This window comes from Thamnophis elegans, chromosome 1 (genome assembly GCF_009769535.1).
Source record: "Thamnophis elegans isolate rThaEle1 chromosome 1, rThaEle1.pri, whole genome shotgun sequence".
NCBI lineage: Eukaryota > Metazoa > Chordata > Lepidosauria > Squamata > Colubridae > Thamnophis > Thamnophis elegans.
Window position 1 is genome coordinate 156,722,146 of NC_045541.1, and position 72,089 is coordinate 156,794,234.

The following is a 72,089-nucleotide window of genomic DNA, read 5'->3' on the forward strand; positions in this document are numbered from 1 at the left end:
AGCACAAGAGGTCATGTTGCATTTAGTTCAAGGGCAGACTGTGTGGAGATTGGCAGAGAGAAACTTGCAAGGAGGGCAGCTTGGATTTATTCCTAGAAGTGGCAAGGCAGAAGGGTTGCTCACAAAGCTTTATTTGGGACAACAGTGTTCTAAGTGCAGGTGCTTCAAATTGGAAATAGTTTTCTGCTGAAATCTATCTATCTATAGTCTTCTGGTCTTCTCCCCAGCTCTTACTGTCCACCATACAGCAAGCCATTACAAGTAGTCCTCAACTTACAACCACAATTGAGATCGGACTTGCCATTGCTGAGCAAGGCAGGTGCTTAAGGAGTTGCACCTGATTTTACAATCTTTTTTTGCAGGCAAATCTTTTGTTGTTAGGCAAATCACATGGTCATTGAGCAAATCATTCGGTTGTTAAGTATGTCTGGCTTCCCCCATTGACTATGCTTGTTGGAAGCTGGCTGGAAATGTCACAAATGGCTATCACATGACCTGGGACTCTGCAACTGTCATATATACAAGCCGGTTGCCAAGCACCTGAATTTGGATCACATGACTGTGGAGATGCTTCAACTGTCATAAATGCAAGAACCTGTTGCATTTCCTTGTAACTTTGAAAGGTTTCTTAAATAAATGGCTGTAAGCTGAGGACTACTTGTAATTGTGTTATATATTACCATCTTCCTGCTTCTCTTTTCTTAAAAAAAAAAGAGAAAATATAAAAGAAATCAAAAAAAGAGAAAGAATGGTCATGGTGGCCATTGGTGGTGCTGGTGGTGCTGGTGCCTGATTAAGACTCCGTCAGAAGCAATGCACTGTGGTCAAACATTGCTGATTTGGTATTTTAATGCAGGCTGACTGGGGAATTCTGGGAGTTGAAATCCGCTAGGCTTAAAGTTGCCAAGGTTGGAGACCCCTGACCTAAATGCAGCACTCAATGTGGCATTCAGCAGGTTCTGACCATTTCTGGAGAATCGGTAGCGGAAATTTTGAGTAGTTCGGAGAATACCACCTCTGACTGGCCTGCCCCCATCTATTCTCTGCCTCCCGAGTCCCAGCTAATCAGAAGGGAATGAGGATTTTGCAGTAACCTTCCCTGGAGTAGGGTGGGAATGGAGATTTTACAGTATCCTTCCCCTGCCACGCCCACCAAGCCACGCCCACCAAGACACACCAACAGAACCGGTAGTAAAAAAAAAATTGAATCCCACCACTGCCTAAATAGTTATCAAACAAGATCCAGTTCCAAAGTGAAGTGATGCTAAAAGTTGAAGAATTTCCCCCCTTTTTAATGTCACCTTTGAGCCAAAAAAACTGTTTGTGTTGCGACAGAAAACAAGAGAGCTATCAAAGTATTTCAACTGTGCCCTTAAAATATTACGGCTGCCTTCATCCTTTATGACTCCCCATCAGCCTGCTTCTAAGCATTTAAATATATCTTATTTTTTTCAGTTCTCCTCCAATCCCCTTCACAATATTTTCTTTTTCAAGTTGTATGGTAGAGTAATAAAGTACTCTGCCTCCTTTCATTATTGCTATTCCTTTTGCTGTAAGGCAAACAGAATATAAATACCAAGTTCTGTTTTACAAAAAAAAAATTACAGGACTTGGAGAGGGGAGAGAGAAATCACATATGTTATTTTCTACCCTTTGGGCAATTTCCCATTTTAACCAATTGGAAGGCGTATAATTACACCCGCCCCCCTCTCAGGCATTTACTTGATTGCTGCTCATTAAATGCCAGTGTTAGAAGAAGGAGCCTTAGAAAAGCAGCACTTTTAATTCATTATCCTCAAATAAAAGGTCATTCTTTAAAATTTACTTGTCGATAGTACTTAAATTATATCAAAGTGCTACTAGAAATATTTTCCTAAATTGCATGCCATAATAGCTATAATACCTTGAAATGCACAGCAGTTGACATCCTCCCTTCCCCTCCCCAGACTCAAATTTTATTTTTCAAGTAAGTTGTGTTGGTTTGAAGTGAGGAAGGGGGCCCAGAGCCTATCAATGGGCTTGTTGATCCCAACGATGGGAGAATAAAGACCGCAAGAGAAAAAGCAAATGGGAAGATGAAAAAAAAGGGAGGAACAGTATGGAGTATTTCTTATAAGGACATGCCTGCTGGCACCTTGAGCAAGAATAATCCACACTGTGATATATTGATCTGCCAAGCCCTAGGAAAGGGTTGCCTTGTTGAAAATAGTTTTAAGATATTTTCACTGTCTTGGCTGATGGTGAGGACAAAAGATGGAACTAGTCCCTGGTCTCCAGCCATAAAGGGTGATAGTCCTCTCCCGTATGTTCTCCTGCAGCCAATACTAAAAGTCCTGTGAGAGGTTTGGTTCATGAACTGTGCTAAGCCATAGTTTTAGCAATAGCCCTTAGAGTTATATACCGCTTCATACTGCTTTTACAGCCCTCTCTAAGCGGTTTACAGAGTCAGCATATTGCCCTCAATAATCTGGGTCCTCATTTTGCCCACCTCAGAAGGGTGGAAGGCTGGGTCAACCTTGAAGCTGGTGGGATTCAAACTGCCAAACTGCTGGCAGCCGGTGATCAGCAGAAGTAGCCTGCAGTACTGCACTTTAACGACTGCGCCATCGCGGCTCATTAGCTATGTTTGCTGAATACAAGGTGAGACTATAAACTAGGACTTGGAAACTGCAAAGGCTGGCTTCACATAACATGTGACTAAACAAGCCACTATGTGAGCTCAAAACAATGTGTGAACATGTCCAGAATACTTAACAGCAACAGAAAGAACTATCCTATATGTGTTGTTGGCCCTACCATTTAACTCATTGGCTACTAGTTGAGTTTGTGCGATGCATAACACAATATTCCGCATAGGAAAACACTAGCTAGCTTCAATTGCTGACAATATAAACAACCCCTTTGGGCAGGTCACTGTTTCTCCATCTATTAACTACAAGGGAAGGTTGTATGGAAAGGAACCTGGTCATTACTTAGATTTTCAGTTTTGTGAGAATTTCCATTTTACTTTGCCTGTATCCAGTCACCTCCAAATAAAAATTGTTAAGAGTCCCTTCTTTTGAGAGATCATCATCATCAAGAATTCCATATCTGAGCTTTCTAAATGACCCCTCCTGTATTTCAGAACAGGTTGCCCCCTAATATCTGGACTACTTCCAGCCACAAGAGAAATTTGCTCAGGAAAGAATTTGGAGACACTGTAGATTAATTGATCTACTAGATGGCACAGCTAGGAATACTATTGTTGCTTTAGCATCATTGTTCTTTGGTGTAAAAAGTTCAGAATCGTTTCAAATAGAGTAGCACGCTGGCCATAGCAAATAATAAAATTGAAGTGTAACTAAAAATACTTTTAAAAAGCTCTTATGTTTATTGGCTTGTGGACAAATACATCAGCCATTTTGAATGAGCTACTGCAACTTCAACCCAAGTAGATGAATTAAAATAGTGTTCACTGAACTTGGTGCTTTACAGTTATACAGTATTTGATTTCCACTCCCATAACCCCCAGCCAACATGGCTCGCTGGCTGGAGATTGTTAATAAAAGGCAATCTTTTATCTAAAACTGTTTGAACTGAAGCAATCATCTCCTGCCCAAAAAACATGTTCTTCCTCACTGACCTACAGTATCTTTATTCAAACTTCATTGATTAAAATGTAGTAAATCAGCCATCGTTTTTATAGGGCATATGACGCATCGCCAGAGACAGCAAAATGAACTTAAGCAATAACTGGCATTATAAAAACTACAATGAGTAATTTGTTGGCAAATGTGTACTACTCTAATTTTTTTCCGTGGGCATGATTTATCAAAAGTAAAATAATGTTTAAACTGTATCAATGAAGCAATAGAACAGAATCTCCAAATAAAGCACATTGCAGTGTCAGTGCCTGCCTGCCTTATAGAACTATCCATATCCTATTTTAGTGGGCTTAAAAGAGACTTAGAACTAATGTAGTTGGAGAATAAATCTAGCAAAAACAAAAATGAAGGAAAAATATACACATACATATAAAAAGATAATCCAAACTATTTTAAAAAATGGAAATAGTCTTCCAGTGCAATTTGCCAACCTGTGTTTATGCCAAGTGTTTGCTTGATATTCTGAAATCTTTACAATTTGGTTAACTTCCCATTTCCCATTGCTGGACAAATGTTTATAATGATGTGCAAAATCATTGCTTTTAAAAGTTAACTCTAAAACTTGCCCATATCAAAGCACTATGTTTGGAATCTACATCACAGCTTCAGAAAATGGCAAGCACTTCTCCATTTCTTTCTGTGTCCAAGAAACTATTTGTGCCAATGGCCAATGAAGAGAGCGACTGAAGGAAGCAGGCATTTTCCCAGAATGCTTGAGAAAGCTTGGCATAATTCCTCCTCCCTGATTTATCAGTATAAATACCATGCTCAGTTAAAGAAAGATCTACAGCGCTATAAATCAGACAGTACTCAAATGGGCTTGCTATAATTTAAAAGTTACAGGACGACATCTATAATGTAAAATGTCGAGACTAGCCTTCTGTTTAAGGTGAATGGGGTAGTCTTTTGGAAGTCAAAAGATCTCCTTGGGAACCAATCCAAGTGGGATTAAACAGTGCATCCCAACTGGAATACAATTTTTATCTTCGCTTTGAAAATCCCAGTCCTTGTGCATAAAATCTGTGATTTTATTTGATTCACTCTTGCCTCTGTCTCTACAACTATTTGGTTTATTGTACTTCGGTACAAAGGAAATCCAGATATTTTTTTCCTGTTCCACAACTGCCCAGGCATGAACCCACCACACAATGGCAAAGGAATCTAATTTAGAATTAGCAAAAACTTCTAAAATGGTTTTCCTTGGGAATTTTTTCGTGTAGAACAGCAGTGATGCACCCATACCATTTCGGTTGATTGTTTTGCCTATTTGTTAAAAAACAAAGGAACATTTACATGGCTAAACTTTCAAACTCAGGGATATTGGATATATTTTAAAGCAATTGTTTTATCTCAAAACTTTGTACACAGTAGCGAAAGTTTATTCACGCATAGAAAAAATATGCATACTACATATACTTGTATATAAGCCCTCCTGCAGATAAGCCAACTCTCAAAATTTTTAATCAAAAATACCATGAAAAATGCACCACCCGCAGATAAGCCAACCTACATTTTTCATGGTATTTTGGTTATAAATTTGAGACTCTGCTTAGCTGTAGATGGAGTTATATGCAAGCATATATGGGATGCAGGGATATTAGACTACAGGGAAAATCTACAGGACTGTATATACTGGTCAATAAGCTTATCCATTGTAAGCCACATCTCATATTTGGGGTGTATTTTGGCACCTAACATTCATTCTCAGGTTTTATATGCAGTAATTAATTTTATGGAAGAAATAGTGTTCTCCCAGGTATATGTAGTCAATTATACACATTGCATACTATTCTGAAAATTAAATTAGAAGCTACATTGATGTAAAATGAATTCTGGGTGAAAGATCCTAGTTCTCTTTTCTCACAAAACCAGCTATGCCAACCTCCAAACTTCTTATAACTGAAGCAATGGAATACAGCTGTTGTCTTATGTTGTATTCTATTGTATTTCATTGCATTGCATTGTTATTATTGCATTGTATTGAATTCATTCTAATTATATTCTTTCCCATTCATCATCCATTTTCAGAGAGGCAAGATACAAAAAATGAATATAATTCCTGCAGTGTTTGCCTCTTTCTGTTTTGTACTACATTATGATGTCATTTTCTTTTTAACATCTTCATAGCACATCTTGAGACTGTGACAATCTTATAACTGAAGCAATGGAATACAGCTAAGCAACATCTAAAAGTTATGATATGACATGACTGTTCCGGTTGTGCCCATTGGGCACAGAAATTCTATCAGCAAAAGAGCAACCTTGGCTACTGTCTCCCACACTACACTCCAGATGCTTCTTGAAGACATGTTCAATACTCTGTGGAAGTTTTTTTTTTTTTAGAAGCATGCAGATATACGCAAGCACTAAGCTCTGAGGAAAAGGAACAGCCAGACCTGGACAATTGGATAAAACTTGCCAATTGACAAATGTTGAAAAATAAAATCAAAGAATTTCTTTCCATCCAGAACACAAATTAGAAGGCTCTAGTGCACTTTCTGACAACCATGTTTTGGTTTTTTCATGAATGGAAAACAGAAAATGGTCTAGGAGGAACCTGATAAGATTATTTATTCCAGAAGCAAGATGAAAACAGGACAGTGGTAAAGACCAATTTAGTTATTACAGTTTGTTCATCCAAGCAACTTTTTAATCAAAAGCCACTTTCTTATGTTGCTGATAAAACCAAGTCCTTGTGAAGCCTTGGTTTCCTTCTTCTGCACACTCAGCTGAAGTGGCGACCAAGACGAGCAGATCTGTAGTCAAAGCGGAGCTGTACAAAGGAATGGAGAATATTCTTCTCTAGAATAGCCAGTTGCTCTCCTGAGCAGACCTGCTTCAAGTTATCTGGGGCTACAACCAGGAGGTTGCAAAGGGAATGTAGCGTGTCAAAAAGCTGCAATACCAACGCAACCTGTGACAATCAGGAAAAGCAAAGCAAAATTCAGTATAAACATCGAGGGGTACTTTACAGAAAATCAGCTTAGACAATATTAACGTTTATTTACGTATTTCTTAATGCAATGCTTTTTGTCATCTTGTTCAGGGATACCACAAATCCGAGAAATAGGTCATTAAACTGTGCTCATTTTATCAACATAAGACCACAGCATACTATGTCAGCCAGTTCAATACGCATGAGCCACATCTCAGTTTGCATCTGCAATAATAGCCAAAACTCACCTTGAACTCTTTGGCACACTTTCTGTATTCAGCCACATCACAGATTGCCAACATGCCACCCATGCAGCTGTAGGAATATTGCTGTAGATGCTCATAAATAAGCCGATGGAAACGAACACCAAACTCCATCAGAACACTGTCCACATTCTTGCCATCCATAGAATTCCTGATCTTTTCCAGTTGCTTTCTAACATAGGCACAGACTTTGACACAGGCCTGTCACATAAACAAGGATGTCGAGAAAAGATTCATCTTGATATGAAAGCTACAAAATGGGTGAGAGGAGATACTCTGAGCTATCCTAGAGTACCAACTTTTGTTCAATGAAAGTAACTAGCATATCACTTGCAGATGATTATTTTTCCAGAATATGAAATTCTCTCCCCCTCTTTTGTGTTAAAAGACTTTAAGCCTTTGCAATGGATAGCAGCTTGTTTATGCAGAAAACCTTGGTAACCTGAAGTAACTACATTGCAGTTTATTTTGGACATCCATAATTGAAATTGTATTAATTTCCCAGTCATATTGTTGAACAGATCTATGTTGTCTTGAATATCTTACCCATTATATAGTTTATTATTTACAAATCACTCTGCTCCTCTCTAACCTACACAGATTTTTACTTTAAAAAGTGAATCTATTAGTAAAATTAATATTAGAATATAATCACACATATCCACCAACCTATAACCTTCAAAAAATTATAGTATAATTGGCTAATGTCAGTATCATTCTACATTTACTCTGTGGAATAGACAAAGGAGATTTGAATTCCAATAAAAAATAATTTGTTATTAAAATAGCCTCTCTTTTGTCCCTTCAATTATTTGCCTCCTGATGAACAAAATCATTTGTTGGCTGATTTGCTGTAAGAATTAGACAAGCATGGTGGAAAATTAAGCAGGCCTTGCAACTAAGCAGGAAAAATACTAAGAAAAACAACTGTATAACTAATATACAAGATTGTACATGGTCTGAATTTAATAGATTTTGGATCTGATGACAGCAACACAGAGTTCTAACTGTCATTTATGCTCTCAGAAAAGGAATGTGAACATTTTCACTCTTGCTTTCTGTATATGCCCTATTATAACTGAAATGTAGAATACATTATTCCTACGGAATGGGTAGATTGCTGGTGGTAAGATAAGTGCTAAATCATGATGGCAAATAATGAGGCTCAATATATAGAGGATATAGACTTCTTACAGAAAATGTAAATTATTTTTAAAAAATACAAGTAGTCTAAGAAATATTTCCAGATTAACACTGAACGTACTGTATAAGGAAATGCTACTATTCTCCCCAGCTTAAATCACTCAAAAAAACCTGCATCCAAATTCCTAGATAAGTGGAAGAAAATTTTACTATTAAGCACAATGTAACCCGAGCAGAGTTTACTGTAGGAAAGAGTACCAGCAGCAACCTAATTACTTGCTGTGCCACTTGCCACTTACTAAGCTATATATAGTTACTCACATTAGTGTACTGAATCAGAACATTGTTCTCATCTTCTGGTTTGAAATCAGTCTTCTTTTGTTCAGCTGCTAAGATGTGCTTCATCTGTCCAATCATGCAATTTAGTGTCCTTCAAAATCAAAATACTAGGTTGTAGTTTTAGAAAGAGTATTTTAAATTGTACAAAGTTCCAGTGTGATCTTCATAAGTTGCAATGAAATGCACATGCACTTTCTATTTTCATGAAATTGCAGAAATGAAGGAGTAGTAGACCGTCAAATTATTATTTTCATTATTTAAAATTTAATATACTCCTTGTATAACCAATTTCGTTGTATGCATGATGTACAATGGCAATAAAGGCTTTGAATTTGTAGTGAATTCTTAAAAATACGATATTTAATCCTGTGTTTAATACATTAATACAATAATGGACAAAATGGAAGATAAACTAAAATATGAAATCTTCACTTGCCTATCTATACCCATATCCAATTTCACTTCCATTTGTTCTGTGATATCCTTTTTCTTCTGAAGACATTCAGAAAGCTTAGGAGAAGAGCTGTGATAAATTAAAGAATGGACAGTTAATATCAACCATCTATTATAATGCTTGCATCAACTACAAACAACCTGGACATTCCAAGCACTTAACTTATGCAAGGATTTTCTAGCTCATCTCCCTTTTATTTTCCCTTCTCAGAAAATAAGCTTTCATGTCAAAATTATATACAGAACAATCCAACTGATGTGAAAGGAATACAAGAGAATACAAACAAATACAAGATGCAGACAAATACAAAAAAGTATTACACATTTTCAGAATCTAAGAGGAATCCTGCTAGATCAGGGGTGTCAAACTCATGGCGTCACATTGTCGTCATGTGACATATCACAACTTTTCCCCCCTTCACTAAAATGGGGGTGGACATGGCCAGCACGTGACAACATCCAGCCTGCAGGCCGTGAGTTTGACATCCCTGTGCTAGATCATATCAGAGGCCTGTTTAAGTTCAACATTCCGTTTCTCAAACTAGCCAACTTTAGCAAAGTGCACAAGCATGTCTATGGTTAAACCAGTACTAGCTTTATTACTTATTTAAAAAATCTAAACACTGGCATGAAGGGAAGAAAGGCAGGCTTCAAAAGGAAGGCTAATCTATTGCAAGGGAAGCCATTAATACAGAATGACTAGACAGAGGCTATTTAAACGAAGTCTCTGCACTTTTAATATGGCTTTATTCAGGAAGATTTTGAGAGAAGGAATATTTATGAATCAGAACCCAAATTCCACATGGTTTTTGGCATGAGGATAAAATAAATGACCTACTTCACCAATGGCATCAGATGGTCATTGAACTGCTTATCAAAAAGATGAAAAATGGTATTAGCCTGATTTACAATATCCAGGAAATAAAGATTTGCATTCTTGGCATCTGGAGATGGAATACCTAAAAATGAAATGAAATGTCAACATGTTAATATTTCACTGGGACTAAGGAAAAAAATCCAATTAACAGTATCAGGAATCATGAGTAATAATTATACAAGTAGTATTAGGACAAATTTATCAAGCATGTTAAAAAGGATGATTTGTTTTGCAAAGGTTATCTGTAAGGGCTGCACATGCTTTGAAAATGATTTCATTTGTGCTTTCATGTAAGCCCAAAGAACATTGTGATTGTTTTCAACAACTGATTCTCTCAAGTTAATGCAACTCCTAAAGCAGCCACATCTTTTTTTCAGAATCATATGGAAACCGAAAGAAAGGTAGGTTCAATGAGGTACAGAGGTTCTGTCTTTTTACTAGCTCTGAAGTACATCTTCTGAATAATTTTAAAGATTTCTAACTATGCTTTAGATGAATATTTTAAAACATGCACAGACCTAATATTTAACAAGTTGTCTATTTAGAATCAATAAAAGGTGGAAATAAAATGTATTATGGAATTAATTGATCCTTTAAAACCTTTTAAAATATATAGTTTTATATTTCACTGTTGCTATTGATTATAAATTTGCTTCAACCAATCATCATATTTATCAGCTAATTTATCCCACGATGTAAAACAGAAATAAGATTTACCAGCCAGCCCAGTTTCCACAGCATAATCAATATGCTCAATGCAGAAGAAATCCACAAGCAAAGAGAAAATCCTGAAAGCATTCTTTGGCAAATCAGAAGGATCTGAAAGCTTTAAAAATGAAAAACATCAACTTCATCCTCTTTCTAGCAAGAAATCATTTGCAAACATATTTATATGACTACTTTCAAACAAGTATAATTGTGGAAAAATAGAACAACATTCACATATCAGATTCTTGCTGGTGATGATCTGAAATCATTTCCAGCTCTTGTGTTAGCTATATTCCAACTTGTAGATAAGTTGAGATATATCTGATGAACCTCAAATACTGCTCTTCTTATGCTTCTTTTCTTGTTCTGGGCAATCTGTTGTACTGTAAAAAGAGAAGTCACCTTCTGGTTGGTGATTCAATCATAAGGGATGTAAATTTAGGAAAGGATATGGAAGTTTTAAAAGAGGTCAGGTGTCTGCCAGGTGCTACTGCCAACAGAGACAAGAGGCGTATTCTTAAGATAGTCAAGAATGCAAGTAAGGACTGTGACGTTGATGCTATTATACATCTTGGCACAAATGATCTGTCCCAAAAACATGTACTTTCTGTGAAGAATGATTTCCAGAGCTTGGGATATGAACTTAGTAATGTAGGTTGTAGGCTTATCTTTTCAGAGGTTTTACCAATATATAAGGAACAAAAAGGGAAGGGCCAGCGTATAGCAGAGTTTAATGTGTGGCTAAAAGAGTAGTGTAAAAGGGAAGGCTTTGGTTTTATTAGTCATGATGCCTATAGCTGGTCCAATGAAAAACTGCACAAAAGAGATGGTTTGCACTCATCCAAGAAAGGGACTGAGTTACTTGGCATTAAATTCACAGATTTTCTGGATAAACATTTAAACTGAACAGCGGGGACAGAGAATTAATTGATACAGAACATTTCTGTCCCCAGCAATCTAAAACTCATAGGGTTATCAGTTCATGTAACATAGATGTTTGGCGGGTAATATTATCACTCCTGCTGTCAAGCAAAACCAAACATTTAATAGTGAGTGCCATACCATGTGCGTGAATCATACAAGTGGCAAGAAAATAGGGGCAGTCAGGCATAACACAGGTTATGTAGACAGTAAGCACAGGGTCAATCAAAATGGACTCAAATGTCTATAGACCAATGCACAGAGTATGAGGAATAAACAGAGTGAATTAGAAATTCAAGTAAATGAGGGCAAATATGATATTGTTACCATTACAGAAATTTGGTGAGATGAAACCCACAAATGGAACATACAGCTAGAAGGATTTAAATTATTTTTAAAAAATAGACCAATAAAAGAGGAGGTGGAGTTGCACTATATATAAGAAATAATTACCTCTCTACAGAAATAGTGCACAATGATGAGAACTATCTTGAATGCATTTGGGTCAATATTAAAGGGCGGGGGGGGGGCTGACATTGCCATAGGTCTATACTACAGGCCACCCAATCAAGCAGAGGAAGTAGATGAACTTTTTGCTAGTCAGCTAACTAAGGTACGTAGGAAGCACACCACAATAGTAGTGGGAGATTTTAACTACCTTGACATCAACTGGGACACAAACTCTGCACCAAGTGGAAGATCCAACAGGTTCCTAACGAACCTAGCAGACAACTTTGTTTCCCAAAAAGTAGAGAAGGGAACACGGGGATCAGCCATATTGGACTTAATTCTCACTAACAGACAGGAAATGATAGAAGGTGTTGAAGTCACAGGAACCCTGGGGGCAAGTGACCATGCAATATTGGAATTCAACATTATGCAAACAAAAGTAATAGAACAAAGTCAAACTAGAGTCTTGGATTTTAAGAGAGCTAATTTCAATAAACTTAGACAGAGCTTGGGAAGAATTCCATGGATGAGACTCCTCAAAGGGAAAAGAACTCAAGAAGCTTGGGAAATTTTGAAAAACGAGGTTACAAAATCTCAGTCTAGCACAATACCAATGAAGAAGAAAAATAACAGCTCCCATAAGAATCCAGCATGGCTGCATAAAGAACTCTCTGACAAATTGAAAGACAAAAAAGTTAAGTATAAAAGGTGGAAAGAGGGGGACATAACTAAGGCAGAATATCAGCAAACAGCCCGAACCTGTAAAGATGAAGTGAGGGAAGCTAAGGCTCACAATAAAGAAAGTCTTGCCACAAAAGTAAAAAATAACAAAAAAAGCTTCTTCCAACATGTTAAAAACAAGAAAAAAGGTTAAGGAAACAATTGGTCCATTGCTGGGAGAAAGTGGCAAGAAGGTGGCAAGCAACAGGGAGAAAGCAGAACTATTTAACTCATGTTTTGCATCTGTCTTTACACAAAGGGATAAAACAGTCCAACCTATCAAAAACAGCACCATAAAAATCAGATTAGGAACACCAATTGAAATAGGGAAGAAAATGATAAGTGAGTACCTATCTACCCTAGACGAGTTCAAATCACCAGGACCGGATGGATTACATCCCAGGGTTCTGAAGGAACTGGCATATGAGATCTCAGAACCACTGAACTATATCTTTCAGAGATCCTGGAGCACCAGGGAACTGCCAGAGGACTGGAAAAGAGCTGATGTTGTCCCCATCTTCAAAAAAGGACAAAAAATAGATCCAGGACACTATAGACCTATCAGCCTGACCATAAACCCTGGGAAGATTCTGGAAAAGATATCAAGCAATGAATTAGCGAACACCTAGCATGGGTTTGTCAAAAACAGATTATGCCAGACCAATCTTATTGCATTATTTGACAAAGTGACAAAATTAGTGACCAGCAGAATGCCATCGATATAGTTTACTTGGACTTCAGTAAGGCATTTGATAAGGTAGACCAGTGGTCCCCAACCTTTTTATCGCCGCGGACCAGCCAGCCTTTGATAATTTTACCGTGGCCCGCTGAGCGCGCGCAGGGGTGGGGGGGCGTTGTTCGCGACGACACATTGATTGTTTATATATCAGATTGTTTTGATTAAACAACTTTTATTTTATTGTATTTAAACATGCCTTACAAAATAAAATACAATTACATAAATATAAAGTGCTTTAATATGCCCCCCCCCCACCCGGACAGACTTATGTTCCACAAAGACCATCCTGAACCCTCAACCCAGACCAACCTTTCTGCCCGCCCTCCCCCTCCCCACCACATTCAGCGGGCAAAGAACAGAGCGCGTGCGCGCGAATGCCATGGAGAGAGAGAAAATAAATATATATATAAATATATAACTGTTTGGGAGTAAAAGCGGGGGGGAGGAGGAGGAAGGAGGGTGGGAAGGAAGCTGGCAAGCGAAGAACAGAAAGTAATTAGCAAGGATTAAAACGACCTGCCGGAAAAAGGAGAGGGGAAAAAAAAAACACCAGATCTGACGGCTAGTGCAGCCTCCACCGGAGGGGCTGCAGAAACACACACCGCCAGTCCTGTCCTTCCTTTCCAACCAGTCTCTCTCCGCGCGCGCATACACACACACACACACACCACACAAACACACACCCGCCGGCAGATATGCACGCACACACACTTTGTTTTTTTGCAATTGGCAGAACTACGGTTTTCTTTCTTTAAAAAAAAAATAATTAAATGGAGGTGGGGGGTGTATGGAGAGAAAGGGAGAGAAGCGGACACATAAAACCGAGCCGCACTCGCGAACCACAGCATGCATCTGGGTGACAAAATTGCAGGGAGAAAGCAGGAAAAGCCGAGGAGAGAGCAAAAAAAGAAAAGAGCCAGACCAAGTGCAGCAGAGCGGGAAGGAAGGCGATGATGATTGGGGGAGGTTTGAAAAAGCAGATCCAAGCGCAAAAGTTACTGAGTCATTTCAGCGGCGGCCGGAACAGTTTTCTTGACTCCCTCCCTCTCTCTCTCCTCTCTCACTCTCTCTTTCCCTGGTGATGGATCGGTGCGGGAGGGGGGGAGAGAGAAGGGAGGAGACGGCGAGGGAGGGAGGGAGAGAGAGCCGAGGGTGGGACCAAAGGGGGGGGGAGAGAAATGCATTTAAGAGGAGCGGATTTAAAAGAGCGATCATGGCCCCCGGCCGCTGCGTGGCCCGGTGCCAGGTACTCCACGGCCCGGCACCGGTCCGCGGACCGGGGGTTGGGGACCACTGAGGTAGACCATAACCTACTACTAGATAAAGTAGAAAAATGTGGGTTATGCAGCATCATCACCAGATGGATTTGTAACTGGCTGACCAACCACACTCAACATGTAGTCCTCAATGGAACTGCATCTACATGGAGGGAAGTATGCGGTGGAATATCCCAAGGCTCTGTTTTAGGCCCAGTACTCTTCAACATCTTCATCAATTATTTGGATGAGGGAATAAATGGAGAACTCATCAAATTTGCAGATGACACTAAGCTGGCAGGAATAGCCAACACTCCAGAAGACAGGCTAAAGATACAGAAGGATCTTGACAATCTTGAACATTGGGCACTAGCTAATAAAATAAAATGAAAAGAAGGACTAAGGGAGACAAGATAGCAGTGTTCCAATATCTCAGGAGTTGTCACAAAGAAGAGGGAGTCAAACTATTCTCCAAGGCACCTGAGGGTAGAAGAAGCAATGGGTGGAAACTAATCAAGGAGAGAAGCAACTTAGAACTGAGGAGAAATTTCCTGACAGTTAGAACAATTAATCAGTACAACAGCTTGCCTCCAGAAGTTGTGAATGCCCCAACACTGCAAGTCTAAGAAGATGTTGGATAGCCATTTGTCTGAAACGGTATAGGGTTTCCAGCCTAGGCAGGGGGTTGGACTAGAAGGCCTCCAAGGTCCCTTCCAATTCTGCTATTGTATTGTATTATTGTACTTTTATAAAGCAATATTTCTTATTCCTCTCTTTTTCACCCGTTTTTCACAAACAGGTATAATTTTATCTTTGAAATATGTTAAAGGAATTTAAAACATGACTAAATTCCAGGATGACCTTTGGCATCCAGACTCAACCTACACAAAATGGAGAGCACACAGATATTGTGGGGACCTTAACAATAAGCAGCAATTTTCTGCAATATTATTCAGCCCCCTCAATCTTCCTAAAGGCCATGATATATCATTAATTCATTTAATTGCCTTCCTTTTTTTACTTTAAATAATTCATAGACAACATAAAAACAAGATAATAAAATTGTTTTAGCAGCTGAATTATGGTTAACCAATAAGTGTATATTGTTTACATGAGTATCATAATATGCAATAGCTAGAAAGCTCTATATTATCCATTAATATATTATATTATTATACACACCCTATGACACCTTTCAAAAGCTTGCTTGGTTTCTTGTAATAAATTAACCACAACATCCTGGGATAAGAAAGTTTCGCCATGGGTATCAATGCTTGGGCCTAAAGGCAGGTTGGTTCGCTGTCGTATTCTCTCTTTGAGGTCTTGAATACTAAAAAAAGAAATGCCCCAGATAGGACTATTAACTGAAGTTAGATTTTTCTCTGATTAATTTTTCAAGTATTATCAACCACAAATTTATGTATTAAATGTAACAAAAAATACCCTTCTAATGGAGGGTGAGGCTTCTTTTTTATAAAATGACATTATTCGACATATACCTCCTTTAAAAAATACAGCCACTTTTTTCTGTGATGCATAAAATCCACAACACTGAACAAGAGCACCCTCTATGGCTGGACACATACAGTCGTTCAGGTCGTTCAGAAGAAAATTCAGGATGTGAATATCAAAGATATTCATGAATACATAAATGCTAAAACCAGGCAACTTCTTAAAAAAAATTATGGGAGCACATAGTCCATTTTCAATCACTAAAGCAGCTGTAACTTTTTTCAGGCTCATATAGCTATTTCAGAAGCTGATCCTGATTGTGCCGGTTCGGTAAAAGACACAATTGTAATAGAGATGCTTTGTATGCATTCTGTTAAATCATCATCTTTTCTATGACAAAAAAGCTTTATGAGAATATGGAAATTCATTTGCTCTGACATATCAATTGCTGGGCAAAATCTGTATTTGCAATGTGCATTAAACAGTTTGTATTTTAAAAGGCTATATAAACTATAGTAGCTAATTTGCCAATGTATTAAATTTTATTTATTTCCTGTTGCCTCTTCTAAGGATTTTTAGAACAGGGAAAACAGAAACCTCCAAAGACATTACACTGTTTTCCCTGTTGGGACATTTATGGTCATATCACAGATCATTGCAGATTTTCAGGCTGGTTTTGTAGCTCACTTCTTCAAAGAAGATTTTTTAATAAGATGAAAAGAGTTCATTGAATTTTTGTACCAGAGATGGCGATTTCTAAGGTACCATAAAAGATATATTTTTGTTACAACCATCTTTTAGTTAGTTAGTTAGTTGGGTTACTTTATTGTCATTGCACATGGTACAATGAAGTTAAATGCCATCTTCAGTGTATATTATAACTATAAAAATAAAAACGCAAACAAACATCTTTTACATTCTATATAATTGAAATTGAAAACCCGATATTGCACTATACCATAGAATTCAATATGGTTACTGCCCTGGGATAGCAGCTGTTTTTCAGCCTATTTGTCCTTGTTTTTATTGTCCTGTACTGTCTACCAGATGGTAATAGTTCCTAGATGAGATGGATCTTTAAGAATGTTTTGAACTTTCTTAAGGCAGTGGGAGCTATAAAGCTCTTCCAAAGAGAAGAGAGGGCAACCAATGATCCTCTGGGCAATGACGTTGACCCTCTGGAGTGCTGTCCTATCTGCCACTGTGCAATTGGCAAACCCTACACAGATGCAGTAAGTTAAAATACTTTTAGTACTGTAAGACAAAATTATATCAGCAATGCAACCTTTACAAAGTTGGAAGGCTATGGAATTGATAGAGTATCTAGAATCAAAACATGGCAAGCAACAGAAGAAGAATCAATAAAAACCTCTAACCAAACTATGCCAAGAAATCTGGAAAATGACATGGGGCCAACAGCCTGGAAGAGTCTTCATAATTACCGTATTTTCACGACTATAAGCCGCACTGAAAATCCTAAAATTTGATAAAAAACCGGCAGTGCGGCTTATAACCCGGTGCGCTTTATGTATGGAAAAAGATCTAAAATCTCTCCCTCCCGATTTGACGCTCAAACTTGAGGCACGAGGACGGCTGGGCTGAGCACCCGTTTCCGAGCCCCCCCCCCCCCGCTTGGTAGGAAGTCCAGATCGAAAGCCAAGCCTGCAGCTGGCTGGCTGGCTGGCTGGCTGGCCGGACTACCAGCCCGAGCAGCAGCCCCCAGCCAGTTAGGGTAGAGGAATACAAGCCCCATTAGTCCCAGCCCAGGCTTTCCCTCCACCCCTGCATTGACGCGTCATTCAACCGACCCATTTTCCCCCCGGGTTTTATTTGCCAGCGGAGCCCACCCACCAGACAGACCCTCGCCCAGTTTTCTCCCCCCACCCCACCCAATCCGGGTTAGAGGCGTCGTGCGAATGCGTCTCTCGGGACGCCCCCCCCTCCAATTCGGGTTCAAAGCATCGCACGGATGCGGGAAGCCTCCTGCTTTCTCTATTCTTCCTCTTTCTCCCTCCCTCCCTCTTTCTCTTTCTCTCTTTTCCTCTCTGCCGTCTTTCCCGGACCAGGTCTGCTGGCGGGGGGGGAGGGCTGGGAGGGGCTGATGGATCCGGTGGTACCTGCCTGAAAAGAGATAGAAGGGGGGGACGCACGCTTGAAAGCCACCAGACCTTAGTTGATTAGGAGCGGCAGGATTCCCCCCCCTGCCGCGCCCCCCCGCCTCTGTATTGCAGAAGGGACGAACGGTGCCCCCGCCCTTATTATTTTTTTACCAAGCTCTCAGGGTGGAGCGGCAAACGAGGCAGCCTGTAAGAGCATCTTCGGAGCCAGAAATCCGGTTGCTGTGCCAGCCGACATTGGCCGTGGTCTCTCTCTCTCTCCCCCCCCCTCAAGCTTCTATGCCCCGCCGCTTGATCGTTCTTGCTTTGTAAGCAAAACGGTGTGGGGGGGAGCAGAACGAAAGGAGAGCCGGAGAGAGAGGATGGGGGGGAGAGAAAGAAAGAGAGAGAGAGAAGAGAAGAGATCAGCTCCTTTATAAAGACTGGATTGCCTTCCGCGCGGACGACGCTGTGCTCCAGGGGGCTGTTGCTCACTTTCTGCCAGCTCTCCCGGATCAGCTTCTGATACGCGCTGGAAAGTCCGTCACGCTCCATTTTTCTCCCAGAGCTAAGTGCCAAAGGGGAGCAGAAGCGCCGTTTCGGGAGAAAGCTCCACTCCCCGCTCAAAGGCTTGGGCTGCCCCCGGAGGAACAGGTAGCCCGGATCCGGATCCCCGAGCAAATAATAAATAAATCCACACGCGGGGCTCGATGGAGCTTTGAAAGCCGCTTTCTCGCCCGGAGCTTCCCTTCACATCTCTGGAACGGCTTGGCTCCTTTTTTTTTTTAGGGTGCCCCTCCGTTGGGAGGAGGAGGAGGAAAGGCTCCAACTCTGCCCAGAGAAGGAGCCCGAGCGCTCCGGGGAAACGTGGCAAGCCAGCCCTTCAAAGTCATGCCAGCACTTTAGCGTGAATGTTGCAAAAAAAATGTGCGGCTTATAACCCGGTGCGCTTTATGTATGAAAAAAGTTTGAAAAATTAACGTTAACTGATACTGAGGCTTATAACCCGGTGCGGCTTATGGTCGTGAAAATACGGTATATGAAAGAAAATTTAAATTATATCCTTAATCTATATACTAGGAAAATAATTCTTAAAATCATCCAACACAGATTAGAGTTCTACATGGAATAGGAAATGCCTGATGATACCAACTTGATGGTACAAAATCAATCAGTAACTGTCATGTTACAATCAAACTATTGTCAACATAAGCATTATGCACATATTTTAAACAAGGTATACATACTGAAAGAAGCTTACACATACTGCAAATTTTATAAGTACGTAAGATAACAATAATAAGATTAAAAAGTAGTACTTACCCTCCACCTCCAATAGTTCTCTTCTGGTGATTTTTGGAATCATAATAGCGCTGCAGAATCATGGAGCTCCTGCTTCTCAAATAACCAATTTCCACCTCAATGTAATTCTCCAAGTAAGAAACAAAGATGGATTTGATAAGCTTAGATAGGAAAGTCTGCTTATCAGTGCCCAAGTTAAACTCCATCAATTTGCTTGAAAGATTAGTAGTCCTTTATGTTAAGGCCAGGAGCAAGAGAAGAAAACAATGTAGTTGCAGGAGGTAAAATACAGGTATAACATCTATAAACATTCACCTCTTAGGGGGCACAGTAAGGAGTCAGAATGCACCTAGCCCTATTATATGGAAGTAGGCAGACCTCAAGCCTATTTTATCTAGAACCCCAAGATCCAGCAGCTGGAGCTTAGAGCAAAAGACAAACACTTAAAATTAAAGAATTCTCAGCCCAGGAATTTGTTTTGATTATGAGAAATGAACACAGCTCATAGTCCTTTCACACAAAAACACTTCTATACTATGAAGTAATTGAGGGTGGGAGCGGGGGTGTCATTTTGTTATAGCTACTGTTAAAACAACTGGAAGTCAGAAATCCTTGCTGACCTACTGGAAATCACCCAGAGATCTACCAATAAGCAAACATGGACTTTAACAGTTAACTGAATTAGAGATTACTAGAAAATCTCCTAGTAAGAACAAGGATCTTTATAATCAATCTTTTTTACATTTCCTTACAGAATGCCAAAACTAATTCTTCCCAACTACTTGTATTTGTCTCACATAAGAATAGTCCATGCTATTCAAGCAGTTTCCCCACACTCTGGGTGATTTAACACAAAGGTTAGCACTTTTATCAGCAGGCAGGCACTAAATTTTGTCAGAAATGGGAGTAAAAACAGGTTTTAGACATCATGTTAAGCCATAATGTACCTTGTTTCTAGCTTCATATAACTAGAAGCCCATACAAATCATTGTTTACTTTTTGGAAACAAATTATAATTTGAACACATAGCTTACTGTGGATTTATGAATCCGGGCTTGCTTTCATGTCTTTTTCTGATGTCTGAACCTAGAATCTATTCCCGTTTATTTTAATGCTCATCTAAACTATTTTGGATTCCCCCCTCCCCCAAAATATTAAGAAATGAAGCCAGAAATTGGCTGAAAAACCCATGATTAATTTGCTTAGGTGAAAAAATAATTCCATCATGATCCTTTTAAAAAAAAAACAACTTATGATTAAAGCAAATTCTGCCTTAGTATTACACACAGAGCCAATGCAATCATTTTCACTCCAGCTTCCCCACATTACTATATAAACTAATACAAAATAAAAGAATATTTAGTATAAAGAAAAAGTTACAGTTGCCCCCCCCCCCCAAAAAAAAAAAAAAAACCAGCATCTACACAGAACCACAGAAGGACAAATTGAATGAAAAGACCCACTCTGGGCCTCTTAGAGCTTTATTTCTTAAGTTATTTAAAATAGAACCAACCTTGTGTACAGGTCATAAAGACTCTGAAGATATTGCTCTGCATCCGATTTCTTGTGTTCTTCTAACTGGTCTTTTATATAACCCTGTGAAAATAAAGATTAGCGTTCTATTATTTCTTTCCTTTCCATTAAGAATACAAATGCCTTATATATTCCATGCAGTTTAATTCAGTTATGAAATTTTCATCACAATCAGCGGCAGCATTACATTGTACCCATTTGCAGCGCATTTCTGCATTGTTTGAATTTTGTCTTTTCGCTGTAACCTAACCATTGTTATCCAATTTGTTCCAAAGTCTGATAGGAGCAGGGGAGGATCAAAAAAGAAAACAAATATAGACATGCTGATACTCTTTGCATTATTTTCCCCATATGGACTTCATATTAAACAAATCATTTTCATTCATTACAAAAGAAATACCAACGCTTTGACATGTTGTTCTCTCATTTCAAGTACAAGAATGCAGAGCATTATCAGAAGCATTAGACTTCAGTCTTCTTATGCATTTTTTCTCTTTCCCTATGATTATGGATATAGCTAGACAGAAAATCCAAGAATCCAAGCATAAAGCAAAATATCTCCTAAGCAGAGGAATAACAGGAAATAAAACTAAGCATAAGCAACCATCAAAAGAAGCATCTCGAGATCCCAAGATAGTTGTCTGAAGTAGCATTCAGTTTTAAATAAAAACATTCCAGAGTCTTCTCCCAATCATGCCCTTAAAGATTGTCTGCCATAAGAGACTATCTATGTACAACTGGGAACCACAGATTGGGTGAACTATCCAAGACTGGAAAAATTAACAAAAGCTTGAATCGAGTACATGTGCAAAGAACCAGATATGTACAGCATTCTTCAATGGGATGTTTTTCAGTTATCTAGTTCTTCAACTCCCATAATTCCAAGTCATCATGTCCATTATCAGACAGTGTTCATGTCAAATGGAGAGAAAGGTTTGGGAAAGACTGGCACAGGCCACCAATCATACATAATGCATTCTTGCCATTTGATACAGGTAAAGTTATGATTACAAAAAAAAAAGTGAACGTTATATTGGCAAGTAGTTTTTTTTTAAAAATAGACACACATGTAAGTTACCTGAAGTCTAATTTCAAAGATATTCTGAATAAGTTTGGCCATCACTGTCTCGGGACTACTAAATATATCGCCAACTTGTTTATTCACAGTCTGACACAGAATGGCTGTATCTTCAAAAATATCATTTCTCAAATAGGCACCCTGAATCACAGAAAAATTAGAAGAGAGTTTCTACATTAAGATATATCTATTGTATAGGTCAGTGGTTCTCAAACCTTTTCTTCACCACACACACCCTTTTAAATATTTTTTGTGGCCACAGATGATGGCCAAGGCCACCCAAGACTTAACTCAAGATTTAAATCATAACATTTCTTCAAGCATTCACAGACCCCCGTGGACCACAGGTTGAAAACCACTGGTATAGGTATTTCTTTTAAATATATAGACAACATGGTATTTAACCCAAACTCTTACCTCTTGGCACTGTTTTATATACACATCGACACAGTGGGAATAGCCCTATGGGAGGAAAAAGATGCTGCAATATAGTTAAATATTCAAGGTAATTATTGTTTGACATTAATAAAAAAACAATACAGAGAGAATATCAACTTTCTTTTTTTAATCTCTCAGATGACAACAGGGTCAACTAAAATAACAGTTATCAGTCATTTATCGTTTATCCATTTAACTGTATTTAATTTCCCCAATTCAATAGCCCCTCAGAGCTATTGTCTCCTGAGTTGAATCAATAGCAATAGACCTGTTCATTCAGGATGAGAATTTCAATACGATGTTCAGGAATACCAAACTTTTTCATCTTGTAATATATAAGATCAGAATGGAAAAAAGGTAAAGGAGTACCTGTGGATTTTACTCCATTGTGGACTATAGGAGGCAGTGCTCATCTCCATTTCAAGGTCACTGAGCCAGCGGCATCCAAAGACATTGCCATGGTCATGTGGCCAGCATGATGTCATGGAGTGCTTCTGTTACCTTCCCACTGGAGTAGCATCTATTTATCTACTTGCACTTGTATGCTTTCGAACTGTTAGATTGGCAGGAGGTGGGGTGAGGACTGCATTGCATGGCGCTCAAATCTCAAACCTGGGCTGTCAGCTTTCCAGCTAAGTCCAGCGTCTTAATCACCGAGCCGCCAGGGTGCCCAGAATCAAAATATACTACTAAATATCCTTATTGCTCCTAATCCCACTTAGCCATAGTCACTGAGCTGTTACATAACCACTTATAAGCACATGCAAAACAGGTTCAGTTTGTGTAGCATAGAAAAAAAGGTTCACTAGAATACAAACAACAGGGACTAAATATTTTGGTGCATTACTGGCTGCACCGTTCTACTGGGGGGAAAATGGAATCAAGAAAGATTTATTCTGAGTCCAAACTACTCATGTGTTTCGATATAAACATAGTTTATCACGAGGAAACCATACAGAAGAGATTCTGCAAATGGGTACAAGACTACAGCCTTAGAGATAAGACTGCTTACCTTAAAATGTAGCAAAACTGCAGTTACTTCTCTCATCTTGTAGATTTGCCCCCTTCTTTGTGCATTGGTAAACTCTTGGATTAGTTGGCACTCTAAGTCATGGTACTTACCTGAGTTCAAGGAAGAGGATAAAAGAAATAAAATAACATGTCAGAGTTGATTAAGCGGCGGCCACAGTTATTTTCAAAAAAATTAAAAGATGCAATCTTACTTGCTATTTTAGATTTTACATCAGAAAACCTGTGAAAGAAAGAAAACGATAAATAAAACCTTAGGATTTCAGTCTTCCAACCATGAGGCATTTCCATATGCATGTACCTTTTAGATGCAATGCTTCTATTTTAGCTATCTAACACCAAGAACAAAGCAAAATGCTTTTTGAAAACTTAATGCATGACTGCATTAAAAAATGATCATTTACACCATATAATTACAGTTATAGAAAATAAGATTAAGGGCCACTGCCTATCAAATTGTACTTGATAGCAACAATAGGCACTGAGCAAGCATATGAAATATAAAGAGAAGTAGGTAAACCTGCTATGTGTGAGTTGGGTGATAGATAGATAAATAGATAGATAGATAGATAGATAGATAGATAGATAGATAGATAGATAGATAGATAGATAGATAGAGGGGGGCAAGGATAGTTGATGCGCCAAATATAGCCTCTCAACTATCAAACGACAACCCGGCCTTCATGTGGTGCCCCCTGTTCCCACCAATCGGGCTCTGTCAACCCTTGGGACTGGCGTCCCCTTGGGTATATCCAGCCGAAACAGCTTCCATGGATCGCCATAACTTTCCATGGAAGTCGCCTATACCCACGTTGGGTGAAGAGGCGTCAAGAAGAAGAAGATAGATAGAGATAGAGATAGAGATAGAGATAGAGGTAGGTAGGTAGGTAGGTAGGTAGGTAGGTAGGTAGGTAGGTAGGTAGGTAGATAGATAGATGAATATAAACCAGTGCTCAGCACTGCTCCCAAGAAAACACCTTTCAATTATTACCAGACCAGAGACTCACAAGAAAAGCCAGTGTTAGCCGATAATGCTAAGATTCAGGTCTACAAGTATCCAAATCCTAAGAGCAGCAAAACTTATTCTACTTTTGCAAATGAAATACAGGGCATGGCGATACAGTAGATGCATACGAATTGTACATATTTTAAAGATCTCACTGATGTAAACTAAATTTAGCTATATTGCCTTTTTTTTTTCTGATGGTAATATATTTTCCTTATTATTTCTTACTTCCTTTTTGAGATATTACCTATCCCAAAAGAACATAGTATGATGGTTATGTATTTAAATGCAATTTCTAGCAGTGCCACTGATTGCAACTTTCCTGTGTTCCTATCCAATGCAGCTCTCTTTTATGTCTATATTGTTTAAAACATTCTTCTCCTGCCAGTTACACACTATGGTTTAAGGAGGGCCATGGTGGCACAGTGGTTAGAATGGGGTAGTGTGGGGCTAACACACTACTCACTCCAGGAGTTTGATTCTGAGTGGCTCAAAGTTGACTCAGCCTTCCATCCTTCCGAGTTTGGTAAAATGAGGACTCAGGCTATTGTGGGCAATATGCTGACTCTGTAAACCGCTTAGGGAAGGCTGTAAAGCGTGACCCGACAAACGGGCGAACGACAAAACCGCGTTGCTGACGTCATCAACGTGGCGACAACAGCCAGCGCGGAGAAAGAAGGGCGCTTTAAATAGCGCGTCGAAAGAAAGCCGATTTAACTTAAGGTAAGGGTTAGGTTTAGGGTTAGCTTTAAGGTTAGGTTTAGGGTTAGGTTAAGGGTTAGGTTTAGGGTTAGGTTAAGGGTTAGGTTTAGGGTTAGGTTAAGGGTTAGGTTTAGGGTTAGGTTTAGGATTAGGTTTAGTGTTAGGTTTAGGGTTAGGTTTAGGATTAGGGGTTAAGTTTAGGTTTAGGGTTTACAGCATGCTTCTGTCTCAACGCTGTTGTCGCCCTGTTGATGACGTCAGTGACGCGGTTTAGTTGGGCGCAGTTTTGTCGTTCGCCCTTTTGTCAGTGAACCACTGTAAAGTACTATGAAGCAGTGTGTAAGTAAGCTATTTTAAGGCTCAGATCCAAACAGAATGATGGAAAAGCTCTCTTAATAAACAGAAATTAAAGAAATTTGCAAGTAAGAAATAAATGAATACACCCAAATATGTGGAAAACAAACACTAACTTCAGGAAGAATGCTTTTCATCAGATGTTCTAACTAACATAGCGAAGGACATCTGATACTGTTGCTTCAGTTATCCTTTGACAATTTATGTATGAAATTTATATGAAGCCCATCTCACTATCCAAAGAGATTCTGGATGGCTTACAATACAGTTTGATAACCTGCAAAATGCATTACTGTAAAGCACTATACATTAAGCTATCTTTGAAAAAAAAGATAACACAGCTATTGGTATTGCAAAATAGATGAGAATATACTAAGCCAGGGCTTTCTCATCTCTGCTTATGTGTTTGGGCCTTTCAAAGTGCTGGCACTAAAACCTGAAGCCATGGCGTCTGCCAAACAAATCTAACAGTTACTAAGACCAACTTCTGAAACTGTGTGAATAAAATAAAGAGGGTAGCTATTAGACAGAAGATTTTGCAGTGGTGATGTTGGATGTGGAAGCCCTACCCAGAGATTTATTTTGCCAAAGACCAGACTATGGCACTTTCAAGTGAATGCCCCCCCCCCCCGCCTTATTCCTTAATCCACCAGTTCTCAAGAAAAGTCTGGATATCCCTGGAGATTCCAAGGCCCCTTCAGAGGGTCCAGGGTCAAATCAATACATATTTTTAAATGTCTCGGTTTTCATTTTTAACCGTTTTTAATTTTTAATATCCATGGATATAACTCTCACTAACCAAAGCTCTTTGGATTCCTCAGTCATTTGTAAGAATACAAAAGGGTTTTGAAGCCAAAATATTTGAGAACTGCTGTCCTAAGCTGTTTATTCTAATGACACGCAGAATGTGCTTTTAGATCCTTGCATGGCTGTTGGTTTAGCTTCATTTTATTTTTTAGTAATTTTACTTACATTTTCTTTCCTTTTTTAAACTATTCAGAAAACCTCAACTGCTGAGTCATGCAAAATACATAAATATATCAACATATAAATTTAGAAGATTTTTAAATATCATGGACCTTTGTAAAAAGTGTTTCCCATGTTTTAAGTCAGGCTGCAAACCTACAGACAACTACATAGGAATAAACCCCGCTGCATATATGGTAGCTTACTTTTCAAGGAATGGGCAGAGAATTGCACTATAAACCACTTGATATGTTTCCACTTGTGACAGAATTAACATTAAACATTAGTGGGCTATCAATCTATTCTTTTAAAATTAAGTTTCTCATTTTGATTCATCACACAATTGAGTTTCAATTTGACTCACTTTCCCCAAAAATATTAGTAGAAAGAATCAATTAAAATCTAGTTTGGTACAAACACAAAATCAAAGATAACTTAGAGCTATCAGTCACACTTCACCTTTCAAAGGGTAATTCCTGTGCTATCAGATGCAGCTTCTGGATAATATCAGCTGCCTCTTCGATCTATAAGGAAAAGACATAAAGTTTATTCAATGACTTCTTTAATTTGTCTTCAATGGCTTACTTGTAAAAATCAGAAATATTTGGAGAAGTATCCCACAATGCATTTCTTTACTGAGTAAAGAGTATATAGTTCCTCAAAATCAGCCCTGCAACAAATTTATTTTGTAAAAATTGTCTTCCTTATTTATTTATTTATATATAAATATAATCATCTTTTTTTTCCTGTACATACAAGAATTAAAATCTTTGTGGGGCATTTCCATCAGCTTCAGTTGCTACATAGCCTATCCTTTTGGCATAGCTGTTACATCCTTTATTTCACTGGACAAGATAGTTTGAACAAAATGTAATGTTTCTTTGATTCCACACACAATTCAGGACTAACATTTTTTCAAGATGGTATTTCTACATCTACTACCAGAACCAACACTATTATAGGACCCTATTCCAACACACTTAATTCATTCAACTGTTGATCAGTCAAATTTTCTTACCCAATGATTTTGACAACACAAAATCACACTATTGCGGCTAAAGTTGCCATTTGGGGAACAGGAAGTTAATGAATAATGTCTGCTTTAATTAGATTTGATACGGATGCAGATTCAAGAAATATGCCAATGGCCCTTGAAAGAGAGCCATGGAGGCCTTGGAAAAGACATCCAAATGCTTTGTGTATACCTACAAAGATCTGAATTATACAATCAACAGTATTCCTGCCACACTCTATGGGGAAGTGAAAGTTGGATTTTGAAGGAGCAAGATAGGGAGACTTTTAAGAGAATATTACTGGAGAAGACTCCTGAAAATACCAGACAGCCAAGAAAACAAACAAATGGATTATTGAACAAATCAACCCAGAATTTTCAACTGAGGTATAAATAATCAGACTTGTCCAGCTTTGGATATGTTATGCAAAGACCTAGATCTCTGGAAAAAGCTCTAATGCTGGGAAAAGTGCAAAGAAAGAGATGAAGAGGATAACCAGAAGCGAGGGTGGTTTCAGTCATTGTGGCAATGAACCTACCATTGGAAGATCTGACTAACCAGGTTAGGAATAAATCTCTCTATGTAGTCCCTAGGAATGAAAAAAATGACTTGATGGTACAGAATGAAGACATGATGATTAAGACAAGGTGCTGGAGAGGTGAAAACCACTATCTGTTTCTACAATCCTTTTTCTTTCTGGCTGACTTAATCAAGCAGAGAGGACTGGTCCCATGATTAAGGCAAATTGCTTCCTTGTAGAAGAAGTGCATTCTTCCCTGTCCATTCTTAAAGAAATCCTCTCTTGTCTTCTAACAGCTGGAAACTAACACAGATACTACTGACGGCTAAGCTGACTGAGAAAGTGGTGTCCTCATAACTCCAAGACATCTGTAGAATGCTGATTATTTGAAGGTTTTTAGTCAGGCTTTCATTTGGCATGAAGAACTAAGGCTATTTTGATTACTGTGATAATAACATACACAAGGAACTTGATTTGGGAGTGTGACTCTACTAGTTCAGCAGCTTTCAGTATGAATGATAAAAAGCTCTGTAAGAACTAGCAAGGAATGCAAGACTTGCAAAATAACTAGGACAGAGAGATCATTGGGAGATACTATCCCAGCTCAGCCACCTTTGGTAGGTCCAAGAAACTTCTCCTAAGCATAAGTGTCCTGAGGTAGAAAGACAGGGATAAGGTATAAACAACTCACATAGAAAATACATTCTCATTAAATTTCGTTGGTGCTGTCTGTTCCTGTGCTATTATTTAAAACGCTGGGAATAATGGCTTTTTATAAAATCACAGTATCTGAAATATTGCCTTCTCCCATAGCCTAGAATCATCTTCAAGGGTCCTGTTCCAAATGCCATTCCTGGTTGAGATGAAGTAGGTGGCAAATAGTGGTGCCCATATTTAAAATGGCCCCATATTAAAATAATACCCTGATCTGAAATTGTGCAGTTATATTCACAAGAAAAAAAAATCTTACATCTGCTAGGTTTTATCAATGCATCTCAGTATTCATTGTATGCCTTAAGAAGAAATCTAAATACACACCCTGAAAATACTTATCTATACAAAGAGATTTTTGTTTGAGAGATTTCTCAAGGCTCATGTGTGGAAAAATGTTCATTCACAAGTACGAAGAATTAGGGCATGATGTTCGGAAGAAGAATATAAGAGATTTCTAAGGCATTCTAAAGGATTACTCTCTTAGCATTCTTGCAAGTTGCTTATGATTTTGCAAAATGAAAAAGTGACAGCACTACCACATTGAGAATAGCTGAATCAGCAGACAAATGAAGTTAATCTGCACTCAAGAACAATGGAGCCTGGACAAGTTGCTCACCGGGGAGCTAAATTGTGGAAAAGTTGCAGCAAGAATTATAATTAGGGCAACTCAGTTTATCATGAGTAACCTCATTCAATCTGGCTGATGGGTCTTACCTTTTCAGGATTGGTGAAAACGTCAGACTTCAGCTCTCCATCTAGAAACTCATTAAAGTATTTCATCAGTTTGTGAGCCTCTACTAGCCGTTGCCTTGGTGTATTTACCCCCTCCAGCAGGTCACCTAGGTGACAGACTTTAGTTGCCACATAGCTGACATGCTCATCTAGTTCTTGGAAATGCTGGAAGGCAACCTGGGAGAAATAGACAAAAAAATGTTTGTGTTTTCTACAATGAATGGAAATCAAGTTCTTTAATAGCATTCAGTTCAAGTAAAAGCTCAGAAGCCAGGATAAGGGATGATTCAGGACCCAGCCAAGCCTCTCTAAAATGTGCAAACACCTACCAAAATTAAAAATCAATTGATGAAAAATACCATTTGAACTAATTCAAACCAAATTAATTCCATTGAAATAAAATACTTGGAATGGACCATCACAAAGATCAGTATGTAGTTTAGTAGTGTAAAGTTTAGAATTATATCAAGCCTCCCACAAACAAGTTTGAATTTGAATTGCATATATTTTGTGCACATTCCAGCAGGGCTAGTTCATAGTTGCAGATATTTCATATGATGCAATTAAAGCAATTGAAAACAAACCTCTCCATATAAGGAAAGGCATAGAGATAATCAAGGTAAGTTGAGTTGTCATTATCAATAAAGGACAAATATTTATCAAATTTTGTTTACAGTTAAGTATGCTGGAAATAGGAATTACTGATTACTATAGTGTGCCTAAACTGTTACTGCATTAAATATTCATGGCATAAAAATAACATCTTTTCATGCAACATTTAGAATCCAGCATCTAGCTCTAAACCATGATTTTATAAGCAGCTGGGTTCAAAACACACTTAAACCAAAACAACCACATTATGGAGAACCACAATGTGCAACCTCAGCCATTCTAGGTATAATTTACTGAAGTGAGTCAGAATAATGGAAGAGTCTGTGGTCTTCGTGTTTACCTGATTGCTTTTCTGCAGTTCTTGAACTTTCTTGGCAAACTCCTTAGCTTCCCTTTGGACTTGTTGCTCCAATTTTTCCACCCTCCTTTGGATTCGCTCATCCAACAACTTCAGTTCATTGATATGATTCACAAATTCTTCTTGCAATCTGATGAGAATAAACAGTTTATGAAGACAGGTTTTAATATGGAAATGTTTATCCTTGCTACTAAAATGAGACACTGTAGAACATGGCGACATAAACATCACAAAGACATTACAAAATAGCACTGACAAATAATGTCTTGGTAAGACCACAATTGAAATACTGCATCCAGTTTTGGTTGCCATGATGTAAAAATTTTGTTGAGACTCTCTGAAAAGAGTACAGAGTAGAGCAACAAAGATGATTAGGGGACTGGAGGCTTACACATACAAAGAACAGTTGCTGGAATTGGGAATATCTAGTCTAATGAAAAGAATGAACTAGGGGTAACATGACAGCTGTGTTCCAATATTTAAGGGGTTGCCATAAAGAAGAGGGAGTCAACCTATTCAGCACTTGAAGGCAGGACAAGAAGCAATGGATAGAAACTAATCAAAAAAAGAACCAACCTAGACTAAGAAGAAATTTCCTGACAGTGAGAAAAATTAATCAGTGAAACAACTTGCTTCCCAAAGTTGTGGGTGCTCCAACTGGAAGTTTTAAAGATTGGACAACCATTTGTCTGAAATGGTATAGGGCAGGGCCGTTTTTTGCGCTCCGGAGGCTTCAGGGAAGCTCCTGAAGCCTCCAGAGGGCCTCCGGGGGGAACTCTTTTCACCCTCCCCAGGCTCCTATAAAGCCTCTGGAGCCTGGGTAGGACAGAAAATGGCTTTAAAAAAGGCTGAATTCAGCTGTCCAGCACGCACATGTATGCTGGCCAGCTGACAGGGCAATGCCTCGCGTGCCCTGACAAATGGCTCCGTGTGCCACCTGTGGCACACGTGCCATAGGTTCGCCATCCCGGGTATAGGGTTCCCTGCCTGAGCAGAAAATTGGACTAGAAGACCTCCAAGGTCCCTTCCAACTCTGTTATACTTTTGTTTTCTTCTCCTTAATCCAAGAAGCTATACATGTTATATGCCCTTTATATATTCCATATGTCTGTCCATATATACAGTTACGTACCAAAGAAATTAAGTCACTAAACATTTGATATCATTTACCGAAACTAAAATAGCCCGAGCCTATAAAGATGAAGTGAGGAAAGCTAAGGCTCACAATGAAGAAAGTCTTTCCACAAAAGTAAAAACTAACAAAAAAGGCTTCTTCCAACATGTTAAAAACAAGAAAAAAGTTAAGGAAACAATTGGTCCATTGCTGGGAGAAAGTGGCAAGAAGGTGACAAGCAACAGGGAGAAAACAGAACTATTTAACTCATGTTTAGCATCTGTCTTTACACAAAAGGATAAAACAGTCCAACCTATCAAAAACAGCACCACAAAAATCAGATTAGGAACACCAATTGAAATAGGGAATAAAATGGTAAGTGAGCACCTGTCTACCCTAGACGAGTTCAAATCACCAGGACCGGATGGATTATACCCCAGGGTTCTGAAGGAACTAGCAGATTGAGATCTCAGAACCACTGAACTAAATCTTTCAGAGATCCTGGAGCTCCGGGGAACTGCCAGAGGACTGGAAAAGAGCTGATGTGGTTCCCATCTTCAAAAAAGGGGAAAAAATAGATCCAGGAAACTACAGACCTATCAGCCTGACCTCAATACCAGGAAAGATTCTGGAAAAAATAATCAAGCAACGAATTCACGAACACCTAGAAGCAAACAAAGTAATAGCCAAAAGCCAACATGGGTTTGTCAAAAATAGATCATGCCAGACTAATCTTATTGCGTTCTTTGATAATATGACAAAATTAGTGGACCAGAGGAATGCCATCGATATAGTTTACTTGGACTTCAGTAAGGCATTTGATAAGGTAGACCATAACCTACTACTAGATAAAGTAGAAGAATGTGGGTTATGCAGCATCATCACCAGATGGATCCATAACTGGCTGACCAACCACACTCAACGTGTAGTCCTCAACGGAACTGCATCTACATGGAGGGAAGTATGCAGTGGAGCACCCCAAGGCTCTGTTTTAGGCCCAGTACTCTTCAACATCTTCATCAATTATTTGGATGAGGGAATACATGGGGAACTCATCAACTTTGCAGATGACACCAAGCTAGCAGGAATAGCCAACACTCCAGAAGATAGGCTCAAGATACAGAAGGATCTTGACAAACTTGAACATTGGGCACTATAATAAAATGAAATTCAATGGTGAAAAGAGTAAGGTTCTACATTTAGGCAACAAAAACAAAATGCGCAGGTACAGTATAGGTGGTACCTTGCTCAGTAGTAGTAACTGTGAAAGAGATCTTGGAGTCCTAGTGGACAACCATTTAAATATGAGCCAGCAGTGTGCAGCAGCTGCCAAAAAAGCCAACAAACAGTTCTGGACTGCATAAATAGAGGGATAGAATCAAGATCATGTAAAGTGTTAATACCACTTTATAATGCCTTGGTAAGGCCACACTTGGAATACTGCATTCAGTTCTGGTCGCCACAATGTAGAAAAGATGTGGTGACTCTGGAAAGAGTGCAGAGAAGAGCAACAAAGATGATTAGGGGACTGGAGACTAAAACATATGAAGAACGGTTGCAGGAACTGGGTATGTTTAGTTTAAGAGAAAGAAGAACTAGGGGAGACATGATAGCAGTGTTCCAATATCTCGGGGGTGGCCACAAAAAAGAGGGAGTCAAACTATTCTCCAAGACACCTGAGGGTAGAACAAGAAGCAATAGGTGGAAACTAATCAAGGAGAGAAGCAACTTAGAACTGAGGAGAAATTTCCTGACAGTTAGAACAATTAATCAGTGGAACAGCTTGCCTCCAGAAGTTGTGAATGCCCCAACACTGCAAGTCTAAGAAGATGTTGGATAGCTATTGTCTGAAACGGTATAGGGTTTCCTACCTAGGCAGGGGCTTGGACTAGAAGACCTCCAAGGTCCCTTCCAACTCTGCTATTGTATTGTATTGTATTGTATTGTATATAAAATGATCTGTTGATTTGGCTGCATAAGATCCATGTGCTCTCCAATCTATGCTTTGAAAAGAAAAACTGTTCCCTTCTAACCAGAGTCTCGATACTTTCTAAGCTATACTGAAAATGTGTTAAGAATCTTACTTGGGGGGAGGGGAGTGGGTTCACAGTTACAGCTAGTGTGCTTACTGGAAACTTATTTGAATCATGGAAAGACTGTCCTGTGCTCAAGATGGTTAAAGTACAAACTGTATGGCTGGATTATGCAGCTAAGTGTTACCTTTTGGGATCAAAAGCTTCCATCCCACCTCGAGAACCTCCACCGGGAGTCCTCCATGCCAAGCGTTCAATGTACTCATCTGCTACAAAGGGCTCCTAGCCATAGTAAGAAAAGAGAGTCTTTTACAAGGTGCCACAGTTGGAAATGTAGTCTGCATCTTGTTCGCATCTCACTAAAAAGAACTATTCAAAAAACATTTTCTGTAATTATGTAATAAGATCAATGGCACTTGTGCACAATGCACAAATGCACAATGTTTTTAGTTTTTAATCTAAAAACTAAACATTTTGAAAATGATAAAATATTTTCATATACAAGTTTGTATAATTAGCAAGCGAAAGTAGCAATTGCCAATTACCCTTCAGGAACTGTCAATAACAAAGTTCAGTCTACTACTTATTCATTCAGCAGTGTCATTCCCTAAGGTTAGCATGTCCTATAGAGCAGTGTTTTTCAACCACTGTGCCGTGGCACACTAGTGTGCCGTGACATAGTGTAAGGTGTGCCGTGGGAAAATTACTTTATATATAGTCAATATAGGCACAGAGTTAAAAATTTTTTAACATTTTCTAATGGTGGTGTGCCTCGTGATTTTTTTCATGAAAAAAGTGTGCCTTTGCACAAAAAAGGTTGAAAAACACTGCTATAGAGGACTTTTCCCACAGAATAGCTCAAAAGGATTTTGGATTGGGCAATGGAAGGTGTCTTTTTTAAAATCCTGAATTTATCCTATTACAAGGATCTCAGCAGTCGTGAGAAAAACACTCCAACTCATATTACAGGGACCTGCTCATACAAGGATGGTCTGCCTTAATATAAGGCAAGTTCACGTTCCATAATGTCCTTTTTCACATTTAAAACATTTGCCTTATAATTTCACAAGAATACATTTGACTATAGTATAGCATAAGTATACATGTTCCAGCACGCACATTTTCCAAAAATTACCAGAGATAAGCTTTCAAGAAGCCAATTCATCAAGGCTATATATTCATGATTCATTTTTTTCAACATTTTTCTAAAATGCACTGTACCAGTTCTTCCACTGTTGTGGTTTTCCTCTCACCACTCCTATTTTGCATATTTACGAATCCCAAACCCTCTCATGTCACTCTCATGTTCTACTTGACATTTCTGAACTGTAGGTTTTTGGGAAAAGCTACCTGTATTTTTGATTTTTTAGATTTAATTCAAATTTTAAAATTTAAGTATACAGAATGCAATAGTTATACAGACCTATTGATAGAACACTTTAATGACAGCTATTAATTAACAGGTTTAAATTTAAAAAATATTATAACACGGGTACTAATTTCATTTCAGAAAAAAAGACAAGCAGATTTTATTTTTTAAATCTAACATTAAAATCTAATTTATTGGGAGGTACAGGGCTTTAAAAAAACACTAAGAAAAACAATTTTTTCCAAATCAGAAGTATTTTGAGATTGATCACATTTAGGATTCTAAAACACCACTGAACATTTAATCTCTTGTTCAGAGAGCAAAGGCTGTCTTTGACTTAACTCATGTAAATTAACTTGTAGGGTGAAAACCAGTAAGGTTACATTCTTTTCCTCTAATCTGGAAAGTTGTTGAACTTGAACTTCCAAAGTATTCTACCGGAAGTGGTATGGGACTCTATTACATTGAAATGTTTGAAGCTAGAGAACAAGCTAATTAACTCAACACTAGATACTATGGATTACCTTTCTCCAACTGCCTCATTTCTGGACAAAGATAGTATGGCAGAAGTTATTAATGTTTTGGTGGCCTCTTAATTGGAATTTTATAATATGTAAACTTTTTTTTTGAAGGTTTACTTACACAAAATGAAATAGTACTGTACTAACTGGTATTTCTAGATTTCCACAAAGATCTCTCACCAGTATAAAATAGATCTGATAAATTGAAAAATCTGCCATCTGCATTCTGAATCTACAAATAAACATTGGAAATCTTCGTGAGAAAGAAGACTAGGAAAAGGACTTTCCCACTTGAAATCTTCAAAAAGTATTACATGTGTTCCATAAAACAATGTTATGGCGATCAATCTTAATTCACTTTCAATGCAATGTGGTGGTGGTGGTGGTGGTGGTTTAAAAAAAGGGGCTGGCCATTTCAACAGGTTTTAAAACACGGCTGTATAGCTTGCTAGATTTTATGAATTCCCTATTATCAATTCTTGGCTACTTCTTCTGGAATATTGATTCTTTAGATTTTACTGTGTCATCCTGAAATATTTCCAGCAGTCCTGTATATAATAATTAGGTTTTAAGTGAGGGTTATTTTAACTATGCCTTTTTGAATAATGTGGCTGGTTCACATTAAATACTAAAACTAAGAAATCCTGGGTCATGCTAAAAAAAAATCAGGTATTACATGAATTCATCCAATGAATTCAATGTAACTTACTTTCCAGTAAATTAGATGCAGCAAGAGGGTAGATTGTGACTTTTCAATGAAGGAACAATTATATTTTATTAAAAAATATTCTGGAGACGCATTTTGACTTGTCCATGTTTCAGCATGAGCAAAGATTGTAGATTCATTTTCAATTGAGGCTTCATTTTCCAGGGCATGCCTCCTTCCCTATATATATATATATCATTTATATACCATACTAACATCATTCTGACCCTCATTCCATTTGTTTTATAGGAGCCAATAAGACCTTTAATTTAAATATTGATCTGTTACTCCCTTAGTAGCTATGATTTTAATGAATGATTCTCAGTTCAAAATGCCACAGCTGTGGATTGCTAAAATGCTGTCACAAAATCAGAAAAGCTGATGGAGGTGGAATATTTAATTATCAATATTACTGTGCAAGCTTTTCCTCTCTTAAGAATACCAATTGTAAACAAAATGGAGTTTTGCAGGGAGAAACATTATAGGAAGTTTATTAAAAACAGGATTACTGTTAAACTATCCTTTCATCCATCTCCCATTCTACTGTACAACTTTAAAATCTTTTTTCAAATTCATTCCCATTCTGAATTTTATTGCAAATCATTGTTTACAAAATAATCTTGCCTTGAACAGTTGTATGACAAGGTGAGAAACAATTTATTTATTCCAAATGATTTTATGCTACAATAATCTGACTCTAAGTGGTTTACAATCAACATATAATACAGTGAACAAAAATACCCAAAGTATCAAAATATCTAAAATAATTTAGGGGAGGAGAACTCCTGCACAGAATGTTTACATCTCCAGGTACCTTTTGTTACACCTATAAAGGAGTGAGGATTCTACTGAAACCCAAGAAGTCTCAGGCAAGGATACTTCATCCTCACTCACCTAGGGTCAAGTAATACATGTCGTATATTCTCAATCATGTCACAATTGTCTTATTAAAGGCACACCAACGTTTAATAGCATGAACTAGGACTAGGTCCCCAGCAATCCAGCTATCTAATTCTTAAGTGTGATCAGGAGACTGGAAGAAGGGAGTGGTCTCAAATTTCCCAATCCCTCACCCTTGAAACAGTTTGCCCCATTGCCTGCAATTACCTCTCTCTGATTACCACTGTCCTGATGGTCTTCTTCAGACATCTCCACTCCAATCACACTGGGGAAGTTTTAAGCATTAAGAACCTCCAGTAGCTCCTATTACCTCCTACTCTTCCACAATTCCACCCTTCTCATTACTTTCCTACCCTGCCATTTGCTCCTTTTCTGGGCAGCAGTTTAAGTGACTGCCCACATTTTTCTCATTTGCTCCACTTTCACCTTGGCAATGGTTAGTGACTGCCTATCATCCTGTCCTCTCTCTCCCTCAGAGGTCTTCTACTACCTCCACCCCCTTCAATCTCTATCCTCTCCACCTTTTTTCCCTTCCTCCTACACCCTTTCCCTTCCTCTTTCTGCAGGTGACTACTTCTCTCCTTCACCTCTCATGGTCTGGGGGAGGTCTACCTTCACCTCTTCCTACTCAATACATTTCTTTTTCCTCCCACACTGCCCTCCTCAATCTTCACTTTTCTTGTGCCCCCCCCCCAAAAAAAACCTGTTTTCTAGGGGGGGGGTTTCCCTCCTCCTTTTCTCCCACCGATCTTGCACAGCCAACACTTCTTAAACATCTGGCTCTGATTCTCTCGTCTCCCACCCGCTGGCACAATCTCAAGCAATGCACGCCCTCGGATACCCCCTTCTTCAAGGGAACTAAACTCCAAAGACTCCTCCAGTTCCAACTTTCCACGTTCTTCATCCCTCATTTTCTCCTTCCGCTACGCTTGCTTCTTCCTTTCCTCCGGGCCTCTTCGGCTCCGAGTGGCTCCCGTCGACGTCGCCCTCTCTTTTTGCCCATTGTGCCGGTCATCTCAGCTCTGCCTCTTCGGTCAACCATCCTCGGGAATCTGATGGCGGCCTGCCTGGGCTTCCGCCTTCTCTTCCGGTCTCCAGTCAAGCATCCATTGATCTCCGGTGGCTGCTGGAATGAGCTCTGCGGCCTTCGCCGATTCGCCGTCCGGGATAAATTTGTGGGTTGGTGGAAATCGACCGCCTGTTTTTCCACGCCGCAGCCGCTCGGGGTTTTTCCAGCCTGACTTCGGCGACCTCCGTGGCTCCGTCCCTCCAGCCTGGACCGGGTGGTTCTCTTAGGTCTCGTCCTGCCTCTTCTTTTCCACCGATTCTCTTTCATCACCTTCAATTCACACAACATCATTCTCTCTCTCTCTCTCTCTCTCTCTCTCTCTCTCTCTCTCGCCCTGCAGCCTTCCAAACCCCGAGATGGTCCATTCTTACCCTTGCCAAAGGCACTTTCCCCTCCTTTTCCAACAAAAGCACATCTCTCCCCCTTTTCCTTTCCCCTCCTGAACCCCTCGGCCCACCAACTCCCCCCACGCCCACCCCCGAGGCTTCCATGCCTGGGCAGCGCCAGCAGCCCACAGAAAGAGCCGTTGCATAGGCGGGGAGGTGTGAGCCAGAGGCACCCTCACTATTGAAGGCGGGGAGGTCCATATACACACACTCACGCCAGTACAGGATTTAGCTCTCCCGTGTCAACTTTTCTCCCACACGCGACTTACCGGCCGCCGCCCTCCTCCGGAGGCAATCCCTCACACCCGCCATCTGCCCCCCGGGCGAGGGCCGCCGGCTTATCTCTGGGGCGGCCTCGGCCATCTCTCCTGATCCCGCATCAGGAAAAGAAAAGGAGGGCGGGCGCCTCACCGCCAGCCAATATTTACCTCAAAGAGCTCGGGTGTGACCGCGGCCAGGGTGCTGCCGTCGCTGTCTCTCTCGCGAAGCCGTCCCCTCAGGCCGGCCACCCGGCGCCCAGCCCAGGCCTCCTCCATTGTCTCTCCCCGCAGCGAGGTTGCTCCAGCTGCCGCGTTCGCCGCTCCCGCGGCGGCGGCAACTTCCAACTCCTCCTCCTTCGGAAACCAACCATAGGCCCCCCAAGCGGCCACCGGTGCTGCTCGGCTCGCAGCCGCGGTGAGGCCTGCAAGGTGGCTCCGCCCAGGCGCCTCAGTCAGCTGCTGCTGTCGCTGCCACCACCGCTGTCGTCTCCTCGGCCCTTCGGTGCGACTACTCTCCGCTCATTGAGGGGGAGGGAGAGGGAGAGGGAGAGACCCGGCGAAGAGATCGGCGCTGGGACCGAAGGCCTCCTCAAACCGTCACCCAGAGGAGGGACGGGTGGCGGAAGCGCTCCTGGTTGAGGGGGGACCGAGTTACAGCGGGAGGAGGCCGCGCACTCTGTAAAAGGGGGCTCTGCTCGGCGCCGTTGAGGCCTGTTGTCTCAGGGGGTTTAAAGGAAGCGATTTCCTGTTATAAGGGAAAGGCGTTTTCGGAGCAAGGACTCTAATTTGTCAGGAATGCCTTAAAAATTTAGGGACACAGTGCAGCTCCTTGGCTTAGGAGACTTTCTCCTATAAGAAGGAGGGGAGACACTGACTAGGGAAGAGGCTTTGTGTGCTGCAAGAGAATCTGCCTTTCCCGCTTGGAGAGGCCTTTTCCTCTCAGTGGAATAATACACTACTGTACATGGAAGGGAAGCTGGGCTTCTTCCTAATTTGGAGGCTCTGCCCTGCTATAAGGGCCAGGTTGGGTGGGGATCATCTTTCTAGAACTGGGCTTTCCAAATTGGGAAGCCCTGTAGAAGGAACTGCTGACCTACAAAACTGGCGTGTTTGTTGGGGGTGTAACGCCATGCATAGAATGGGCTGGCGGAGGGGGCCTTGTTTCCTTTTGAAAGCCTGTTGTTCAATACATTTAAGATTCCCTAATCTCTCTCCCCTAGATTTTTGTGCTGAGTGTAATTAACAAGAGAAGTGGGTCTAATAAGTGCCCTGATGGTGTGTTTGTGGAAAGGGAGTTTGGTGGAGAATGAAAGAATCCAATCCTCCCATTCAGAAGCAAGTTGAAAAAGAAAGAAAAATTTATGAGCCACATCAAACAATGCCCAGAACTGGAAGTTTCTTGGCAGTAAAGGTATCATGGACAAAGTGATCTTCCAGTCTGCTAATTATCAGTGATGGCTCTGAGAGGACTATGGCTCATCAGTCATGAGCAAGAGGCACAAAGCACTGTGTTGTTTTCCAGGTAATATGGTATATTTGTCTGGTCCAAGTCTGTATAACATACATTTCTTTTACTGCAAATATTGGCACCTTATGTTGATTTTTCTATCATTTCCTGTCTATACTTTAAAGCAAAACTCATGTGAATTGAGCTAAGGGATAGTGAGTATCCTGCAGTCTTTGGGAGAGAATCTATAATTTAGCACAGCATATGTTTGCATGCAGACAGTCTCAGTTTTTGATATCCCTAGCTTTGGCATCAAGCAAGTAATGAGAATGAACTGGCTGCTACCACACAGAGAGATGCTCTCAGAATATACAAGTGTAGGTTAAAGTGGACCAACAGCCATTTTACAACTTCTTTCCTTCATAACCTTGTGTAATCCAAATTTACTTTGAGTTTCCAATATAAAATAAAAACTCTGAAGATGCCTCAATAGAATGCAGTATTCTCTGTTATAGAACCACCCCAGGCAATTATATGCTGACATTTTTATCAAATACGTTGGGACACGGATGTCAAACTCACAGCTTCATGTCGTCACATGACATATCGCAATGTTTTTTCCCTTTGTGGAGCTGAGGTGGGTGTGGCCTGTGCATGACGCATCCAGCCTGTGGGTCGCCAGTTTGACACTCCTGAGCTAGGACATTGGAGGAAATGCCATTTCTGATATATAGGTTTAAGCTTGTTTTAGAGCTTTTTTCATTCTTTCCAAGGCTCACTGATAGCTGTAATTCCAAAAGACTGGAATCTCTCACAGAACTGTCTGTACATTATTAATCTACAGCGCCTATGATTTTTTTGAAAGCGTAGAAATTAACATTGGGAACAGAGGAAACCTTAGATCTTTGGTCTGTCTAGCCCATTGTTATTTATGAAGAGCAATGGCTCTTAAACTTTATTGGAGAAGTGGAGTGGAGGATTGTGAATTGTAACCAGAATTAAATTTATGGTTAATTCTGGTTACATAAGCATAAAATCTTAAATCCTTTCTGTATGAGTCATTATCTCTGTAGAAATATTATGATATTGCAGGCCTACTTGCAGCTTGTACTAGAGATGAGTGGAGACTATGGATTTCCATAACAAATGAGTTGTTCAGCCTTAACCCAATAATTGCTGTCCTCTCCTATAACAAAGACTGGAGAGAAGGCCAGAATAAGTTTCATATCCAAGCTGCAAATAACTGGTAGCCACTAGATAGCAGTAAGGAGAATCAGAAATATAAGCTTTGAAAAAAAAGTTTAAATAAAAAGGAAACATTCATACCATTGCAGAATGGAAAAACTTGTTTATATCTAAACAAGAATATACTCTGCCACCCATAAGCCTTAGTTATTTCATGTGAATGCTGCAAGAGTTGAAATGAAAAACAAAGACTATATACTGTTCCCCAAAAATCTACGCAAACTGTGATGGTGATTGTTTAGGTATAGCAGTAATTGTACTCTGCAGTGTAGACTCAGGAACACTTCAGGCATCCTTCAGTCAAACTGGGAATTAGAAATAACAAATAGACATCTTCCACCATGCCAAGTTCAAATACCAACTCAACATATTACCAATTATTCCCTGTTGTTCATTCCTACTATACTAAAGTTACACTGTCAACTTGACATTTTTGAATTAGATTAATTGGGGGGGGGGGATTCTTGATTCTGACAAAGAAGTCTTTTAGAAATAATTATTGTATAACATGGTAGTTAAATCCATTTATTAAAAAATACATTTTTCTGCTCTCCTGGTGATATTACAAGTGTTTGATATTTCCTTCACACTGAATAATGAAATAATTAACTATAGGGCTAATCATTAAGGAGAGATACCAGTGCAGCCAATGATAGTCAACCATTCTGAACAGAGAGATACAAAACATTGTTTCTCAGATAGTTAGGCTGGCAAATAATGCAAGCATTGTGTCTTTACGATTAGCATATCTTGTTGGTAACAGAACTATGAAGACTCAAGTCTCTGAGTTCCTCAGTTAAGATAAGGCATCTCTGCAATCACTAATGGAGATACATTTGAGGTATGAGTGCTTGTTCAAGTGAAATGAGAGCTGAATACATGAATATAAGAACATAAAAGATGCAAAAAAGTTTATTGTGTCACTGCATAAAATGCTTATTTTTTAACCTGAAATATGCTAGAGCCCGTTTATGATTTGGACAGGATTTTAGCAAATTAGCTCCAGCATCATCCTGATATATTTCAAGTTTTATATATGTGGAATAATAACAGATTGATGTGATCTTTTGTACCTGATACCAGATTTGTGCAAGCAAGATGACAGTAGAGAATGCTAATATTTCTGCCGTACTTCTATTTCCATATTGCAGACGTTACCCCACAGTTGAAAAGCGAGCACAGTTTTTCAATGGGCCAAGTTATGTGCCAATACCAGAAGATGGTCCTTTCCTTAAAGCATTACTTTTGGAATTGAGGCTGATAGATGAAGGTCAACACTTTGTGGAGTGTAGAGATGGCTGTTCCAGAATCAACAAGACCTCAGTCTATACACTGCAGGTTGAAAGGAAGGAGCTCTGGCCTGTGGTAGCTTTCCGGAAGAGTGGATTGATTTATGTTGGCCTCCCTTTAGTTGAACAGTCCCTTATGCCACGGCCACCTCTCTTCAGTATCAGTGGAATCTCTCAGGCTTTTGACTTCTTGTCAGGTCTCCTGGCTTTTATGAATTCTAATCAGAAGAGTGAAGCAGAGAGGAGTGCCAAAGTTGCCCAACTTCCAAGTTTGGTTATGCAGGCCTGTCCTCTGGGCACTCCACTAGATGCAAATTTAAATGGTTCATTGGAAAACAGTCACATTGCTGTAAATAGTCACACTCAGAAACCACCAGCTTGGAGAACCAACACATACAAGGGAAAGCCTCAAGTTAATATCTGTATCATTGAAAAAGTCAAATCTGTCCAGTATGACCAAAGGGATGTGGCAGACATGTGGCAAGTTTATGGAACTATAACATGCAAGGTGAGAGGATTCCTATTGCAAATCTCTATAACCTATTTGACACATGGATGCATCTGGAAAAGCAACAGTTCAGCTCATCTTGGTGTGTAGAGAAGCTGAACTTAATATTTTTAATGCTTCAGCATGCCAAAGGAAAGATACTGGGGGATGAGGAGGAGGAGGGTAGTCTCGGTTCATTCTGGTAAATTAAAACAGAATGAAAATCTCACCTTACAATTATGATCTTGCTGGTAACAGCACAAGCTCTAAAAATTTTAACAATTTTACATTGATTTTTATTTATTTACCAAATGTATATATTTCAGTATACAATGTTTCAAATGCAGTACACACACACACACTCACTCACTCAAAATAGCCTTATGAAATTGGTCAAATTGAGTATCAGTAACACATTTCTGACATATTATATACTCCTATAAATAGACATGGAAGAGTTGGAAGAGAGAAAAAGCAAAAAGGGTAAACTTCTCTAAATCTGATTTGCCTGTGTACATTTGGAAGTCCAATTATGGTTAATTTAAAAAATACATTGATATAGTGTTTGATTGGAGTAGAAGCACTGACAATGTAATCCAATCTGCATACTGCAAAATAAGTTCTATTTTTTTCATTGTGTCATACTTAAAAAATTAGATTGCAATTTGAGTGTATTTGACAACTCAATAGAGATTTGAACCTTTAATTTCTAGATAAGAAATGGAGTAATTTACAGTGTAAATGATGAAGTCCAGGTTGGAAGACATATTTAGATGTTATCTATTTACATATATGCTTTTACAAAAAGGTAAAATGTTATAATAAAGAACAATAATCCTATGCCATAATATGCATGTTGGATTCTATAAATCATTTACCACCAATTTCTATTAAAAGAATCTATAGATGTTGGCAAAAACAGAACTCTTGCTTGATGTTTTGAAGGCTGTTGCTAATCAGAGTACATTATTGTGGTAAATCACCATACTTTGTATAAGGCAACATTTATAAAATTGAGGGTTGTAATGAATTTACTTTAAACATCAGTTCTTTGCTGTGCTTATATTTTGTAAGAAAATAATTTCAAAATTCAGTTCTGATTTGAAAACTAAAAAGATTCATTTAGCTACAGAAAAGATATTTGTCCACTCCTTACTCTAAGCAAGAAAAAAGTTGAGTTTTTCTCTTTCCACAAGATAGTACATGATTTATTGTAGGAAGTGTATTAAATTCAGTTCTGGTCGCCATGATTTAGAAAAGATGTGGAGACTCTGGAAAGAGTGCAGAGAAGAGAAACAAAGATGATTAGGGGACTGGAGACTAAAATATATGAAGAAAGGTTGCAGGAACTGGGTATGTTTAGTTTAAGAGAAAGAAGGACTAGGGGAGACACGATAGCAGTGTTCCAATATCTCAGGGGCTGCCATAAAGAAGAGGGAGTCAAACTATTCTCCAAGGCACCTGAGGGTAGAACAAGAAGCAATGGGTGGAAACTAATCAAGGAGAGAAGCAACTTAGAACTGAGGAGAAATTTCCTGACAGTTAGAACAATTAATCAGTGGAACAGCTTGCCTCCAGAAGTTGTGAATGCCCCAACACTACAAGTCTTTAAGAAGATGTTGGATAGCCATCTGTCTGAAAAGGTATAGGGTTTCCTGCCTAGGCAGGGGGTTGGACTAGAAGATCTCTAAGGTCCTTTCCAACTCTGCTATTGTATTGTAAATTAGGCTGTTCACCAGTAAATTCCTATTCTCCTATGTTTTTGTGTTTGAAGTGTGATATAGAAGGCACTGCTCCCAATGTGACTGTTGGTTTGAACCTCCCTGCCAATGGTTCTCCTCTCCAAGATATTTTGGTCCACCCCTGTGTAACATCCCTTGATTCTGCTATTCTGACCTCCAGTAGTGTTGATGCAATGGATGACTCAGCTTTCAGTGGACCTTACAAATTCCCTCTGATACCGCCTTCAGATCTGTTTAATCTCTGCTTTTACACCTCCCAGGTAAGTTTTCAAGATTTATAATAGACCAATCAGGAATAACAACAACAAATGTTTATCAACGGCTTCTAATATCAAACTAGAAAAAACAATTTAGGTACACTCATTAAGCATATTGAAGTAACAGTGCCCATATAAATTTATTATGAAAAAAAGAACTTTTAATGAGTAATGTTCTAACATGTGAGTTGATTTTTACCTAATTTTCATCTCTAAAAGACAAGGCAGCCCCAGTATCTTCCTTGGCAATAGCTTGGCTTCTCAACATGACAGATGATCCCTTCTCAACTATGTGATTCTGAAAGGAATTTTCAAGTTAGCAATGGCCCTCCAGCTCATTACATGCTTTGTATGGTGTTAGGAGAGCTTTTGGCCTTCATCCTAGAAATATTTCTAGCACCCTGCTGATCAGTGGTTTAGAGAATCTAGCTTGCAAATGAGTTGTTAATTCCTATTTTCCATTAGAATTAAGCACTCTCTGCCTAATTATCTTACTGTTTAGCAATCACAGAGTTTATATCTGACATCTGGAAGCTGTCATCCTATTTTAATTTATTTTATTTTATTTTAGAATGTGCACCCTTATCACATACTTCCAAAAGAAGCCTAAGGGTAGCTTTACAACATACTAAAAATGGAAACCAACAATTTATAGAATACATTAAATGATTTTAATTTAGAAATATAACAAATTCAGCTATTTATCTCTACATCCCCAACCAGGTACCTGTTCCACCTATTTTGGGATTTTATCAATTGAAAGAAGAAGAATCACAGTGGAAGTTCACAATTCACTTGAAACTTCATGAAAGTATGAAAAATACTTTTGAATACTGCAAAGCTTATATTCCCTTTTTTAATAGGTAAGAATAATCCTTCCCTCCCTCAAATCAACAAAACAAATACTTATTTTGTTGTTTGGAGAATATTTGAAAAACCTCCATTTATAGAAAAATAATTTGGCCAGCATAGTTGAGTGTACTACTTCAAGAAGGTAGGAACCATTTTATTGGTCTGCCAGAAACCTGGTATAGCCTATTGGGTTTTTAGAGGATGCTTGGGGAGGTTTCTGACTATTTATCTACTCAGGCCTTAGTTTCCTCTTGGAGTCACAGGGTGACTGGAGTCTGGGACCTTGTGGTATTTTCCTCCCTGTGAAGCCTTCTGGTTTTCAGTGGATCTCTGAGAGATGAAGCAACAGAGCACCGCTAGAGGAAGATGAAGGACGCATATGACTGAACACAGATAATGGCCTTTATTAAGGATGACATCATGACAATAAGTGGCAAAATGCCAGTATTTTTCCTCTCATCCTTCCTCTGCATTTTGCCACTCCATGGCCCTGTTAAAGGTAACCTGCTCTAAACCTTAAATAGGACCATTGGAAGACAAAAAAAGGACCATGGGGAGAGAGAAATGATTCAGAAAATCATCTGAAGGGCTATTGTGACAATTTTTTTCCAAGACATCTGGCAAATTCATTTAGATTCACTCTGAACTGGACTCCAACTGTTGATTAATCATCTGGTTATGTGGGAATATATTTCTTCTGAAAAACCGGACAGGCTCCTTAGGCCTGAGGATGTAAATTCAGTAGATCCTTCTTTGGTTGGTTAAAGCATTCTTTAGAGAGCCATGGTGGCACAGTGGAATACAATCTTGCAGCTAATTCTGCCAACTGCCAGGAGTTCGATTCTGACCGCCTCAAGGTTGGCTTCAGCCTTCCATCCTTCTTAGGTCAGTAAAATGAGGACCCAGATTGCTTGGGGAATATGCTGACTCTGTAAGCTTAGAGAGCGCTGTAAAAGCACTATGAAGTGGTATATAAGTCTTAAGTGCTAATTAGTTGGGTCTGAATAGTGGTGAATTCATTCTTGGTTGAAGGGATGAATTTGCCTGAATAGTGGTCCATCCCTTCCTCAAGAAGACATTCCTTGATCAAATAGTAGTGGATAATTTCTGAATTGTCCCATGACTTTCCTTTTTGGGAAATGTTGAAAAGCAGTCAACCAGCAGCTTCACAAGCCTCTTGAGGAAACAGAGTATAGGGATCTCTTTCAATTGACTTTCAAGTTGACTAAGCACAGTATCGAGATGACATTGATTATGCTTGTAGATGACCAGTGATGGAATCAAAAGGTGGGTAGTACATATATTCTGTGTCTTCCTTAATCTCTCAGCGGCCTTTAATTCTATCAGTCATGGTATACTTCTGTACAGACTCAGGCTTATGAGCAGGAAACATAGTGTTTCGATGATTTTCCTTCAGTGCAGTTCTGGTTGGCATTTATACAGGGAGAGCTCTAGCTCTTGATCCTTTCTTTGTGGTATATCCCAGGACTCCATTCCCTCCCCACTTTTGTTTTAACATCTACCTGAGATTACCAGATACCAACACGGGATGAGGTAGCAATATGCTGATTACAGCCAATTATATCTCTCAGTGCTTGATGTCCAAGTGATGTTACTGAGGTTCTGACTCAGAATCTGGAAACTAAGGGGTTTAGATGAGAGGAACATACCCAAGCCCCACCCTAGCAAAATCAAGTCTCTTTGCTCTGATTTCTGTAGAGCTTACAGTTGAGTGATTTTTTTTACTGTTTCTACTTTTTCTAGTTTCTGTAGGGGGCACCATAATCTATTTCTGTAGTGCACCCATGGCTCCCAGCTCTGGGCTTTCAGTGCAATACAGGACAGTAAGCAGGCATCTGAGCATTTCAAAGGGCAGGCGAATTATTAGGAGTAAAATAAAAGTCCAGTGGGTAAAACGGAGTAGCCTTGTTTCCAACCAAAAAACACAGTCATGGTCATGTGATTTCCCACTTAGCAACCGCTTTGCTTAGTAGCGGCATTGCCAGTTCCATTTAGGAGCATTCAGCAAGGCTACATGTACAGATATAATACAACACAATTAACTTGAATACTGAAATAGTACATGAAGCTTTGAAAAAGAAGGTCAAAATGGGCGTTCAGGAAATACCTAAATGAATGAATCGTGTGATTGAATTTTAGAAATAGTTCAGTGAATTACAAAATTGCAAGGTACTTTATTGTAAGTTTTCTCTATTGCAATCATTTCAAATCCCAAAACCATGACTTTAATGTGGAATTTATTTATTTACCAGCCTTCCAGAAAAATTGACACATTCTGGATGTAAGGTTTTTACATCCCACAGTTACCCCCAAAAACATGTCCATTGCTGAGAATTCTGGAAGTTGAAATCCATAAATCTGCAGGGCACCAAGAGTGGGAATAACTGATATAAGTTGTTGATTCGGATCAGATATAATTCATAGAAAAGGGATGTGGTGTTTTCTTTGTTGTTCAGAAATTACTCAAAATTGCTTTGTTAAATAATAAAGTCATGTAGAGTCCCTTTCTGCAACAAGTAATAATGCTTTGCTCTCGATTCTTAGAGGTCCTATTACTCATTTGGAATACAAACTCAGCTACGGCCAACTTGAGGTATCAAAAGAGAAAAGCTTGCTGATTTGGCTCATAGGTAAGTTAAAAATATTTGGCCTCATCTGATCCAAGGAAAGGCTCAGTTTTGTTTGGAAACATCCTGCAGACTGCTTTGTTTACTAATGGACGAAGAAATTTATTTTGTGTTGTGCTTTATCATTTAATTCCTGACAATCCCAAATAAAGTGGGGAAAATTCCTACCCAAAGGCTGCTGGAAGCTCTGTATTGACAATATACAGCAGCTTCCCATGTTTCTAAAAATATCCTACAGATCTCTGATAAACCAGAGAATTCCAAAGATTGATTCTTCCACTTAGGCCTTTACTTGTCTTCTCCCTCTGGAAGGAAATTAAGTTGCTTTATAAAGAGCCTTACCATCTTTCCAGAATTTTTTTCCAAAGTAGCAGATGAGATTAAAAGGCATGAACAACCTTTTATTTGCAGCTAAAGGTGTACTTTGGCGAGGCTTCATAACCACGGAATACATGGCAGTGTTGTCGTATCTTCAGTTGACAGGCCAAATATTTTGTCCCATGGAGATAGGATCAATACAAAAAAAAAAAACCTTATAAGGTTTAGCAAACTTATTTTTGTCCAAAATTTCAATTGTGCAAACTTAGAAGGCTTTGAAAGCTACCAAAAAGTGGGAATTCTATTATCCATTTCTGAAAATTTACTATTTAGAATTTTTCAAAAACCTTAATGGCACCTGGATTTTTTTTTTCTTTGTTATTTTGGCAGCTGTCTACCTTTTCCATGAACATCCTTGAAAGCCAGAATTGTTTTGGCTTTTTTATTCTGCTATATTTTGCACACTTTCCTGCTTTTTCTGAGTTAGACTCCCAATACCAAAAGTGAATCTGACCAAAAATTACACTGAAGTACATTGTGATAAGATGTATTCTGAATGGTAAAATGATCCTTCTCCACATACTGCTTTGGTTGTTGACTTTCCCCCACCTCTGTTTTATAAAGGACCAACATATTTGTTTATCTAATTAGTTTATCCTATAGAAGAAATGCCATATAAATATTAAATAGTCCCTGTGGAATATTTCAACCTCTCTTTTTTTTTACTCTAAAGGGCAAAAATTTCCCAAATCACTGGAAATTTCTCTTACTGGGAGTGTTGCTTTTGGTCCAACAAATCGGGATCAGCCAGTAGATGCTGTTTGTACTGGAAATACTGCATATGTCAAAGTAAGTTGTGATATTTAAGAGAAAATGGGGAAAACAAGATCTTAGCTATCTGGCTTTGCAGTCAGTGGAAAATGGTATCTGTGTGCTCAGAGCATGGAAGTTCCTAAGAATCTTCAAGAGATCTCATTTTCAGAATCAGAAATGAGAGTCACTGCATCTCTTTCTCAGTGGTTTTTTTTTTTTTTTTTTGGTTGATTATCTTTAGCTTTATTTTAAAATCTTGGATTTCACACTTACTGGATGTTACACAGACCAACATTCCATCCAAGTCTTTTCATCAGGCAAAGCAAAGATCAATACAGGTGAGCATATTACATCTTTGGCAATTTAAATTGAAGAAAAGACATTTAACTTCCAGAGATTTATATCTGTTTGTTGTGTATTGGTCTGAAAATTTGAGTTTTTAATGGAGCATGTTAGAATATTCTGTTCCTTTGTCTTATGTCTTATGAAAGCATTGCTTTTTAAATTAAAAAAATAAATGTATTTTGTACATTAAGATATAATCAATCTAAGAACTTACTTTCTCAATTTCTTTGAATTTTAGCTCGTGAGGTACTTTCATCAGATTATTACATCTGGAATTCCAAAGCTCCAGCACCTGTTATATATAGAACTTTACTTTTCTAATTTTTCTATTCAGTTTTGTACTAGGAAAAAATATATTGCCCAAGTATTTTACATCAGTTCAAAGCTTCTGTTTGAGGTAAAACAAAATATTAAATATCATTTATCTATTATTTAAAATGTCTGAAGTTTTTCTGTGAGTGTACTATTACATAATAGTATAATATATAACTCTTAGGCAATCAAACTTACCCGGTGCCAAATAGATTACTTGTAAATTAAAATCTTTGTTGTGGGTATTGTTGATTTCTCAACCTTAACTAAGTTGCTGGACATCATTTCTTTACATTGCTGGCCTTCAGAAATGTTTTGAAGAAACAGAAATTTAGAAGTATCTCTGACTATATACATACTGAAAAGTATTTTGCCTTTTACATTGAGCAACCACAGTCTTTTTCTATCAAGTTAGATGTACTCCAGATGCATTGGATATATGAGTTTAAACTCTACAAAATATTCTTGAATTTGTAAGTTTAATCTTATTATACATAAGTTGCCAGCTTTCTTTGCTGCTTTTATTTCTGAGAGGGGCAGCAATTTATGCTGACAGCTACTTCACTCCTTATGTCCTTATACCGACATAAAAATCATTGGTATACTAGTTTCATAGACAATTTTTAAAACTATAGTTTTCAATCAGAAGTAGCTGAATTTATTCATGTGATTTGTATTCCATATAAATAGAGCGATCAAGACAACTTACAATATATACCATATATACAAACCACATACATACACACAACACATACAGGGAAAGATTGAAGGTAAGCGAGGTCCAGGTAGAAGAACACCACGGCTTCAAAATCTAAGGGACTGGTTTGGACAAGACTCAGCAGCACTTTTTTGTGCAGCTATTGATAAAAATAGGATCGCCAACGTCAGATGAAGCCTGTTGTTAAAATAATTTTTAAAACCCAGATTTAAGGTGTGTCCTAACTATTTTCTTAAAAGTTAAATAGTGCAAGTACAGTTCCTATGGAAGTTCATTCCATAATATCGTATACGGATGACAAAGGAAATGACCTTTTGTATCAGAAAAGTAGGCCTTCAAAAAGAAGAATGTGTTCAAAATGTTTGCGTGAACATAATGATATCCAGACACTTCTTTAACACTGTTAGTCATTTGTCTGTTAAAGAATAAAACAGAATAAGCTCTTGATGTAGGACAAAAGAATTATTTTTCAAAAGAAACTACTGCTGTGTTATACATAAAAACTACTGTTCCGATTAACCTTGGGCAGGAAATCAGAGCTGAAATCGACATCTTTTAATTAAATTAATTTCAATATTAATGTTATGAGTTCATAGTAAAATGAGTTAAGATCAAGAAACCTATGTTCTGATCCAGGCCATTTGTGAACAATGGCATTTCAGTCCTATATCACTGCCTTGTTATCTCCAGTCTGCTACCCAGCAGGTAGATGATTGTCCTCCAAAAAATGTGAAGTTGGCCACATAAAGGCTCAGTGTTATAATTTAACTCTCTAGTTACACTGATAATGGCAGCTCCTGGTTCAATGAGATAAATATTGAATATGAAACAAGGCTACAGTGGAAGGGAGAAAATACCAATTATTGCTTTTATCACATGAGAAATTAAAAGGTTCATCTAGAACACACACACACATACAAGTAAGGCACTTCAACATAGTGGCTGCTGCAAATCGCTCCAAGTAAATGGGAAAAAAAGAAATATATCCAGATGGTCCGAAATGAAAATGCCATCAATAAATATTGGTTGAAGTTGTGTCTTCTGAAAGAAAACCTGCAAGTCTGCAAACCTCATTCTGAACTATTTTATCAAAGTGGACAAGCCAGTATTGACTAAAAGCAGCAGGAAGAAGTGAAGAAAATTCATGCCTTTGTGTCCTTTTATGAATTGTTTAGACCAGGAGTGTCAAACTCAAGGCCCGGGGGCTGGATCTGGCACATGGGGTACTTAGATCTGGCCCCCGGGACCGCCCTGGAAACAGTGAAGGGCTAGCCCGCGGTGCTTCTACTAGTGAAAACGAGTTCCTGAGCTCCATTTTCCACTACCACAGCCTCATGAAACCCTCTGCCAGTGAAAACGGAGCTCGGGAGGGCTGCACACTTGGGCCACCACAGGTGCCCCCAACAGTAGTGACATTGAGCTAGCCATGTCCACCCTAGCCATGTCCACCTCAGCCTCCCGAGGTCAAACATAACACTGATGTGCCCCTCAATGAAATCGAGTTTGACACCTCCAGTTTAGACACAATGGTTTTTCCCAAATCTCAATAACTGCCAGTGCATCTGTGCCATCACTGGCGGTTTTTCTAGACACCACTCTTCAGTTAAAACTACATTCCAAGACAGCAAAATACCTTACAGCAGAACATGGATGAAATAGCTGTGATGGGCAGTCAGAAATGATGGTATCCAGCCTCCCACATTCTCTCAATTAACATATTAACAGCAACATGTCCATATCATTGTTCTGAAAAACAAGAAACTGACAACGTTCCTATATATTTTGGGTTTCCTCACCTCACTATATTCTTCGGTGTAATTTTGTTTGTTTTTTCAAATTTGTTTATGGAACCTTACAAAAAAACTGTTACACATCAGGAACAATTCTTAAAACCTAGACTGCTAAAAAAAAAGGAATGCCTTTCTTAACTAGCATTAATATATTCATTAAGTTGATCCTGTTTTGAAATAAGCCAAGGACCCCAGATGTGACATACGAATTCTGCAGTTGTTTTTTTTTTAAAAAAAAAACATCTTTCTGAAGACAGGAAATTGAGGTGTAGTGAATTATCAGAAAATGAACAAGCCTCCACAAAGTTATTAGAAAAAGCCTTGGGAACCTGGAGAATAGCACAAAAGAAAGACAAATGGTTTTTTTCTCAAATCATAAGATATAATGACACAAATTTTGTTTCACAATATGCTAGGTGATAAATAATATTAGTGTTTTTATGTAATGGAACATTTTTAAAACTATGATCATTTTTTAAAAAATACCCTAGGTTGAGATAGTAATCTAATAGTTGGTTAAACGTAATAAAACATAGCTTGATTAACACGAACCATGCTGCTTAGCTGAAATTGTTTGGCCAAACTTCTAAAAAGACAACCAGGGTGAACTGAAATTAAAAAATCTGTCTTTCTCAAAGATAACATCTAGGAGATACCACCTGTGCAGATGTTAGTTGCTTCTTGAAAGAAGGAGGGAGTGGGGCACATAGGCAGACAAACATGTGTACTCCAACCTAATCCTTTGTTGTGCATAGATTCACCTACTGCATGTTACATTCAGCTAATTTATGTAAAGAGAGATATTTGATTCTGGATTGAACCACTGGAGTTCATGTAAGCTTTTCCTTGTTATAAGGATTCTCAGTTATAGCTAGCTCAGTGATGGCTAACCTTTACTGGACCAAGTGCTCAAAGTGTGCGCCCATGTGCAAATGCGTACCTGAGCACCAATGTGCATCCATGCGCCCGAATCCCCCAAATGCAATGCACACATGGCCACCATGCATGCGCCCCCTGCAGGCATCCCTTCCCCACAGATGCACACATCCCCCCCCACACGCACCCCATGCATCCGCATGCAGCCCATGCAAGGACCCCACACATACACACACACACACACACACACACACACAGGCCCCCATATATATGCAGCAGAGACCAGCTGGCCGGTGGGAGGCACTCATGCATGTGTGGCAGAGCTTAACTGCAGCAACGGCTCACATGCCCACACAGGGCGCTGCATTCCACCCGTGGCATGTGTGTGCCATAGGTTCGCCATCACGGGCTTAGTTTCTGTAGTTAGCTACTATAGTTTTCTGGAGAGAGAACAGTGCACAAAAGACTCATCAGATAAAGGGAGAGGTTTCCTAATTATGAGAGTACATTCAAACAAATGTTTCCTTCTGCATTCTGAAATGGGAGAGCTGAACCTTTGGGTGGCTCTCAGTTCTGAAAACAATGGCAGATTAATAATAATGTCCTTATACAGGAGATAGCTAATGGTCAAAACAGACACAATATATATTTCTCTCTTAAGATACTGCTTAGGAAAAAAATTAAAGGCAGTGATGAAAAAATAGAATTGGATGAGGACAGATGATGGGTTGATATGGTTTCTCCTATTCATTGTTCACAAAACTAGGAATGGGCCTAATAACTATAGAAGTAGGTCCCCTTGTTTAGTGACTGACTCCTGTAGCAACGATTCACAATTATGACAGTGATGAAAAAGTAGTGTGCTAATCCTTGCATTTACAGCCTTTTCAGGGCTGAAAGTTAAAGTCAAATCATAAAATCCTGATGTTTCACTTAGTGACTGCTTTGCTTAGCTAAACAAGAACTACCTGTATTATGACTTGGCTCTCTGTGGAGCTAATAATTTCCAGCAGGAAACTATTTCAAAAGTTAAATTACTCCATATAAATGTCATTACCATAATCTAGACTCTCTTGCCCACAGCTGCTTCAGTTCTTTCTAATTATTACATCAGAGCAGGGGTGCCAAACTCGTAGCCCAGGGGCTGGATTCATCACATGCTGGCCACGCCCATGCCCAGTTTAGCAAAGAGGGGGTGGGAAGTTGCAATATGTCACGTGACAATGCTGTGACGATGGAGTTTGTCACCCCTGCATTAGAGTTACATTCATTTCTGTTTGGGCTCAAATGTGAAGTGTTTTTACATTTCATTTCAGCATCTCCCTATATCACTATTTTAAACTATTTCTTGACTGCCTAGGGCTTTTCTTCTCTCACGGAGCTATGAAAGAGGCTTCCCAGGCACTCTTTCCTCCCTAAGAGAATAGAGTACCTTTACTAGTACATCTTGGCAAAATACTTCTATTATGAATCTCTGAGTTCACATGTTGTCCTAAGCTATAGTATAGTTCAGTGATGGTGAACCTTTTTTGGCTCCCGTGCCAAAAGCAGGGAGAGTGCGGAGGGGGGTCGTGCGCCGGCGTGCCATACCCATAATGCTATGCGTGTGACAGCAAATAACACCTCCCCACACACTTTTTGCATGGTTTTTTTGCCCTCCCCAGGCTCCAGAGGCTTTCTAGGAGCCTGGGGAGGGCAAAATAGCCTCCTCTGCCCACCCTGATGCCCTCTGGAGGCCTCAGGAGCTTCCCTGAAGGCTCCGGAGGGCGAAAAATGGGGAACCCGGAAGTGTGGGAATTGTAACTTCCGGTTTGTGCCATGGGTTCACCATCACGCATATAGTTGCTTTCATTTTGGCTTCCCTTGTGTGAAAATTCAGTAACAGTGTGCTGAAAACGATGGTTTATTTCTTAGTGTGGATTGAACCCAGCCCCTGTGAGTTATTTCACAGGTCACAGATTGTGATTTGCATGCAACACAGTATCCACTGTTTAGTATGCTGAACCATGTATGCAATTGGCTGGGAAGCAGAAGAGGTACTTGCTTCAAGCAGTAATACTATTAGAACATTTGAGTGTCTGAAAGTGACGTTAATATTATGAGCATTTATCAACGTCACCATTCCATCATTATCTAATGGAATATACGTCCCCAGCTTCTGGTGTTTCCTGACTTTTTTCTTTTCTTTTTCCTTCTCTGTCCAATATTCAATTAAAATTCACAGAGAAGGAGCTTATTCTCTAATATCTAATGACTTCATCAAATAGTATCAGTCTCACTTGCCATCCTGCCCATTAATTAGACACTGTTTTAAAATAATCATTTCATCATTCAGATCTTCGCGAAATACAATATCCAAGAAAAGTAATCTCTGAAAGTCTAAGGGAAGAAGAGTTCTAACCAAAATAAGGTCGGCAGCTGACATTTTTCAGTGATTTAATGTCGGAGTTAATGTCATAGCCCTCAATAATTCTCCCCACTGCCCATGCCACTCTCCCTTAGTTGGTAGCATGTGAAAATTGACCTTGAAAATAATTTCTTATCAAGGGTTTTCTGCATGGAAGGTACTTCACTGTTTTGCTGTTATCCCTAGAACCTCCTCTGCTATAAACAATTGAGTGAAAGTTGGGAACGAATAAACAGCTGTGTCAGGCCTGCAGCCATATTCCTTTTGGATCTTTGGCCTGCAACACTTTCTATTATTCTACTATGCCTTTTCTATTGTGGGAAAATGGGAGGGGGGGATTGTACGGAGTTAGATGCTATGTAGCCAAAACAAAATTCCTTCTAGAAAGCCAAGGTCATCCTTTGTCTCTGCACCTCTGCACCTGACCGGAACTGGATGGATGGAACTGCCAGCATGGCAGTGGGAGATTGGACCATGTGATGGACTTGTGGGTGTGGGCGCAAGATCTTGAACTTTTAACTAGGTGGGAAAACCAGGAAGCCTTCAGATTCGAGTTTTCCCAGATGTGCCAACATGGCTCTCTTAATAAATTGGAATTTTGAGCAATACTTTGCCTTGGACTCTGATTTAATTTTGGATGCTATTTGGAACCCTTACAAGCTGATCTTCAGGAAAAGGCAGAAGAAAGTAGAAGACGCCTGGTTGGATGACACCACCCAGAGGGAAATTCTGACATTTTGTTTGCGGTAGTGTGTGTAGCAGGGTGGTGGTGGTGGAGGAATATCCAGGACCCTCATTAGGGAGGTCCCATCATATTGCAGGACAATGCTAGCTATGCCTGTATGTATTCCTTGCAAATCAGTTGGTCATCCCTAGGCTGCTTTTGATTCTGTCTAGAAACCTATCTTTTCGAGATAATTTCTTTCACAAAACAAAAAGAAAGGGAGGGGGGAAGACAAAAGTCTGTTGCCCGTTTGGTAGGTGACCTGTTTAATGTTTTCTCTGTGTCTGGGAACTCCTTAGTGTAATTACCGACCTTTGAACTCCCCAACTAATCCTGAGCTGTTTTGTATTCCTGACTCATCTTGAAGGCTGGACCTTTCTTTTCTTCCAACTCCGCTGCCACAATTAAAGAAGAAACAGCTGCATTTCAAAGGGATTCCAATTCCAGAAGCTTAATCGTGATTGACATGTTCTTATTCTAAGCTATAAGAAACTCTAAGAGTCCTCTCTTGGGTTAAAACTTCAATCATTTTCTAAAAAATTATCTCAATATGGATTTTGTTCATTTTCCTTTAGCCATTCTTTGCCTTTATTTTTTTTATACACATATACATAAAGATACTTTGCACTGGCAGTGAATATGAACTGCAGGAATAAGGGAGTCTCAACAGTTGTCAAGCATTTTCTAGAAACAGAAGTGGGTAAATTCTATTTAATGTCAAAAGTATGCTTAGGATATCTGTCATATAGTATGGCATATATATGAATTTTCAAAAGGCAAAGTTCTTGAAATTGGCTGGCAATTGAGTAAGTTTGTCATGAAGCTTCAGATAAAACCAGTTATAAGAATTTACTTTTTTTTAACCAATTAAAGAAATATAAAATATGATTCCAATTTAATAGTTCTTTAACAAAATAACAATAGTTATTCAAAATAACATTTTTTTTACTTTATAAACTGAGGAATGTTTACTTTAGAATAATGAATTTGATTATGTAGTTTCGAAGACAAGGCTAAGTAAGAAAAGTTTTTAATCTGAAAACATAAAATGGGTTTGAGCGTAACAATATTTCCAATACTGTGGAAATAATTAGGCTACTGATGTAGATAACGTAAATCTAGTAAAATGAAATACCTTACAAAATGGATGGCTAGCTTCCAAAAATCACTCAGTTCAGGTTAATGTTTACATTTATTTGGTCAATGAATCTACTAATTTGGGATTCATTAAAGGGATAAGTGTAGTTACCTGCCTTAATCCTTCCACATTGCCTCATGCTTTTTGATTCATCTAGTTCCAACTCAATCTTCCATCATGTAATTTCCCAGAATTGCTTCTACAATAATTCCACCACCACACCGTCTTCTCTGTAATGCCTACTACAGTATGCTATTAGTAAGAAAGATCTGATGGATTTTTAAATTTAATCAGATTCTTCAGCCTACTTTGTGTTTGGACTTCAGTTCCAGAACTTCTTTGGCAGCATAGTCTGGGAATTCTTTAAATCACTGTTCCAACACATCAGAAGGACATAGAGAAATAAACCATGTCCATGTACCATTCAACAGGGACAATAAAAAGGCTAGGAAGAAACCAAAAAGATGAGAACACATCCTCTCCAGCAGCCAATACCCAGATAAGCAGGGATTAATACCAGGCAAACAATCAAGCAGAAAACAATGGTCAAGGAGAAAACCACACCCCCACCAAAACTGCCAAGACTAGCTACTATATATAAACAAGGAGTAAACCCCAAACCTAACTTGCACTGGTGGTGTTACCTACTTGCTAATGAATATCTGCAAGCAAACAACCAAATTCAGAGAGTACCAAGGACTCCACAGAAGGATGCAGGCCTGAGAAAGATTAAATTAGATAATACTGTACTCAGAAAATAAGATGAGTGCTAGCAAGATGTAATGACCCTCAAAAGCCCACAGTGCATCTTGACAATACAGATGAGGCAGAAATCTGGAGTGACATTCATAATCAAGAATAATCCTTCTACATCTAAATTAGCTCCATTGATGTGAGACTCCTGCAGCTCCAAGTTAGTTCAGTAAAGACTCATGGGACATTTATGAAAAGAAAAAGAAATTGAATTCAACGAATAACACCCTTATCAGCATGAGTGCTTTGGATTCAATAAACATTGCTTATTTGTGTGTTTTTCCACACATTATTGAAATCCATGGAAAACAATACAAAGGAAGAAACATAAAATCACAGGAGTAGCTCCAGACCTGAGCATAATTGCTCAAGACCTGATTAATAAGCCAGGGGTCTCCAACCTTTTTTTATACCACTGGAATTTGAAATGTTGAAATACTATGTAGTAGTATCTGATGGATTGAGGATGAGATAGTTAGATAAAGTCATTGATGCAAGGAACATTTGGGCAAACTCCAGGATACAAGGGAGGACAAGCAGAACTGTCTTACCTCTTGACTATGTGACAAGTCAAGAATTATAATCAATAATATCCAGTAGCCAACATGAACCTTCTAGAACGCCATCAAGGGAGCCCAGATTATCTTTGTATCTGGCCAATAATCATCAAAAGAAGATGAGAAAGCAAAATGTAAGCACTTATATTTATTTTCAGAGAACATTATTTCTTCATATTTCTAGATCACAGTTATAAAAATGTTTTAATGAACAATATAAAACACTTATCTATTTTTTTACTGTTTGACAAAAAGTTTGCAAATCAAGGAACTCTATAGAATCTTTTTTAAGCCAAGTAGATCAGTAACAAAAAGTAGCAAAAATGATTTTTTTCTAGCTTCATAACATTTATATTGAAATAATATGAAATAAAATGGGTAAGTGTATAAATAATAGAGTAATTAAGGCCATACAAAACTTTGCAATTTCTCAGATAAGTGATGTTGGTAATTGGATAACAGATAGTCCGCCCAGAGCTGCTTGACATATACAATTAATAAATAAATAAAATAAGCATTTGCAGCATTGCAAAAATTCTATGCTAAGAACAAAATTCATTATTGGAACATACAAAACCCTGTAGTCTTGCACAGATTTCTCTCAGAATGGATGATTATATCCCACATATTTTGGTTGTTCATGAGGGTTAGGAAATTGGCTTAAAGAATATGTATGTATGTATGTATGTATGTATGTATGTATGTATGTATGTATGTATGTATTTATTTATTTATTTATTTATTTATTTACAGATTCAATATAATAAAATATAATCTTGACATATAGACATGCCTACTGTATGTATTCTAGAACACTGTAGGTTCTCCACATAATCACTTACATTAAGTTAATTAATAAAGAAAGAAAATTAAGCAGCAGCATTTTTATTTCTTGTTGATTGGAACCAAGAAAGACCTTCACCATCAGGTATTTTCAGCAAGTCAGAATGGACATTATTTTCCTCACATAAGGTTCTTTTCCTTTGTACTCTTCCATTCTCTAGCCAAGAAAATCACATAGTGTAAGGTGGGATAACAGAAATCAGTGAAATAGACTTCAAAAGACTTCAAAAGCAAAACATTAGAAAAATAGAGGAGGGACACCCTAAATCAGGGGTTGGCAACTTTAAACACTCAAAGAGCCACAAAGGTGCTAACTGGAAGCCCCCCATTCAATTCTGGAGCTAACCGGAAATCCTGTTCCCCCACCATAGTCTCCCCCTAGTGCGACGTCCTTTTTCATCCACCTGTCCTAACCAAAATCCCTATCAATTGTGGAGCTGACCAGAAAACCCGCCCCTTGCCATAGAGGCTCTTCCTGGTGCACTGTGCTTTTTCCCCTCCTAACCAGAAGCTCCTCCCAAAATTGTGGTGCCGACAAGCAATAGGGAGTCACAGCAGAGGGATGAAAGAGCCACATGAGGCTCCAGAGCTGCAGGTTACTGACCCCTGCCCTAAATCATAAAAATATAGCCTGGATCGCTAGAAACTTCCTGTGTGATTGAAATATATTATTAATGTTTAATAAGATGAGAAATCCTTAAACTGTACTATATTTCTACATTTTTCCAGTTTGTTTTGCTCAAAATAAACCATTCTTTCTTTTGGGTTGAAAAGATTTGTCCCATCTCGGGGCCACTGTTCTCTCTCTGGACTTGAACTAGTCTTCCAGCACTGCAGAGTTAATCCTTTAGCCACAACTGCTACAGAGGGAAACTATTCTGAGATTTGCTGAGCCTCCCCAGATGTGAGATGTATCCTAATAATATAAGTGTAGCTTGTACAATGCATAGCATAGTTGAACCATCCGAAGCTACAGTAGACGGTCTATCAATGAGAGCAGAAAAGGGAGAAATGTTTCCACATTTCTCAAGTCGCACAGCCAAACATCTGCCAGGCTGTGCTGACCCCAAGGCTTGGAACAAGCCCCCACATTCAAAGCAGAAGAACATTTGGATGAATTAGAGGAAGATGTGGATTTAAGGGAGAGGGGGTTATGGGACAGCTGATATCTTACACACACAATCTCTGCATTCCATTTAAAGTGAGTTGGGTCAAGCTGTTTCTGCATTGCATTGTTTGGGGATTTTTTTAAAGCAAACATAATAAATGTGTAAATAATATGCTTCTCAAAAGCCTGAGTTTGGGCAAATAAAGTGCTGCCAACCCTATAGAATTGCCACTCTTGACACACCCAAACCACACTTAGACTGTTTCTAAACCACGGGGTGGGGGGCCCCATGCAGCTGCATAAAGCAAAATTAGGAATTGTTCTTGGCGAATATGGTAGAATTGTGGTTTAAATGGTCAGGTTTAGGACTGGCAAATTGATATGAAACATCTAAGTGATTTTTAGTTCATCGGGATCCCTAAGGCTGCTCAATAGATCTCCAACTGACCTGCTTGAGAAGGTTTGTTGGGATTATAAAACAAGCAACTGAATAGGAATCCTTTATAGCAGACCTCTCTGTAAGTCTGATAGCTAACAGGAAAGAGATAAAATCCAAACATTTTTTTAAAAAAAATCTAGGTAGGATTTTGAAGAGGAGTGTGGAAATTCCATTAGTAAATAAACAGGCTGTTATTGTTACGTTATAAAGTGCAACTGGAACAATTTGGATGTGCGGGGAAAAAGAATATAAACAATAGATTCATAGTAGATTTGTCTCGCCAGTCTCACAATCCACTCAGAGTTACTTAAGATCAGAAGCCACATACATTATTTATTTGTTTATTGTTTAATTATTTAATAAATTTATACGCCACCCATCTCTTTGTCCGGCTATTTAAAGGCACAATGTTAAACAAGGAGAGCATTAAAAACATTCAGTATTAAAATTAAAATATGAAAGATGTATTTAAATAACGTGCAATATTTAAACATTATTTTAAATAAACACACCTTTCTGGACCGTTTACCTAAAAGATGGCTTCCAGGAGTTTGACAACCTAATCAGAATAGACAACGTTTTCTCCCTATAATGGTACAATAATAACAACAATTCACATTTTACACCCTTTGAATTGTAACCTCTGAAAAAACAAGCTTGTCTTGGCTTTTCCCTTCCTGCAAAGGTTTCTGTGCCTATCTTGCTTACTTTACAAGCTATCTCTGAAATATGACTTTGAATGTGGCCATCACATCGTAAGGGCAGGGCAAATAAGCCTGAGTGGGTGTTTCTAAGACAAAGGTCAAATAAAAGGGGGGGAGGGGTATTAATAAACAGCCTTTCGGTTTAAAGCGTTTTTTTTTCTTCTTTTTGCGGATTACATCTTAAATTCCAACAAATCAGATTTAGGAGTTACTGAAACTGAAATTGATCCATCCCTCATCCAAACTCTGAAATACTTGCTGTCCTGACATCATTTAGATAGTGAGCTGTATTATCAGATTAGAGGAACCCCTTTGTACCCGGCTGCTGAATGGGAAAAGGAAGGCAAAGAACTCAAAAACCTTGGATGGATTCGGAACCTTTTAACCTGGCTGAAGTATGTTGGGCCCTGTTATGCAAATGCCTCCCCAATCCTCTGTTAAGTTCACTGGAAATAATTTTCTTGAATGACAGGTTTATTCAGCAAGGATTCAGTTGGTGATTAATCCCCCTTTGATCTAGGCTATTTCACTTAACTAGCAGTTACCTCGGTCTGACAAAGTGCAACTGAGATTAGGGGAACAACCAGGATGCGACCAGGGTGTGCGTTTCATTTTCCCAAATCTTCCCCCACCATCACAAGAAAGAAAAGGAAAGAAAAGGAAAGGAAAGAAAAGGAAAGAAAGAAAGATAAAAGATGAAAGAAACAAAAATGAAAGAAAAACAAAAGAAAGAGAGAGAAAAAAGAAAGAAAGAGAAGAAAGGAAAGAAAGACAGAAAAAAGACACAGACAGAAAAAAGACAGACAGAAAAAAAGAGACAGAGAGACAGAGAGAGAGAAAAAGAAAGAAAGAAAGAAAGAAAGAAAAAGAGAGAGAGAAAAGAAAGAAAGAGAAGGAAGGGAGGGAGGAAGGAAGGAAGGAAAGAGAAAAAGAAAAAAGAAGGAAAGAAAGAAAGACATAAAGATGGAAAGAAAGAAGGACGGAAAGAAAGAAAGAGAAGGAAGGCAGGAAAGACAGACAGAAAGAGAGAGAGCGAGAGAGAAAAGAAAGAGAAGGAAGGGAGGAAAGAGAAAGAGAAAAAAAGGAAGGAAAGGGAAGGAAGGAAGGAAAGAAAGAAGGAAGGAAAGAAAGAAAGACAGACAGAAAAAAAGAGAGAGGGAAAAGATAGAAAGAAGGGAGGAAGGGAGGGAGGAAAGAGAAAGAGAAAAAAGAAAAAAGGAAAGAAAGAGAAGAAAGGAAGGAAAGGGAAGGAAGGAAGGGAAGACAGACAGAGAAACAGAAAAAAAGGAAGGAAGGAAGGAAGGAAGGAAGGAAGGAAGGAAGGAAGGAAGGAAGGAAGGAAGGAAGGCAGGCAGGCAGGCAGGAAGGAAGGAAGGCAGGCAGGCAGGCAGATATGTGATATCTCAGTATTTGAAGTTGGCTCCTGACCTAGAAAGCCAATTGAAGGGCCACTGAAGCCGTGTCTTTCTACAAGCATTGCTCTGCTTAGGGAGCAGCCAGGATGCGAAAGGGTCCCCTCTCTCCTGATCTTCTGAGGACAACTAAAAAAACCAAATTCTAACTATTAGCCTGAAATACCAAGTTCTTCAAGCATGGCCAGAGCAGAACGGATTATAACACAGATTTTCAACGTTTTATTTGCTTTCATGTATCAAACTGACTGTTGCTGATGACATTTCAATGCCCTTCTGCACTGCGAGTTAGCTATTAATGTCTCCTTCTCCCTCTTCCTTCGCTTGTTAGGCTAAGAATTATTATTTCATTATGTATTGGTTTACTTATATTTTAGTCATAGACCGGCATAGAACTAATAACATAACAATCTATCTACAATAAAAATAAAAATTAAAAAAACACAAATGGGTAGAATGCAATAAAGCTAAACGTATTGTCGTTTTAAATATAACTAAACGTTATTGCTGCTAATAAAACAAACAGCATGCCATTCCTTTAATCTGTCAAATTTGTCCCATAGGATTTCAAAGGGCTAAAATTAAATCTAGAATAAAGAGGCCCTAAACAAAACAATAATTTTATGATGAAACTGCTTCACGAGGAATTCTTTTTGATGGGTTTTCCAAAAGAAGCTACCCAAGTTTGCTGCAAGAAGAAGAAAAACACACATAATAATGGTGCAAATAAAAATATTGCTTTTTTGGGGGGCGGTTATCTACAATCAGTTTTGCAAAATGCGGTCCCGCTCACAAATCTCTTGCCAACCATTAGATAATTACCATGGTTAGAAAACCTTAGTGAACATGGGAGTGCCAGAGATCCAGCTCACATATGTTTAATTCCTTGCATCTGGAATTAGGAAGATCAGCTAGCAGGGGAGGGAAAGACTTCTCTTTCTGCCTGACAAGGGAGAGGATCAGGGGTTAAATTAAATATGTTGGGGAAGGTGGTATCTTAACAGTAGATCATAAGCTATATAAGCAAAGGATCCTAGTTTAATTGCTCATATTTCCAACTGCAGATGAGAAAAATTTGTCAAGATGAGATCTCGACAGACCTGAGCACAGGGCTCTATCTAACAAAATGAAATTCAGTGTAGAGAAAAGTCAAGTCCTACACTTAGGTAAGAAAAACCAAAACTGCACATATAAACAGGGTGAGACCAGGCTTAATAGCAGTGACTGTGAGAGGGTTCTCGGAGTCTTAGTGGACAACCAGCTAAATATGAGCCAGCAGTGTGCAGCAGCAGCCAAAAAACCCAATGCAATTGCATTAACAGAGGGATACAATCAAGATCAAGTGAGGTACTAATAGCACTCTATAAAGCCTTAGTAAGACCACACCTAAAATGCTGCATCCAGTTTTAGTCATCACACTATAAAAAAGTTGTTGAGACTCTAGAAAAAGTGCAGAGAAGAGCAACCAGGATGACCGGGGGACTGGAGACTAAAACATATGAAGAATGGTTACAGCAACTAGGCATGGCTAATCTAGTGAAGAGAAGGACCAGGGGAGACACGATAGCAGTGTTCCAATATTTGAGGGGCTGCCACAGAGAGGAGGGAGTCAAGCTATTTTCCAAAGCGCATGAAGGCCAGACAAGGTATAATGGATGGAAACTGACCAAGGAGAGACTGAACCTAGAAATAAGGAGGAACTTTCTGACAGTGACAGCAATTAATCAATGGAATGGAAGTTGTCTTCGGAAGTTGTGGGGGCTTCATCACTTGAGACTTTCAAGAAGAGATTGGACTGCCATTTGTCAGAAATGGTGTATGGTCTCCTGCTTGAGTGGGGGGTTGGACTAGATGACCTATGAGGTCCCTTCCAACTCTGTTAATCTGTTTAAAAAAATGTTAGCCTCAATCCTGGAGCTCCTGATGCCCTGTAGAACAGCAAACACCAAGTTAAGTCTGGTTTTGTAACTGTGTTCCCCAAATATGCAACGGCTGCATCTCCACTTACCTCTTGTCCCATCAGCCAGCTGGGTACTGATGAATGAACTAAACTCAATCAGAAGGCATTTAAACAAGTAGGCACATACATTCCTCTTCCAGTTCTTTCTGATTAAAGTTTTGGCTAACCACGGGGCAATGTGCAGCTCTTCGAGGAAGAGGAGCTGGCAAGTAGAATTTATAACTCATGGAAGCTTTGGCTTACAACTTGCATCTAAATCCAAAATGGTGGTTCTTTTAACAGACTAACAGAGTTGGAAGGGACCTTGAAGGTCTTCTAGTCCAATCCCCTACTCAGGCAGGAACCCTATGCCATTTCAGACAAATGCTTGTCCAATCTCTTCTTAAAAACCTCCAATGTTGGAGCATTCACAACTTCTGGAACTTCTAATCACTCCACTGACTAATTGTTCTAACTCTCAGGAAATTTCTCCTTAGTTCTTGGTTGCTTTTCTCTGTGACTAGTTTCCATCCATTGCTTCTTGTCCTGCCCTCAGGTGCTTTGGAGAATAGCTTGACTCCCTCTTCTTTGTGGCAGCCCCTGAGATATCAGAACACTGCTATCATGTCACCCCAATCCTTCTTTTCAGTAGACTATAAGGTAAAGGTAAAGATTCCTCTCGCAGATATGTGCTAGTTGTTCCTGACTCTAGGGGGTGGTGCTCATCTCCGTTTCAAAGCCGAAGAGCCAGCGCTGTCCAAAGACGTCTCCATGGTCATGTGGCCGGCATGACTAAATGCCAAAGGCACACAGAATGCTGTTACCTTCCCACCAAAGGTGGTTTCTATTTTTCTACTTGCATTTTTACATGCTTTAGAACTGCTAGGTTGGCTGACGCTGAGACAAGTAATGGGAGCGCACTCCATTATGCGGTGCTAGGGATTCAAACTGCCGAACTGCCAACCTTTCTGATTGACAAGCTCAGCCACTGAGCTACTGCATCCCTCATTCACTAGACTAGACATAACCAATTCCTGCAACTGTTCTTCACATGTTTTAGCCTTCTAATCACCTTTGTTCCTCTTCTCTGCACTCTTTCTAGAATCTCAACATCTTTTTTTTTTATATCGTGGCAACCAAAACTGGATGCAATATTCCAAGTGTGGTCTTGCCTAGGCATTATAGTTCCAATTACTTACCAAGGCATTTTAGCTCCAATGACATGATAAGCCCGATTTTGATTAACTGACCACAGCTTCATGTGGTTCCCTCCCCACTGCCTGTCATTTCATGTTGCATCAGAAACCCAAGCAGATTTCAGTCTCTGTAGCAGCTGGATGACATCTGGATTGACACGCCAGGTGAGAAAACATTCACAGGGCCTGTTGCTGTCTATTGGGTCAATAATACATAAACTAAGAAGGATTTAAAGCTGAGACAGCTTAAGACTTATTACCGTGTAGTGGGTTTTACAAACAAATCCCCTTTTAAGAAATGGCCAAATCCACAGTTATGTGACAGTTTGTAGAGAAGCAGCCCCTGGTAGAAAACTAGGCGATCCCATCATCAACTCAACCACCATTTAGGCTGCTACTTTCCTGCCATCAAATAGAAGCATAATTGGCTCCTTAGATGAGTGCTTCCTGCATTAGCCCCAGAAAAACTTTATCTCTGGCTGAAGAAATTTACAGTAGATGCCAAATTATATTGGTTAACCTTAAAGGAAGTAGAGGACTAAAATGGGACACCAATTTCCTTGCTGGAAGCTCAGGCGTCCATTCCTCGGATGAAGACCTCTGGGTCCACTGTAATTTGCAGCAGAGACCTTCGAAGAGGTATCTGAGAAGTTTTTTCTTCATTCCGTTCTCAATGGCCATTTGATGGAAGTTGAAAAACTCTCACCTGTAATACTGCTTAAAAAAAAAAGTTATTACTTGTACTTTAGTAACATTAACCATCCCAATTTGTTTTTCAATAAGTACAATAAATACAGTAAAAGTCAAATAACAACACATAAAGTAGTAATCATAAGATCAGCAATCCCTAGTAGAAAGCAGCTGGTAGAAAGAAGCAAACGCCTGAATGAACACAAAAGTAAAACCAACTCGAACTAAGTTCAGAACTTCCTAAATTCATTTGTGTTGTTTTCCTGGCTACACAACAAAATAATTTGCCACTGCCTTCTTCTAGCAACGATTGCTATTTCCTACAGTCTTGAGATTCTTAAAGGTCTCCATTCAAGTACAATGTCTATTATTCTTCCTCTCCCTCTCCTCCTTTTTTTAAAGATCAGCCAATATCTGCACAGGGGCCTCCAGAAACTTATAGGATGGACACCAACAGAGGAAATATAACACCACCGAAGCCCTTCACAGAGAAAATGTGAGCAAGGTATGGAATACAAGGGCAACCTCTCAAGAAAAAAAATGATGCACTGTAGGCTTATATCACACTAAGACTTCATGACACAGAAGGAACTCTGCTGTGCAGTAATCATTAAAATAAAGAGAATCTAATTTTCGGCAAAGGACAGAAGTCATTACTGATCTTTGATGATGACGTTGACGATTGTTAATACAACTACATGGTTATCACTTCCTGATGTGGTCATCACGCGGTCATCCTACTGGGGGGGAAAATTCCAGATCAGCTTGCAAAAATCAAAAATACTCCCTCCCTTGAAGGTTAAATGAAGCTAGAAAAGAGCTTAAGAAAGACAGGGAGAAGTGCAAAAATTACGGATCCATTTTTAGTCGCAAAATGTTTGTACACTTGGCTGAGATGACAGACAGAAGCTCTGTAGCTGCTAATGGATGGGGCCAGGTTAGTTTCCCCATTATTCACACAGAGAATCTAGCAATAACAATAGCACTTAGACACTGGTAGGATTGAAAATTTTTTTACTACCAGTTCTGTGGGCGTGGCTTGGTGGGCGTGGCAGGGAAAGGATACTGTAAAATCTCCATTCCCCCCCCCCGATCAGCTGGGACTCAGGAGGCAGAGAATAGATGGGGGCAGGGCCAGTGAGAGGTGGTATTTACTGGTTCTCCAAACTACTCAAAATTTCTGCTAACGGTTCTCCAGAACTGGTCAAAACCTGTTGAATACCATCTCTGCACTTAGACATATACCACTCCATAGTGTTTTACAGCACTCTCAGAGCAGTTTACAAATGTCAGCATATTGCCCCCAACAATCTGGATCCTCATTTTACCGACCTCAGAAGGATGGAAGGCTTAGTCAACAGAGTTCGTCTGCAATACCGCATTCTAGCCACTGGGCCATCATGGCTCCTCTAGCTTGCCTCCTGCCCCAGGGTGAAAACCAGATTGTGCCTTGGCAAAAAAAAGGGCAACAGGGGACTCACAAATGAAGAAACTACTTCACCAGCCAGCCAGAGGTTGCATGCATATAACTGCTACTTTAAGAGCATAGGCTATTTTAATGCTTTGTAGGAGAGTTTATGAGCAGCATTATCAAAAGTAGGATTATTGTTTCAACCATGAAAATTTAAAAACAAGCCCTGTCTTCCCTTAGCAGAATGGTTCTCTGTGACTCTTAGCTCCACCTTAGAAGTCAGCAATCTTTTTGATGGGTGGATTCACTTGGATTTTTTGGCAAAGGTTGATGGTATTGTTCAGTGGTAGGTTTCAAAAATTTTTAGAACCTCTTCTGTAGGTGTGGCCTGCTTTGTGGGAGTGACTTGCTGGCCATGTGACTGGGTGGGAGTGGCTTACCAGCCATGTAACTGGGTGGGCATGGCCAACTTATAAAATGTGGTGAAACTCACTTAACAACGCTCTTGCTTAGCAACCAAAAGGGTGGCTCAGAAACTGGCATTTGAATCACGCAAATCTTAAAGCTGTCATGTTACAAGACTCTTGCACCCCTAACCCTTTAGAAAAAAAACCCAGGGGTGTTCAAACTTGACAGCTTTAAGACTTGTGGACTTCAACTCCCAGAATTTCTCCTCTCACTCTTCATCTTGATGATGTGCGGACAGGTGGGGGAGGGATCTGGAACCAGTTCTAAACGGCATGGTAGATTTGTGGAACCTCTTCTATAGAAGAGGTTAGAACTGGCAGAAACCCACCCCTGGTATTGTTATAAAATGACTGCTGGAGGGACTTGTCCTTTTTAAAAAAATTACACAAGGAGCTATAATCAGTTCAACCAACTCCTTAGCGCCAGGATGGCGAACCGATGGCATGCGTGCAACAGGTGGCATGCAGCACCCTCTCTGTGGGCATGTGAGCCGTCGCCCCAGTTCAGCTCTGCCATGCATATGCGCATGCCTCCTGCTGGCCAGCTGGTCATCGGGTCTCTGCTGCGCATGGGCAGGGGGAGTGCTTGCATGCATGGGGGGCGTGCGGAATGTGCACATGCATGCGTGAGGTGTGGGGGGGTCACGGGCATGTGCAAGGGTGGGACGCATGGATGGGGGCCACACATGCATTGCATTTTGGGAGTTCGAGCATGCAGGTGCACATTTGCAAGCGCGCAAGCTTTGGGCCCTCAGTCCGGAAAAGGTTAGCCATCACTGCCTTAGTGTATGCAGAATGGTTACTCTATAAATTATGTAGTTCATATCAAAATGTAATATGAAACACATTTAGTCATCTGTTCAAAAACAAGACATTGTAGTGTTTTTGTTTCCTCCATATTGACATTAACTCTTGTGAGTTATAACATGCATCTGCCCTACCACTCTTGTGTATCCTATATAACACTAATGTCTTGTTATTTCATGTTCCTTCTAATGGCTAAAGGGATATTTGCTGAGTATATTGCTCTGCTGCCTTATGCTGCCAATAAGACTCTAAGACTGGTCTTCTCCCTGACTCCGAGAAAAGAGATTGTGAACACTTCCACATGAGGCTTCGGGCACACTTCAAAACCAGCTTCAGATTTCTGTGACCACTCAGCAATGGTTTACTAGAACTGAACCAAGTTATTCTGGCTTACTTGAAACCGAAATAAAATGGATATTTGAAATGGCACATCTCTGTGACCTTAGGAGCCCCCACCCCAGAGGTGGTATGCTGGCGGTTCGCCGTGGTTTGGGCGAACCGATAGTGGCAGCGGCACGAGGCTCCGCCCACTCACCCAGACCTCATCGGGGACCTTCTGTGCAGGCATGCGCTCCCGCTACCGAACCAGTAGTGAAGAAAATAGAATACCGTTACTGCCCCACCCACCTTCTTTTGAGGAATGCTTAGCTGCTCCTTCTGCTCATCTCCTCAGCATCAGTGTTCAGCAGGTCTTCCAAGGAGAATGGTGACTTGATGGCTTTGCAACTCTTCTTCATTCGACCTATTCAGATTTTGTTTTGTTTGATTGATTTTTGCACACAAACACACACACACACACAAATGAAATAAGCACAATGTGAAATAACGATTTTAGGAGAAAAGGCTCAAACAATCAATTTCATTTCTGCAGGATCCAATCTGGGAGGTCATCAGGACCAGAGGTTTTGTCTTCTGAGCTGGAGCCCATCCTGAGGGAGTTTCTCTCTAGCCAGTGGTGGGTTTCAAAAATTGTTCGAACCTACTCTGTGGGTGTGGCCTCCTTTGTGGGAGTGGCTTGCTGCCCATGTGACTGGATGGGAGTGGCTTGCCGCCCATGTGACCGGATATGAAGATGCCAACGACACTTGTCAGAACCACCTTAAATTACCTCACACACACCACTGGCATGCATAAGAATATGATGTAAACTTGTTTTTTAAAAGGCATCTTTGGTTTGCTTTAAAACAACTTCAACACATGCAATGTTCTGATTGCACCACAAACGCAGTAGTCATCCTTACCTTTCACAGAGGCACTGAGTTTTATAAATAGGAGCAGTGTAGAATAATCATATCCAAGGACCAGTGGTGGGTTTCAAAAAATTTTGGAACCTCTTCTGTAGGTGTGGCCTGCTTTCCAGGTCCACTGATGGAACCTCTTCTAACCGGTTCGGTAGATTTGACGAACCGGTTCTACCGAATAGGTGCGAACTGATAGGAACCCACGTCTTTCTCTAGCCAAGTGTGCCAGAGAGACACTCTCTGAGGATGGGCTCCAGCACAAGTCCAAAAGCTGGGAAGACTAAACCTCTGGTCCCGGTGACTGACCCAGATTGGATCCTGCAACATTATCCTGGGATACATATATCAGACAATTTCATTTCTCTTTTGCATTGAGTGGACTCGAGGGATGTGTATTTCTCTA

General features: G+C 39.4%; 2 protein-coding genes across 5 annotated transcripts; one reads left to right on the plus strand and one right to left on the minus strand.

Moving 5' to 3' along the window:
- Positions 1–6,191: 6,191 nt before the first annotated feature.
- Positions 6,192–39,007, minus strand: EXOC5 (exocyst complex component 5). 2 transcript variants are annotated; one of them, XM_032236254.1, is made up of 18 exons: positions 38,880–39,007; positions 33,688–33,782; positions 30,336–30,483; positions 29,366–29,560; positions 26,864–26,928; positions 23,571–23,599; positions 23,360–23,469; positions 22,327–22,371; positions 21,910–22,050; positions 20,812–20,894; positions 19,320–19,529; positions 15,631–15,778; positions 10,372–10,480; positions 9,616–9,736; positions 8,761–8,847; positions 8,307–8,415; positions 6,828–7,043; positions 6,192–6,558 (listed from the first exon to the last, which is right to left on the minus strand). In XM_032236254.1, exons 1-18 carry the CDS (start codon positions 38,985–38,987, stop codon positions 6,370–6,372), a joined length of 2,208 nt encoding a protein of 735 aa, XP_032092145.1. In that variant the 5' UTR covers positions 38,988–39,007; the 3' UTR covers positions 6,192–6,369. The 2 variants fall into 2 exon arrangements, with proteins under 2 accessions (XP_032092145.1, XP_032092153.1); XM_032236262.1 differs by lacking the exon at positions 38,880–39,007 and adding an exon at positions 38,721–38,849.
- On the plus strand, positions 37,148–50,631 carry AP5M1 (adaptor related protein complex 5 subunit mu 1). 3 transcript variants are annotated; one of them, XM_032236289.1, is made up of 9 exons: positions 37,148–38,292; positions 39,932–40,233; positions 42,555–43,200; positions 44,954–45,181; positions 45,902–46,041; positions 48,596–48,681; positions 49,730–49,845; positions 50,051–50,147; positions 50,393–50,631. In XM_032236289.1, the coding sequence occupies exons 2-9, from the start codon at positions 40,166–40,168 to the stop codon at positions 50,473–50,475; spliced, it is 1,464 nt and encodes a 487-aa protein (XP_032092180.1). In that variant the 5' UTR covers positions 37,148–38,292; positions 39,932–40,165; the 3' UTR covers positions 50,476–50,631. The 3 variants fall into 3 exon arrangements, with proteins under 3 accessions (XP_032092180.1, XP_032092164.1, XP_032092172.1); XM_032236273.1 differs by lacking the exon at positions 37,148–38,292 and adding an exon at positions 39,126–39,213; XM_032236281.1 differs by lacking the exon at positions 37,148–38,292 and adding an exon at positions 39,226–39,389.
- Positions 50,632–72,089: the final 21,458 nt, after the last annotated feature.

Excerpts from the sequence above, each read along its gene's own strand:
- EXOC5 (XM_032236254.1), bottom strand. The coding sequence starts at position 38,987 with ATGGAGGAGGCCTGGGCTGGGCGCCGGGTGGCCGGCCTGAGGGGACGG. Across the intron at positions 30,484-33,687 it reads GAAGCTTTTGATCCCAAAAG|ATTGCAAGAAGAATTTGTGA; the intron begins GTAACACTTAGC and ends TATTCTCATCAG. Across the intron at positions 8,848-9,615 it reads CATCTGATGCCATTGGTGAA|CTCTTCTCCTAAGCTTTCTG; the intron begins GTAGGTCATTTA and ends AATTTATCACAG.
- AP5M1 (XM_032236289.1), top strand. The coding sequence starts at position 40,166 with ATGGCTCTGAGAGGACTATGGCTCATCAGTCATGAGCAAGAGGCACAA. Across the intron at positions 45,182-45,901 it reads TCTGCTTTTACACCTCCCAG|GTACCTGTTCCACCTATTTT; the intron begins GTAAGTTTTCAA and ends ATCCCCAACCAG. Across the intron at positions 46,042-48,595 it reads TATATTCCCTTTTTTAATAG|AGGTCCTATTACTCATTTGG; the intron begins GTAAGAATAATC and ends CTCGATTCTTAG.